At 46.8% G+C, this 71,080-nt stretch overlaps 2 protein-coding genes across 2 annotated transcripts in view; both read left to right on the top strand.

Annotated features, from left to right (window-relative positions):
- ELOC (elongin C) overlaps positions 1–2,768 on the top strand; it is an 11,054-nt gene extending 8,286 nt beyond the window's left edge. The window contains exons 3-4 of the mRNA XM_054167320.1: positions 630–773; positions 2,300–2,768. Coding sequence (XP_054023295.1) covers positions 630–773; positions 2,300–2,490 — 335 coding nt within the window. The 3' untranslated portion in view covers positions 2,491–2,768. The remainder of the gene's footprint in view (positions 1–629; positions 774–2,299) is intronic.
- Positions 2,769–25,085: 22,317 nt separating this feature from the next.
- On the top strand, positions 25,086–70,459 carry UBE2W (ubiquitin conjugating enzyme E2 W). The gene is made up of 6 exons (XM_054167306.1): positions 25,086–25,186; positions 42,209–42,300; positions 54,351–54,453; positions 63,303–63,458; positions 64,073–64,148; positions 69,139–70,459. The coding sequence occupies exons 1-6, from the start codon at positions 25,172–25,174 to the stop codon at positions 69,150–69,152; spliced, it is 456 nt and encodes a 151-aa protein (XP_054023281.1). The 5' UTR covers positions 25,086–25,171; the 3' UTR covers positions 69,153–70,459.
- The last annotated feature ends 621 nt before the right edge of the window (positions 70,460–71,080 follow it).

Below are 71,080 nucleotides of genomic sequence, written 5' to 3'. Positions count from 1 at the left end.
AGAAGGCAAACGGAAAAAGTACCATCAAAAGTGCCAGGAGGAGAAGTCCCTATGTTCTTAGGGTTTAGTGTTTTGCTCTTCTGTTTTCCACCAAAAGTTACCACCAAGATGTGCAGCAAGACTTTGTGGTAGTTTTGGGTCTGGCTTGGTAGTGATAGAGACTTAGTCTTATTTTGTGTCATGTATTGAGCACAGGGGTGCCCCTGCTCCCCCGGGACAGTGCCCTGTCTGTAAATGTTAGAGTGCAACGGAGGCAGCTCTGAGCCAGCACTAATCAGACAAAAGTGGCAGTAGCCTTCAGGGGGAAGCAGTGACACAATATTTTCTCTTGAGAAATGCTAAAGGGAAATTTCATCCCTGCATTGAATTTAGAACTGATGTGGAAATGTGGTGGTGAGGAAAGGGGAGGGATTAATTACAAAGCCCTGCTTTGGCAAAAATTCCTGCTGTAAACCAGGCTGCAGAGTCCTTCTGAGAAGTCATCTGCAGCCATGCAATGCTCCTGTCCCTGTCTGGTTGTGCTGGGTTGTTTGCTCTGCAGTCACAGAAGTGCCTGCAGCTTGCCTTTTTAGTGAGGTCCATCAGTGATAGTGTTTGTTCTGAAACTGGCAATCTGGTTTCCGTTGCAGATGGAGAGGAGAAGACATATGGTGGGTGTGAGGGCCCAGATGCAATGTATGTGAAGCTGATCTCCTCTGATGGCCATGAGTTCATTGTGAAAAGAGAGCATGCATTAACATCAGGAACAATAAAAGCCATGCTGAGCGGGCCAGGTATGTATCAGAGGTTTAGTACCAGCATGTCCTTGGTTTTCACCTTTGGACAGTTTGAATTTATATTGTGCAATGTGTGAGAACTGGAATGAATGATACATTTCCATCTCCTGCCCAGCTTCCCTTATCAGTGGAGCAGTCTACCTCTGTGCCACCAGCCATGGAACTGGACTGGTCTGCTTTCGGACAGTCCATGATCTTACTGTGTCATTCCTACTGCTCATCAGCAGGCAATTGTTTAGCTAGTTTGTTTCAGCTACTGGAAGGAGGTTGCAGGAGTGCTGGGGAGGGAATTCTTACAAAGGCATGGAGTGACAGGACAAGGAGTGATGGCTTTGGACTGGAAGAAGCTCCATTTAGATTGGACATTAGGAAGAAATTTTTCCCCACAAAGGTGGTGAGACACTGGAACAGGTTGCTTAGAGAAGCTGTGGAGGCTCCAAGCCTGGAGGTGTTGAAAGGCAGGTTAGATCAGGTCTTGAGCAACCTGAGCTAGTGGGAGGTGTCCCTGCTCATGGCAGGGGGATGGAACTAGGTGATCCTTAAGGTCCCTTCCAACCCAGAGCAGTCGGTGATTGTCATTTGTGACCAAACCAGTGCTGATCACATACCATGTTTTAGCCATTGCTGAATGTGCACTGTGTAAACAGTGTCTGGACTTGCTGTGTCACTTACTCTTTGCCCCACACAGTGAATGGTGTTTAGGGGCTTGGGAGGGAACACAACTAGGCAGGTGATCCAAACCAACCAAGGAGCTACTGCATGCTCAAAAGAGAAAAGGGACAAGAGGGTTAGGGACATCAGCATCGTTTGCTTGGGAACTGGCTAGGCATCAGTCTGCCCAGGGGAGGTGACAGCTGATTGCCTTTGCAATCATAGAGCTGTTCAGGCTGGAAAAGACCTTCAAGGTCAGCAAGGCATTCTTCAGCATCTCCCAGGGCTGAACTGGTGCTGTGGGGAACCTGTCCTCCAGGACAACTGAAGTTCCCCTGCCCCTCCTGCCTGCCTGTTTTCACAGCTTAGGAAGGTAGCAAGGTGTCACCACTGTGTCAAATCTTCCTGACACAGAAATTCAAAGCTAATGGGTTCACAGCAGGGACCACTGGTGAGCATGTGTGTGCAGACAGGGAACATCTATAAACCATGGGATCGTCTGGGCTCAGACAGCTGGAAATGTCAATGGATTCCTCTGCTCTTTTTAACCTGATTACTGTGACTCCTAGAGCTCAGCACACCACAGTTGGAGAGCTCCTGTCAAGCAAGCATCAGAATAAGCCCTAAATTTCTGGAGTGGCTGTTCAGAACATTGTGAATAGGCTGTGGCCAAGGCCAACGTTTTGTAGTGCAAGGGCTCTTAATACCCTTGAGGATTACAGCTGTGGTACATCCTGCCTGTCACCACAGCACCTAATGTCCTAATAGAGGATGAGGGCAAGTCTGCACAGAGCCTTGGGTCAAGAAGGTCAAGTGTTCTGTTTTGCAGCGAACTGAGATGCTGATCTGTGGTTGCTTCTGTTTCTCTGCAGGACAGTTTGCAGAAAACGAAACAAACGAGGTGAATTTCAGAGAGATTCCATCCCATGTGCTATCCAAAGTCTGCATGTATTTCACCTACAAGGTCCGCTACACCAACAGCTCAACGGAGATTCCCGAATTCCCCATTGCACCTGAAATTGCACTGGAACTTCTGATGGCTGCAAACTTCTTAGATTGTTAAATAAAGTAAATTATATCTAAAAAAAACCCCAAACCAACCAACAAAGAAATGACAAAAAATGTAACTTTTTTCAGTATTTAATACTTGTACTTCAGTGAGTAACCTTTTTCAGATAGCATGTTGTGTGTGTGCTGTTGAGAGCTGTTGAAGCTCAACGGCAGGGCGGCTGCTCTCAGCCCTGCTGCAGATAGCAATCCTTCAGCTGGAGTTTGTTTTGCTTCTGACACAAATTGAGGACCTTTTCACAACCTGAGACAAATAAACAAATCTGCCAATTAGTAGATGGCTATGCCGTATCCTTTAGGTGTGGTAGAACCTCCTCCTCATACCATGACCATAGCAAGCCCTGGAGCTGAGTTGAATGCTTTCTCTGAGGTAACTGTAGTGAAATACTAGTAGTTGTTTAGAGTTTCTAACCTTCTCTTACTGTTCATGTTTCTAAACATCTGAATTTAATCTCCTTTATAAGATAGCTGTCCTTTAGCATAGCCACACTAACAAGGTGAAAAGTGTCCTCCCTGAGGTTTGTATTCTGATAGCAATATTCCACTGGGTTGTGCTGGGGCCTTGAGCAACCTGGTCTAGTGGGAGGTGTCCCTGCCCATGGCAGGGGAGTTGGGACTAGATGATCTTTAAAGGTCTCTTCCAACCCAAACCATTCTATGATTTAAGAGAAGGTTTAAGGCTTTTAATTTAAACCATAGTATAGAGCTGTGTAAAGATGTACTTGATATATTTTTCTTTCATAACCTAAATTTTCCCCCTTGGTAGCTCCAAATGCTGCAGTCACTTGTCTGTGCAGTAAGACTGCGCTTCTGCCGACGGTGGCTTTCAAGGGGAAAAAGACTGTTAGAAGCTGTGTATGTTATCTTCTGTAGAGCATAGAAGGCTGTTCTTAATGTCCTGTCACTTGACCTGATGCATATTTTACCTGCTTTCAGTTCTGGTTTCTCTCCACTGTTCTGTAAAGGCTGTGCTTGATCTCTAGAGGAGCAGTCATCAGCACTGTGCCACAGCAGCTGAAGTGATGGCTGTGCTCCTGTCTTTCACCTCTTTCTCCACCTCTCCCTTGGACCTGCTGGAAAAGACTCGGAAACATGGATATCTTTTCTGTCTGAAGGAAAGGGCATTAAGCAGATGTTTAAGGAGCTGTTTTATAAATTTCTTAGGTATTTCCAGTGTTTTTACAAATAGTTTAGGGGACAAGGATTGGCAAGCCACTGCCATCATACTAGAGCAGAACACAACATCCCTTGGGCATTGCTGGTAGTGGGTGCCTGTTCTATCAGTTCTTGGTTCCAAACAAGTTTCCATAAAGGGAAGAATTTAAACTTGAGACATGAAAGCTTGGATTTTGTTCAGCTGCAGCCTGAAGAGCTCTTCTGCCAAAATCATCTGTAAATGAGAATAAATGTAACTTATCATAAAAGAATTGTGCCAGAACAATGGAGATGGTGTGCTGTCAGCTGCCATTGTTTCAGCTTTCTTTGGATCAAGAAACAATTGTAGTCTTTCATGGAGACATCCTCCTGATGGAGGGAAGGACCTCTGAAGGTGAAGTTAGAGGGTTGCAACTCTCCCCTAAAACTGTTTGCCAACAGAAATGCAGCTTAGTAAAGGTTTGTCTGTCCAAAGCCAGTAAGCAGCACAGGCTGCAGGCTGCCTGTGGAGGAGAGCTGTTCTAGCACAAAGTGTCACTGGCCTTGAGCAGCACCGTATGGACAAGTTGCTGTGTGTCAGCCTGGTGATGGCTGAGCTGGCATTAACACATCACCTGCTTGGGCACAAATTTACTACAGGCTGGTTTGGCATGACAGAGCTGCCCTGCATTGAAGGGGGCTTGCTGAAACCCTGCCTTGGAGCCTTGGGGTCATTGCTGTGGGTAACTCCCTGCTGAGCCCTGAGCAGCTAAAGGCAAGCAGGGACACTGCCCTGAAAAGTCCACCAATACTGACCTGGGTGTCTTGGTCTCTGCTGTCAGTGATTTTTAGCTCCAGCTAAGAGTGGTTCTGAAGTTCTTGGGCCATTTTTGGTAGTGTTGAGGTCAATGGTTTGAAGTTTTAAAAATACTGAGTTTAAAATAGAAGTAAAAATGTCAGTTAAAAAAAAAAAAAAAGGTGGCTTTGCTTTTCTTCCCTTCCACCTTCTTAAGCTTTCCAAAACAATCTCTTGTTCCAACACCTTGCATTTCCTGACTGTATGCTCCAGCAGTGAGGTAAAGGAGCTGATTTAGTTCTGAACCGTCATTCTGTAGGGTTTTCTTTCTCCTGAGTGTACCCTGCAGTGGCTCAGGAAGTACAGTGGTGCCCTGGAGCAAACCCACTGGAGTGGGGAGAGGAGGGTGGCCGGGGCGGGCTGTGCAATCCCCGGCAGTGGCCTAGGCAGGCTTTTCTTGGACAACTGGAACCGTGCCACGCTTAACCCCTGAGCTCTAAATAAATTTCAACATGGAAAATTTTTAAACCTGTGTGGCTTTTGATTTGTGACTCCTCAGAGAAAGTGCTTGTGTGCCGTGGGGAGCATGTTGCTGGTGTATTTGGGTCATAGATTGTGGAACTACCTCTCTGCAGTTCCAGAGCTTTTTGTAGTTCTGGAGAGATTTATAGATTTAAAATGTGCAGATGTCTTTGTGCTCCTCAGAATTACCTGTGCCCTCCATTCTCAGACAGCCAAGCACTGAGAAAGGGCAGTGTTGCTGAGCAGCCTTGAAGAGGAGGTTTTGAACACTCCAGCTGTCCCACAACACAACGTCTACTTTGTAAACTAGTACTGTATTTGGTGTTTCAAATTTTAGTCTGACCCACTGATTTAGAGAGAAAAAAACCTTCCAGGTTCTTTACAAAGGGTAACTCATGAGAAAAGTCGTGCTGGGTTATGCTTTTATATCATCTGAGGATGCACAAGCTACTGAACAGGCATCTGATGCTCTTCACCATGAAGCAGTTCATGCATCTGAAAGGATCAGAGCTCTGCTCCACAAGACAGGAAATCCCTTTTTGATCTGGAGGTTGGAGAGAGGAAAAGATTCACTGTGCTACTGCACTCAGCTGCTGCATTGAACATGATGGCTAGAAGGCATTACTACTTGTATGTGTAGTGCATGGGTTGCTCCTCTGTGTGTTTTACCACTGTACAGCTGCAGCAGGGGCTATTTGCCTTTGCACTCATCCTTGTTTTACTCTTCCCATGGGAAGGGGTTTTGCAACACCTGCCTAAATCTGTTGGTTTATGTGATGAAGCAGACAAGGAGATGATTGGGGCAGGAACATGAACTTTTCAGTCCATGTGTTGCATCCCTAGTTTTATTTATTTTGCTAAGTCTCAGGTGTTTCAGTATAATTTAGAGTAGTAGCTACAACCACAGCACAGTCGAAATGTGTGGTGTGTGGTAGGTTGAGAGAGGGCTTAGCTCTCCCTCCTCCACAGAGTAAGAAACCACAGCTAACTCAGTCGAAGAGCAAAAGCTATATATTTACAAGCATATATGGAAAGCAGGTTATATATAACACAATATATACAGGCATTTACAATATATACACAGAAATACACAGCAAAGACAAATAACAACAAAAATCCCTCCCTCAGGGAGGGATCCCCTCTTTGGAACCCCCTCTCTCCCCCCCTTACCTCCCTTTTTCCCCAAAAAGGGGTTAGAGAGAGAGAAAGGCAAGTTACTAAGGAAAAGAGTTGTTAGCAAGCTTCAAAAGCCCATGCAGGATTAGTGTTTGCTTATCTGAAGGCCAAGTCCAGCAGTTCGCAGAAGAAGCAGGCAGGGAGAACAGGCTGAAACACCAAACTCCCCCAACTCCCAAACCGAACTGCACTGAGGAAAAAAATTTTCCAACCGCTTCACAATCTAAAGCTGAATTTTTGTTTATCAACCAATGAAATTCGTTTAGAATATCAGAATGTTTTTGGTACTAGAACCAAAAACATTAGCCAGTGTGTTCCAGCAGTGTTTGTTCTTAAAGGCACAGCCTCAAACGACCACAGTCCACCCCTTTCTAAACAATTTCATTGGCTGTTCGTACTGTCCATCCAATCCAGAACAATATTTACAGTTCGTAAGTTAAGTTCATCGTCCATTCCGGCTATACTTAGATGTAGATGATTCAGAAGTCCAAGAAAATCCAAAATCAAGAAAATGGAAACCAGCTTGTCTCTCCGCAGACGAAGTGAAGAAAAGGCAAACAGGGACTCAGGGACTCTCAGTTGACTCAGGGCTCTCAGGGTTCTCAGGGTTCGTGCACCGTAGATTCCTCAGGGACTCTTTCCTTTGGACGCGCTGTAGCTGTACAACATTCTGAAATTAAACTCTCTCAGCTAAAGTTAAATCTCTTTGTGGAATACACTGAATTTCACCATTCTCTTGCATTACCCAATAAGTGTGACCCGGACCTTCTGCTGAAACCACCCCTCGGACAGGTTTAGCCTCTCCTGAGGGCGAAAATACCCAAACAGTTTTACCTAACAGATTCTTTTCCCTAACAACAGGAACTCTATCACCTTCTACTTTCTGTAGCAGATCAGAATGTGCAGGTCCAGCTCGGTTCACTGAACCTCTACTGTTCACCAGCCAGGTTGCTTGTGCTAAATGTTTCTCCCAGTTTTTCAAAGATCCACCTCCCATGGCTTTGAGAGTGGTCTTCAACAAACCGTTGTAGCGTTCAATCTTCCCTGCAGCCTGGTGCATAGTAAGGAATATGGAAAATCCACTCAATACCGTGCTCTTTTGCCCAGCTCTTTACAAGGTTGTTCTTGAAGTGAGTTCCGTTGTCTGACTCAATCCTCTCTGGAGTTCCGTGTCTCCACAGGATCTGTCTCTCCAGACCGAGAATGGTGTTGCGTGCAGTTGCATGTGGGACTGCGTAAGTTTCCAGCCATCCAGTGTTTGCCTCTACCATAGTAAGCACGTACTGCTTACCAGAACGAGAACGTGGTAGAGTGATGTAGTCAATCTGCCAAGCTTCACCATACCTGTATTTGGACCATCTGTCACCATACCACAAGGGCTTAATTCTCTTTGCCTGCTTAATAGCAGCACAAATGTCACAGTCATGGATGACTTGTGTGATGGCATCCATGGAAATGTCTATGGATCTGTCACGAGCCCATTGGTATGTTGCATCTCTGCCTTGATGTCCTGACGAATCGTGAGCCCACCGAGCTAAGAATATCTCACCTCGGTGTTTCCAGTCGAGATCAAGTTCAGAGTCCTTGTCTACTTGAGAAACTCTTGCAGCTAGATCTGCCTGATGGTTGTGCTGCTGTTCCTCAGTAGCTTTGCTCTTGGGAATGTGAGCATCAATGTGTCTCACTTTCACTGGAATTCTCTCGATTCGATCAGCAATGTCTTGCCACAGTTCAGCTGCCCAGATGGGTTTTCCTTTCCTCTGCCAGCCATTCTTTTTCCAGTTCTTTAGCCAACCCCATAGAGCATTGGCTACCATCCATGAGTCGGTGTAGAGATAAAGCTTTGGCCATCTCTCACGTTCAGCCACGTCGAGAGCTAGCTGGACAGCTTTTACCTCTGCAAACTGACTGGATTCTCCTTCTCCATCCTTCGCCTCTGCAACTCGGCGTGTTGGACTCCACACGGCAGACTTCCACCTTCGCTTGTTCCCGACGAGACAACAGGAACCGTCTGTGAACAAAGCATATTTCTTTTCATCATCAGAAAGGTCATTGTAAGGAGGAGCTTCCTCAGCACGAGTTACTCTCTCCTCTGGAGGTTTAGCACAGTTGGTATCTTCAGGCCAACTTGAGATCACCTCCACCAGACCAGGTCTTTCAAGATTTCCCATTCGAGCTCTCTGTGTTATCAGGGCCATCCACTTAGACCAGGTGGAATCTGTGGCATGATGTGGTGTGGAACCTTTGCCTTTGAACATCCAATTCAAAACTGGCAATCTGGGAGCTAAGAGAAGTTGTGACTCAGTTCCAATTACTTCAGAAGCTGCTTTCACTCCTTCATAGGCAGCTAGAATCTCTTTCTCTCTTGGAGTGTAATTAGCCTCTGAACCTCTGTAACCTCGACTCCAGAAACCAAGAGGTCGTCCACGTGTCTCACCTGGAGCTTTTTGCCACAAGCACCAGGTTGGACCATTGTCACCTGCAGCCGTGTACAAAATGTTCTTAATGTCTGGACCATCTCGCACAGGTCCCAGACCCACTGCTTGGACTACTTCTTGCTTTATCTGGTCAAAGGCTGCTTGTTGTTCAGGTCCCCAGTGGAAACTGTTCCTCTTTCGAGTCACATCATACAGAGGTTTCACAATCTGACTGTATCCAGGAATGTGTAGTCTCCAAAATCCCACTATCCCCAAGAAACGTAGAGTTTCTTGCTTGTTCGTGGGATTTGCCATGGTAGAGACTCTATTTACCACATCCACTGGAATGTGTCGGCGTCCATCCTGCCACTGCACTCCCAGAAACTGGATCTCTGTGGTAGGACCTTTCACTTTGTCTCTCTTGATGGCAAAACCTGCATTCAGGAGAATGTCCATGATTTTGTTACCTTTCTCGAAGACTTCCTCAGCAGTTTTACCCCAGACGATGATATCATCGATGAACTGGATGTGTTCTGGAGCACCACCTTCCTCCAGAGCATCATGGATTACTGCATGACAGATGCTGGAACTGTGGATCCAGCCCATTGGCAGTCTGTTGAAAGTGTATCTGGATTCCTCTCCAGGTGAAAGCAAACTGAGGCCTGCATTCCTCTGCTATGGGAATAGAGAAGAAGGCATTAGCAATGTCTATGGTAGCATACCATTTGGCCTCTTTGGATTCCAGCTCATACTGGAGTTCCATCATGTCTGGTACTGCTGCACTCATAGGCAGAGTTACTTCATTCAGGGCTCGGTAGTCCACTGTCAGACGCCAGTCTCCATTCGGCTTTCGCACAGGCCACACTGGACTGTTGAAAGGTGAATGAGTTTTGCTGATGACTTTCTGACTCTCCAACTGACGAATCAGATTCTGAATGGGCAACAAAGAGTCACGGTTGGTTCTGTATTGTCTGTGATGCACAGTCCGAGAAGCAACCGGCAACTTAATGTCCTGAATCTTGTGCTGTCCCACAACTGCAGATTCATCAGAAAGCTCAGGTCTAGCAGACAGCTTCAGTTTTTGTCCATCAATTTCTACAGAAGCTACTCCAAAGCCATTTGTAACCTTTAGGGTCCTTTGAAACGCCCTTCTCTCAGAAAATCAATTCCCAAAATACAAGGTGCATCAGGTCCGGTCACAACTGTATGCTTTTTCCATTGTTTACCAGTTAAGCTTATATTAACCTCCACTTTACTTAACTCTTGAGATCCACCAGTGACTCCCAGAATAGTTATGGACTCTGATCCCTGATAATTTGATGGCAATATGGTGCACTGAGCTCCTGTGTCAACCAAGGCCCTGTACTTCTGAAAGTGTGAAGTGCCAGGCCACTGGATGTACACATCCCAATAGATTCTGTTATCTCTATTACCCCTCTCCTCCCCCTGGCGGGAGGCAGGGCACCCCTAGTTATGGGGAACATGTCCACAGGTGCAACGAGCACACTGTGCAGTGTTAGAACTGGAGCCACTGTTGGAGCTACTAGAGTTGTCCTGGGGAACTGTAGAAGTAACAGCTACCCTTCTGGTATTGCTACCTCGGGTTCTGCCACTTTGCAGTTCTCTCAGTCTCCTGAAAAGATTAGAAGTTGGTTGACCATCCCACCTGTTCATGTTCTCACCAAACTGATCACGCAGGGTAATCCAAATAGTCCTACGTGACTGCCTTGGTGGTCTGTTTTGGTTTGATCTGTTTTGGAATGACCTCCTTGGAGGACATCTATTCCTCACAGCTGAAACCTGCACCCACCTGGAGGAAGAATTGGAATCATCTCTTTGTGCCAATTGGGAGATGGTGTTTTTAAATTCATCCTTCAGCTCTTTCATGCAATTCTCCAGTTTTCCAGACAGAGTCTCAATGGCTGAAACCAAAGAAACACGTGTCATGCTATCATCCAATTGTCTCAATTGATCAGTGAATTGGCCAACCGTAAGAGGAGCTCCACCATAATTTCTTGCTACAATTCTGCTTGCCAGAATGTTTGCATAATTAGAAGGAGCAAGCTTGATGAGCTTTTTAGCAAGACCATTTCCTACAGGAACATCATCAGGATTCAGAGATTCATGTTCACCATAGAGTACCTCTCTAACAGCAAATTCTCTCAGACGCTTGATTCCCCTCATCTATGGTAGTCCAGGGCTTAGGATTCCATGGAAGATCATCTCGGGAAGGGGTATCTCATGAGAACCGCCATTAGAAGGCGTATCCACAGATTAACCTTACCGAGAGCCTTGCCTAGATGTCTATCTATTCCATTATCCTTCGAGAGAGTTCCTAGCTGGGCTGCTGACTTGTCTCCAACCATTAGAGCTGGAGCACCTGTATCATAACATCTACCAAGCCAAGCGAGAACTGGCTCCTTATCTGCTCTGAGATAGTCTTTTCTCACATTTCTAAGCTCCTCACGTGGTGAAGAGCAGTCGGTTATGTCATCTTGTTCTTGCTCCTTCTGCCTCCTCGTTCCTCAACTTGTGGTCCCAACAACCTCTCAAGGATCCCTTTAAGCTGAGAAGCACCACCACTAGCTGCTGTCCTACCAAGAGATGCATCTCGATCCTCTGATGATCTCAATAACTCAGCTATATTTTTAAGACAAATTTTTCTCTTCCTCCCCAGCAGAAGAACCTTGCTGTGCATCCCCGTCAGCTCCTGAATCAGCTTTAGTCTTACCCTTCCTTGTTGTTAAAACTGCTACTTGCTTTACTGGAGCTGTGTTTGGGTTTCCAGCTGCCTTATTATCAGAAGCTGATAAGCTTTGAGACAGATTAGCTGCTTTGGAGGACGCTTCCGCTCCTGCCATGGAAGAAGGAGGAAATGACTTTGCCTCATTAATGGTGGCTGCCTGGGACACAGGAGCCGCCATGTTTGGGGCTACTGTAGCCCCTGGCTGCTTGCCAGAATCATCACCATTGCTATTCAGAGCTGCCTTGCCGATTGACTTTTTAGCTTTATCTTTAACTGACACAGATTCTCCATTATATTCCTCACTAGATGTTCCTGAAACAGAGCTAGGGTGGCGTTTTCGTCTCTTTGTCCTCTGTCTAATAACAAAACATGCCTTATACACTTTTCTCTCCCGGTACAGTGTCACTAGCAAATACACATTACTTATCACCAGCAGCAGGACTACACACATCGAGAAAATCAGCTTTGGATCCCAGCCATCACTTAAATTACCCTTTCACCGAGCGGAATCTTAAACTCTTTTATCTCAATAGGGAGTGTGCTAGATGTAACATTCCTGCACTTTTTAACATAAAGAATTCCAGGCACTGATCATACAGAAGCCGAATCTTGTACTTAAACCACAAATATAATTTTTGCATTATATATTTACCTATCTTATCGATAATCATACCCAGGCAATACTTGTAGATCAATACACCAAAGACCGAGAAGAACAGATGCTCAAAAAGCCAAAACACCTTCATGTTTGCTCGTTCGACTTAAGCAAGCAATAAATCAAACTAATTTGTCACCAAGCCCCGAGTTGGGCAGCCAATAAATGTGGTAGGTTGAGAGAGGGCTTAGCTCTCCCTCCTCCACAGAGTAAGAAACCACAGCTAACTCAGTCGAAGAGCAAAAGCTATATATTTACAAGCATATATGGAAAGCAGGTTATATATAACACAATATATACAGGCATTTACAATATATACACAGAAATACACAGCAAAGACAAATAACACAACAAAAATCCCTCCCTCAGGGAGGGATCCCCTCTCTGGAACCCCCTCTCTCCCCCCCTTACCTCCCTTTTTCCCCAAAAAGGGGTTAGAGAGAGAGAAAGGCAAGTTACTAAGGAAAAGAGTTGTTAGCAAGCTTCAAAAGCCCATGCAGGATTAGTGTTTGCTTATCTGAAGGCCAAGTCCAGCAGTTCGCAGAAGAAGCAGGCAGGGAGAACAGGCTGAAACACCAAACTCCCCCAACTCCCAAACCGAACTGAACTGAGGAAAAAAAAATTTTCCAACCGCTTCACAATCTAAAGCTGAATTTTTGTTTATCAACCAATGAAATTCGTTTAGAATATCAGAATGTTTTGGTTCTAGTACCAAAAACATTAGCCAGTGTGTTCCAGCAGTGTTTGTTCTTAAAGGCACAGCCTCAAACGACCACAGTGGTGTCAGTTTATTTTCAGCAACTGAGCAAGAGAACAAGAGCAGGAACTTAGTTTTCATTATTCTTTCCTATGAAGGTGGCAAGGCCCTGGAACAGGTTGCCCAGGGAAGTTGTGGAGGTTCCAAGCCTGGAGGTGTTCAAGATTGGATGAGTCCTTGAGTAACCTGGTCTAGCAGAAGGTGTCCTTTAGATGGCAGGGCATTTGAATTAGATGATCTTTAATGGCCCTGCCAACCTGAACCATTCTGCAATTCCATGATTAAAATCTGCTTGCATGGTGCTAAAGTTACTGGTTTTCAGGATGGTTTTGTGAGATGATTTTTAGGAATACAAGCTCCTTATTTATGTGTTGCAAATTTCTTTTCTCAAATAGAAGTCACTTTGAAGTTAAAGCCAAACGCTGTTATTTCCTGTAGTGTTCATTCCAATTTAAAACTGTCTTTTCACGTAAGAATTCAGAGCTAAGTGTGTCTAGTAAGCCTAGGGAGGTTCTCCTCCCCCTACACTCTACCCTGCTGTGACCACACCAGGAATACTGTGTCCAGTTTTGGGCTCCCCAATTCAAGGACAGGGACCTGCTGGAGAGCATCCAGCAGAGAGCTACAAGAACGATTCCAGGACTTGAACATCTCTCCCATGAAAAGAGACTGAGAGCCCTGGGGCTGTTTACTCTGGAGAAGAGACAGCTGAGAGGGGATCTGATCAATGTCTATAATACTGGGGGGGGGGGGGGGGGGGGGGGGGGGGGGGGGGGGGGGGGGGGGGGGGGGGGGGGGGGGGGGGGGGGCGGGGAGGGGTGTCAAGACAAAAGGGACAGGCTCTTCTCAGTGTTACATAGTAATAGCTAGAACACAGGAAGATCCATCTCAGCATGAGGAGAAACTTCTTTACTGTGAGGGTGACAGAGCCCTGGAGCAGGCTGCCCGGAGTGGTAGTGGAGTTTCCTTCTCTGAAGACTTTCAAAGCCACCTTGGACATGTTCCTGTGTGACCTGCCCTACGTGACCCTGCTTTGGCAGGGGGGTTGGACCAAATGATCTCTGGAGGTCCCTTCCAACCCCTGACATTCTGTGATTTTCTTCCCATTACAAAATGCTCCTGGTGTCCTGTTACACTCACGAACCCTTGGTCTCCAAAATCACCACTAGACAAACCCAGAAATTATACACAGCTCACACCTTGGGTTGCTAGAAATTCTTGTGCTCTCTCTAATAAGACAATGGGATAATTGGAATGCAGATTAACCCATTCTCAGATAGAGAGCTTTCAGTTTGGGTTGGTATCAGCCAGCCTGAAAACCATGGAGACTCTAAAAGCATTTGGCACATAGGATTTCATTTCAAAACCAACCAGATGCTCACTTCTCTCTTGATTGTACTTGAGGACCCTTCAGTTTGCAGTCTCTGGAAGGAAAATAAAATTACTGGGTGATCATTTTATTTGAACCTCATAGGTATGATCACTGAGGGCTGTCTGAACCCTTGGGTTTGATGGAATCAGGACTCTGGACTCTGAAAATGGACTTTTGATGTGGAAGACCTTGGAATCATTCCATCACCTCGCATAGGTCCTGGTTTAATTTTTTACAGCTTCTATCTTTACAGGTGCTTGTCTTTACAGCATTTAAACGAGTTGAAGGACTACTGGTGCTAAAAACACGTGCCTTGACAATTACTACAAATTAGCAATTATGGCATATCACTTATCCAGTCAATGCTACTCCTTTCCCTGCCCACATGTCCTCCTTCTTCCTCTGCAGGAATTATCACAGTTCTGTCTCCACATAATACAGCAAGTTTTGGTAGTTTGGATTTCCTGTGGATAAGCTGAAAGTCACAGATCACCCAGTGGCTGCAAAACCATCCAGTCCTACACAAGAGAAGAAACAAAAGCACAGCACATGACATCCAAGAACAAGGTCACCTTCTGCAGGCACTGTGCTTGCAGCAGCTCAGAAATGAGGTGAGACCTTTCTTTTCCTTAGCATCCTTTCATCCCTTTGAAAGCCTGGGATGGAAACAGAAATATGCCCACTGCTGCTCAGGACAGAGATGAAAATGGAACACACCCTGGATGAAACCCCTGCGTTACAGTAAGGAACAAAACAACAATAAAACCTCAACAGGTCAAACGCACTTTGCAGGTGCAAGGTATGATTCATTTTTAGCTGTGTGTGCAAGTTAATGATTTTATAGTCTTGATATATTCTTGGTTTGATTCTACATCTTCAGCTGGTGTTTTCTGTGGGTGTATCCAGGCTGTGTTTAGTAGATCTCTCTTCTACAGCCATTTTCAATGTAGGGTTCTTCCTGAAAGTGGCAGGCAGGATAGGAAGGAGAAGCCGACACAGTTCCCCTGAGAGCTACATAGCCACCTGTGCTTGTGAGACGTGGCTCCCGGCACTGCAGATGATGGCTGCTGTGGCACTGGAGTGACAAGGAGAGATTAAAGGGAGCATACCTTTGACTTCTACGTGAGAAGAGGTAAGATTGTCATGGGTTAGGGCTGGGCCAGCCACTAAACAAGTGCCAGAGGCTCTCTATGAACCCCTCTGCTTCCCAAAGGGAAGAGAAAGGGAATAAGGGAGAGAGACTGATGGGATGGAAAAGACACTAAACCAGCTGGAATGTGTATGAATAGGTACAAAACAATACTGACCCCAACCCTGATGGCAGTAGGTCACTGTCACCACTGATAGTGGCAGCCACTGTATTGACTTCCTGGCCACACCTCCTCTTGATGCAGCCCAGGACATGATTCTGCGCTGTGTGAGGGCACTGCTGGTGTCCAGAGGTCATTTTTCCTTATTACAGAGCACAAGTCTTAAGGCCACAAAGCCAATCTCTCCTGCCACCCCAGCCTGCAGTCTGTCAAGTGTGCTGGCACTCCTGAGCTCACACCTTGTGACCTGTTTTCCTCTGACCATCAACAGAGCTTTCTGGAACCGAGTTAGAAAGCTGAATGTAAGGGACTAGGATCAGTCTTGCCTGGCTGTGATTCTGTCAACAGGGTCAGCCAATAGGTCTGTGTTTACAGCTGAATGCGTGTCTGTTGCTTCAACTTGATGCTCTTGCAATCTTTGAGGCATATGGCATTAAAAATTCATTTCAGGATAAGCATATGTTTGGAGCAGGCAAAACAACATGTAGTAAACCAGGAGAAGGGATGACTCCACTTCGTGCTGCAACAGCCCAAGACAGTGCTGAAGGGTAAAAACAAACTTCCTGTAGGTCAAATGTCTATTGAATGCAAGAAATCCTCTGCAAGGTAACTGGTGCTGGGACGTCGTGCAGCACATCAGCATGGCCTGGAAGGGCAAGCACAGGCAGCCGGGCTCTTCTAGCTTCCGTGGTATTTCACTGAAACCTGTGGAACAACACCAGGCCACATAGCAGCAGGAGCCCACAGTTTTTCAGGACAGTTCAGGGGACAAAATGTCCAGGATCTGGCTCACGTGGTGAGATTTTGTCCAGCCATACTTTTGGTTTGCTAGTCTCCTTTCCTACTCAAAACCTGACATGTACTCAATCCTGTCATCAACTAATTCCTGCAGAGCCAAGAGGCTCATTCCTTTCTGCAGCTACCTCCTAGGGCAAGGATTCTCCTGCTGCCTTCTGGTCTTCCCTTTAGGCAGACCTCAGAAGTTGGTGTGCTCCCTTTAACATCAGCAATGCTGCAGCTGCTGTATAGCGCTGGGTTTCTGTACTCCTCCAGTTTGATGGTTTCAAAGTTTGAGGATACACAAAAACATCCTGAAAGGCAAAGCTTGTAGGTAGCAGCAGCACAATGCATCACGGTAGATACAATTTTTGCAGAAAGGAGGCAGGCTCTTAGATGTACAACCCTTCTTGAGGTCTAAAATGAGAGCAGCAGATCAAAGGTGAGAATAGTTGTTTACTGATGTATACAATCATAGAACTGTTCCGATTGGAAAAAGACCTCTACGATCGTCAAGTCCAAACAACAACTTAGGACCACCATGGCCATCAAACCATGTCCCAAAGTGCCATGGCCACACACTTCTTGAACACCTCCCAGGATGGGGACTCCACCACCTCCCTGGGCAGCCTGTTCCAATCCCTGACCACTCTTGCAGAAAAGAAACTTTTCCTAATCTCACAGTATCACAGTATCACAGAGTCACCAAGGTTGGAAGAGACCTCAAGGATCATAGAGTCCAACCTGTCACCACAGACCTCACGACTAGACCATGGCACCAAGTGCCACATCCAATCCCCTCTTGAACACCTCCAGGGACGGTGACTCCACCACCTCCCTGGGCAGCACATCCCAATGACGAATGACTCTCCGTGAAGAACTTTCTCCTCACCTCTAGCTTAAACTTCCCCTGGCACAGCTTGAGACTGTGTCCCCTTGTTCTGGTGCTGGTTGCTAGAGAGAAGAGACCAACCCCTTCCTGGCTACAACCACCTTTCTGGTAGTCATAGAGGGCAATGAGGTCTCCCCTGAGCCTCCTCTTCTCCAGGCTAAGCAACCCCAGCTCCCTCAGCCTCTCCTCACAGGGCTGTGCTCAAGGCCTCTCCCCAGCCTTGTTGCCCTTCTCTGGACACCTTCAAGGGTCTCAATGTCCTTCTTAAACTGAGGGGCCCAGAACTGGACACAGGACTCAAGGTGTGGCCTAACCAATGCAGAGTACAGGGTGTAATGGGTTGGGGCAGGTCCCCTCCCCACCACAGGCAGAAATAACGACTCAGGCAAACGGATTGCAAAAGTGATGGAAAGTTTAAATAGAAAAAACAATAACAAACAACAATGAAAGTTTTACAGAGACCCACAAGCACCATGACAAAGAGAGAGATCCCAGAACATACCCAAGAACATCCCATCCCCACCTGGGGGTACACCCAAACCCCCCCAGCCTTGGGCCTGGGCAGGCCCGAGGGAGGCAGCTCAGCCATTGTACCTAGGCAGCAGCAGGGGACGAAAGAGGAAGTGAAGACCCCGCATGGACATTTTATAGGGGAGCAGGGCATTATGGGAATGGAATACCTGGTCCCTGTGACCACCCCCTGGGCTGGGCCCACCCCTTGGGACCTCCCAGGTGTGGCCTGCGCAGTGGCATCTGGGCCAGCACCCAGCCTAAACCACCACACAGGGGCACAATGACCTCCCTGCTCCTGCTGGCCACACTATTCCTAATGCAGGCCAGGATGCCATTTGCCTTCTTGGCCCCCTGGGCACATTGCTGGCTCATGTTTAGGTGGCTGTCAATCAGCACCCCCAGTTCCCTCTCTGTTTGGCAGCTCTCAGCCACTCTGACCCCAGCCTGTAGCTCTGCATGGGGTTGTTGTGGCCAAAGTGCAGCACCTGGCACTTGGACTTGTTGAATGCCATCCCATTGGACTCTGCCCATCTGTCCAGTCGGTTGAGGTCCCTCTGCAGAGGCTTTCTACCCTCTAACTGACCAACATCTGCTCCCAGCTTGGTGTCATCTGCAAATTTGCTGATGACTGACTCAACCCCCTCATCCAGATCATCAATGAAGATGTTAAAGAGGACAGGGCCCAGCACTGATCCCTGGGGGCTGCCACTGGTGACTGGCTGCCAGCCAAATCTAACTCTCCCGTGGCACAACTTCAGGCTGTTTCCTCTCATTCCATCACCTGATACTAGGGAGAAGAAACCGAGCCTCACCTCACTGCAACCTCACTGGCCCCAGTGCTGAGCCCTGTGAAACTTCATTTGTTACTGGCCACTAGCTGGAGTTAACTCCATTTTCCACCATTCCTTGGGCCTGTGCTGGGTTACACCTACCCTGGGGGAGGGCTGCGAGAGCCCTGCTTCCCCAGGGGACAAAAGAAACCTGATCCAGGTGAACAGAGAGGGACTTGGCTTCCCCTCCCCCACCCCCTCAGAGGAGGAGTCCCCGGGGTCAAAGATGGTCTATTCCACTCCTCCTTCCTGTCCAGCAAGCCTATAAAAAGGAAGACCCTGCAGCCACTTTCCCTCTTTGCTCCTGCCTCTCCTGTTTGAAAGGACTAGCAGCCGCTGCTGGCCTCCTGGCTCTGCCACCTGGTCAGGCCCGGGCTTCTCCCTGCCGCATCCAGGCTTCTCTAAAGGACTGAAATCCACACACACTGAGGCAGATACAAGGCATCCAACTTTGGGTCTATATATTCTCTTATTCTTCCTTATTCCTTACCCTTGTAAATCCCCTCTGTTATTGCTATATATATATGGTTAAAAAATTGACTTCTACTTCCAAACCGACTCCAGATTAGTTTTTGGTAGATTTACCTCCAGTCCCTTCAGGGTCAGGGGAGGAACTTTCGTTTTTTGTTTCTTTTTCTTACCGTCTGAGCTCTTAAATTCCAGTTGAGGCTCAAATCACTCCAGGGCCTGACCACCCAGACAGTTTTGAACCCAGCAGAGTGTCCAACCATCCAAGCCATAAGCAGCCGGTTTGTCCAGGAGGATGTTGTGGGAGATGGTCTCAAAGGCTTTACTAAAGTCCAGGTAAACAACATCTGTAGCCTGGCCCTCATCCACTAAGAAGGTCACCTGTCACAGGAGATCAGGTTTGACAAGCAGGACCTGGCCTTTCAGGAACCCACGCCAACAGGGCCTGATCATCTGGTTCCCTGCAATGCTTCATAATTGCCACTAAAGATGACCTGCTCCATGACCTTCCCAGGCACTGAGGTCAAACTGACAGATCTATAGTTCCCTGGGTCCTCCTTCCAGTCCTTCTTGTAGATGGGTTTCATGTTTGCCAGCCTCCAGTCAGCTGGGACCTCCCCACCTAGCCAGGACTGTTAGTAAACGATGGAAAGTGGCTTGGTGAGTACTTCCACAAGCTCCATTAGTATCCATAGGTGTATGCCATCCAAGAGACATGTGTGTCTAAGTGGTCCAGAAGGTCATTAACCATCTCCTTTTGGACTGTGGGTACTTCATTTTGCTCCTCATCCCCATCTTCCAGCTCAGGGGGCTGGATATCCAGTGAACAACTGGTCTGACTCCTAAAGACTGAAGAAAAGCAGGTATTGAGTCCCTCAGCCTTTTCCTCATCCTTGACCATCTGTGTTCCCTGCTGAATCCAACAAAGGACAGAGATTCTCCTTAGTCCTCCTTGCACTGCTAATGCATTTGTAGAAGCATTTCCTGTTGTCTTTCGCAGATGAAGCCAAAGTAATTGACATTTGGGCTTTGGCCCTCCTAATTTACTCCCTGCACAGTCTCATGACAATCTTGTAGTCCTCCGCAGTGGCCTGACCCTTCTTCCAATGACCACACACTCTCCTTTTCTCCCTAAACAGCAACCACAGCTCTTTATTCAGCCAGGCCTTTTTCCCTGCTGGCACATGGAGATGGCCTCTACCTGCACCTTTAGGACTTCCCTCCTGAAGCATGTCCAGCCTTTCTTGGGCTCCTTGGCCCCTCAGGGCTTCCTCCAAAGGGATTCTGTCCACAAGTCTCAAAACAGGCCAAAGCTGGCAGTCCCAGGTACAGTTCTGCTGACCCCCCTCTCTACTTCCCCAACACCTGAGAACTCTGTCATTTGGTGATCCTTGTGTCCAAGACAGCCCCCAACTGTTGCATCCCCCTCAAGCCCCTCTCTGTTCCAGCAGGGTGCCTTCCCTAGTCAGCTCCATCACCAGCTGTGTCAAGGAAGCTCTCCTCCACACATTCCAGGAACCTCCAGACCTCCCTCACTGTTGTGTTATATTTCCAGCAGACACCAGGGAAGTTGAAGTCCTCCCACAAGAACAAGAGCCAGCGACTGCAAGGCTTCTGCCAGATGCCTAAAGAATATTTTATCTGTCTCTTCATGCTGGTTGGGTGGTCTCCCTTCCAATCCAGTTTCCAGCTCCTTCAATGAGCCCTGCCGTCTAGAATCCTCTTCCCACTCTGAGACAGGTGGGAAGGAAGGCACCAGGGAGGAAGCTTTCTCCTCACATCACTGACTTCAGCCCCTGGGAGGCAGCAGACTTCCCCAGGACATGAGTGGAGCCTGCAGGTCAGCCTTCCACCATATTCAGAAGGGAGTCACCCATGACAATAACCCTTATTTTATTCTTAACTGAAGAGGCTTTGACGCGGGGTCAACTCTTCCAATCTGGATGATCCATCACCCTTGTCATTGTCATTGACCAGTGCACCTGCTCTGCAAAGGCAGCTGGGAAAGTGGGATGGTTACTGGGGAGACATACCTGCAGTGCCCACTGTGCTGGGCAGGAGCTTCCTGCCATTGCCCACTACCTTCCAAGTCACTGCACCTAGGCAGAGGATGAGAGGACAGGGAGCTCTCCATAACATGAGCTTCCTGACACAGAACAGCCACTCCTCACAAGCTCTCCAAGTTCTGAAGTTTGAATGGAGGCCAGATAAACCTCCAGGAGGAAAGGGCCTTGTGTTACTGAATATATGAGACTACCTCTGGTTTAAGAAATGTCTGCACTGATTCTTGAAGCTGGAAGGGGTGGAGGAGGGAATGGGGAGACATTACCATATGCACATTCCCTCTTCTGCACCCTCATCCCACACATTCCACTTGGGCTCCTCGAGTGGTGGGCAGGAGTCTACATGGAGCTCTAATCTGAATATGGTCATTCTTCTTTTCTCTTGGAGATTCTGGTGAGGAGGTGGCCATAGAGATCTATTTGCTTAATATATGTTTTAATTGCTTAGTAATAATTACGCAGACTCAGCCATTAAACTTCTCAGCTTTAGGTTCTGCTAAAAGCCATTGCAATGGCTGCACCTGGAAATGTAGCAAGCTGCCTGTGTCTGATCCACTCCCAGATGCCAGGGGAAGAGAAGTGGCACGAGCTGCTCTGAACTGGTTCCACAAACAACGGGGAGGAAGAAAGGGCAAAGCAGCCTGCTAGAGGGCTGGAAACTGACTCTGTTAAGCAGGATTCCCACATTTAGGAATATGTGTGCTGAATACTAGCAAGAGAAATGGACTCACAAGGAGAAGTATGTGCTGTGTGTCTTGAGAGGTCACAACCTCACTGGTGTGTAAGTGGTCTCTAGTTCCGTACTGTGACATTGCCAACACCTCTTCTGTTGCCTCCTGCTGCTGGACTAGAACTCAAGCTGGACTGGTTTCAGTGCGTGTGGATAATCCTACACAGCTGTGTGCAGACATTAAATAGCTCTGCGCTGTACCCAGAAGGGGATTCCTAGAGAGGCAGTAGAAATCAAACATAGCTAGGTCTCCACAGATAGGTTGGTGCTTTCTGTATTGTATTTCAGCTCAGTAAGTTGGAAGTTCAGAGAGGTAAAGAGGGACAAAGAAAATGGCAGAAAGGCTGTGGGACTGTTAAAGGATATAATATTTCCTTTATAAATGATATGGCAGTATTAATAGAGATATTAATAACCTTTTATTAATATGAAAATGGCCAAAACATATCAAAAGGTTGGAGGTACAGTTAGAATATATTTACAATGGGATGTGCAGGATTTGGGCAACTACAACAATTTAACAATTTATGCAAACCGGGAGGAATAGAACAGAAAGAGAACATCCTGGGAGCAAAACGGTGCTCGACTGCCGGGGGGGAGACTCGACAAGAACCGGTAAGCCAAAGAGGCAGTGAATTAATTACTCAGAGCTGGTTGTACCCAGGCAGGGAGTGCTGCTGCTGTGTGTTGAGGCTTTGGGGCACTCCTGCGCTAGACATGGCAGGTTGCCGGCAGGAAGGCCATGTGGTCGTCGATGGCTGGTCTGGCTTCAGCTATTGCGACGGGTGCTGGCTTTGTCCTGGGTGAATCGAGGCACGGAAAAATCCTGGTGGCAAGGGGAAGAAGGCTTGGCTCCAACTCCTAAGCTTGTGGCTTCTCTTGTAGCTTGAGGTGTGTATGCTTGTGGGTACATCCCAGGCACTGGACCGGGCAACTCGAGGCAACACAACTCGAGGCAACTTCAAGCCAGACAAGATCCAAGCGGGTTCAAGCAAGTAAGGGTTGAGCAAGGCACAGGTGACTAGAAATCAGCCTGTATATAAATCTGGGCTAACAGCGCATTGAAACCAGCACCTTGCTACCCAGAGAAGGAGCTCTGCCAGGCTGTGGCCAGAACCCATGCCCTCACCCCAGACACAGGTTGTTTACCAGACATGCATGGTCCTGTCCCCTTTATTCCCCTTTCTGTGTTACCCTGACTTTCTGCAGGAGGGAGGGGGGAGAGAAAGACTGTGTCTAGACACCTTAGGGTCTGTCTGGGTTTGCATTGGGGCTGTTTGGCCCTACCATGACAGGGACCAGCCACAGGATGATGTCCTATCATCCAAGTTTCAGGATTATAGACTGGCACAGAAATTTCAAGTGCACTTGTGTTTTGAGATTTGACCTTTGGACACATTCTTCAGCATCTCCCAGGGCTGAACTGGTGATGTGTTCCCCTGCCCCTCCTGCCTGCCTGTTTTCACAGCTTAGGAAGGTAGCAAGGTGTCACCACTGTGTCAAATCTTCCTGACACAGAAATTCAAAGCTAATGGGTTCACAGCAGGGACCACTGGTGAGCATGTGTGTGCAGACAGGGAACATCTATAAACCATGGGATCGTCTGGGCTCAGACAGCTGGAAATGTCAATGGATTCCTCTGCTCTTTTTAACCTGATTACTGTGACTCCTAGAGCTCAGCACACCACAGTTGGAGAGCTCCTGTCAAGCAAGCATCAGAATAAGCCCTAAATTTCTGGAGTGGCTGTTCAGAACATTGTGAATAGGCTGTGGCCAAGGCCAACGTTTTTGTAGTGCAGGGGTTTCTTAATACCCTTGATGTCCTAATACAGGATAAGGGCAAGTCTGTCTCAAGCAGAAGGGGACCACTGTTAAGGCTATTGGATCTTAGGACTTTGGTTTTGCATGATGACACTCATGCAAAAAGCTGAGAAATCTGAAGTATTGATGAGATGTGTTTAAGCTATTTTTTTCAGCAACTCCAAGTTGAGATGTACAGATGTGATTTGGATCTACAACATCAGAATTAGATTCCAAACTGCAAAGGATTTTTTTTTCATTTTTTTTTAACAATAGTGTGGGTTTTGTTGGTTTTGAGGTGTTTTGGTTTTGGTGGTGGTGGGGGAAGGCCTGTTGTTGGGGTTTGAGGGTTTGGTTGGTTGGGTTTTTACACTTCATTTACTGCTTTCTCTGTCTCCAAGCTGTTTTGATATTTTTACTACTGGAGTATCTCCAGTCAGAATGTTACCTGCAGCCTTAAGAGATTTTTTGCTGACAAAAGCCCAGCCCTGCCTGTTTAACTCATTTTCATTGCACTCACCTGGCAGCCTTGCCTAAGCTTATGAAATAGCTCCTGAGCGACTATCTGAGGATTGTTTGATGATTGTAGGACTACTATTGCAGAGGCAACCTGATGATAATGCATCTTCTGTACTGGCATGTCAACTAAATCCAGAGAGAACAAGCAAAAGAGAAAAATATAAAATGTTGGTATCGTGGTAAGTATTTAATGCGGAGCAGGAACGTTGAAAATTTTTTTCCAGGCAATTAAAGTGTAGGAAGGTAGGAGAAAAGCATTAAAGCGCCTCCCCCTTCCCCCCCCCCCCAAAAAAAAAAAGAGTTATAAAATCCTGCTCCTAAGATACTTGTATTTTTCATATCCCCATTAATTCCTGGTGGCGTTTTAACCAGCACAGATGCGTATGTTTTACACTGTAGGACTGAATGTCTGAAGTACCTAGATATTACAGCTGGAGTAACTGCTTTATGGGAAATGTTTCTGCAAGCTGCCTCATTTATGGTTGGCATGCCAGCTGCTCCTAGCCCGCGGTGCTTTTGTTTCCCCCTGCACGGGGACCGCAGTCAGGCGGCGCAGAGGCTCTGCGTGCCGCTTGCTGCCTCAGCTAACGCCGAGTCCCAGCCGCTCCCGCCCAGCACATCCGCGTGTGACCTCGGCGCCTGCACCACCCGCACAGAGGCGGGAAGGCGAGTGGCAGGGCGGAGCGGCGGCACAGCCGGGAGCCGCCTGGGCCCGGAGAGCAGGGCTGGGCTGGCAGAGACCGGCTGGCGGCTCCGAGAGCAGGGCCGAGCCTACTGCGAGCCCTCATCCAACCTTGCCGGCAGGACACAGCGGCCGTGAGGGAAGCCCAGGGAAAGCTGCAGCAAGACACAGCTGTCATCGACTAAGTCCCTCAAAGAGACGCAGATCCAAGCGCTTCCTCAAGCAAAGAGGAAGGCGTGCGACACGGACACCTCCCCTCTCCCCCCGCGGGGGCTGTGATGGCTAGCCCGAGCCGCCTTCCTGCCGCGGCGCCGCCCGTCGCTGCACCTCAACTGCCGAGGCGACGGCAGCAGCCGCCGCCGCCCCGCCCAGGGCCGAGCCGCTCTCGCGCGGCCCGCGCTCCGCGCATGCCCAGCCGGCCGCATGCGCCAGCGGAGGCCGGCAGGGGCCGGGCTGGAAGCGCTGCGTTCCTGTGTGCTGGGGCCGCCGGCGCGCAGGGGCGGGGAGAGAAGCAATCATGGCGTCCATGCAGGTGAGGAGCCTGCGGCGGAGCCAGGGCAGCGCCGGGGGGCCTGGAGCCGGGAGGAGCTCTCACCCCGGGCACCCCGGTGCTCGACGCGCTTCTGGCATAGCCGTGCGGGAGGAGTAGCTGCTGGGGCCGAGCGGCGGCGGGGGCCCGGAGCCGCTACCCCAACCGTGCGGTGCGGGCAGAGCAGCCGCCGGGCCAGCGGCTGAGGGGGTCGAGTGCACGTCGGTTCTGGAGGGTATGTGGGGGGAGGTCCGCAGCACCGCGGCGGTGCCCGGGAGGAAGGGGGGGTTGGGGCAGGCGTTGCTGCCTGTCCCAGGCCAGAACAGACCCGTGGGGCCAGGCTGTGAGGGGCGAGGCCGAGCCAGGCTGCGGCGGTGGAAAAAGGAGGGAGCCGTCACTGAGGGCGGTCGCGGGAGGAGAGAGGGCGGCAGGAGGCGCCCGGGGATCCGAGTTTTCCCGGGCAGAGGTTTGGCGGTGATAGCTCCTTGCTGTGGGGAAGTGAACGGAGGACGAAGGAGTCCCTATTCTCTTCGTCTCGGCGGGATTTGAGGGGGCCACGGCTTCGCTGGCGGCCTTGGGAGGAGGCAGGTTCGTCCCCTTTCTCTGGTGAGGGTCAGGGAAAGCTCCGCTCTGACAGCGCGAAGCCCGGCAGTTGCGTCTTGCCAGTAGTTTTGGGGTTTCTGGCACTGCAGTTCTCAGACACGGGGCTGGCACAGGCAAGTTGAGCCCCAGGCCATGTGCCCGTGTTGCCCATGGGTCATCTTCTGTCAAACGAGGCTGCGCTGCGGTGTTCGTCTTGTGGACAGGTACCGTCTGGTTTTACTCGGCTGGATGAGGTTGCTGTAGGTACAGTAGCATGAAACATCCTGCTGCTTGACAGGTATTTCCAGCTGAATTATTTACTCATGCCTTCTCCCGAGCAGTTCTTGACTAGTAGCTGTAGAAATTGCTGTGGCAGAGTGGATCACTTTCACTGTGCTGCACCTGGTGGGTGGGGGTTCCTTGTGACTGGAGAGTTTTGTGGCATTGTGGCCCCAGTCTTGCCTTATTTCGGCCGTAACTGCTCTGCTTTGCCTTCAGTTTCAGCAGTTTTCCATTTTGCTTTTAGATCTGAATGATCTGTGTGTGCTGCTGCCTTTTTTTTTTTTGCTTTTATTTCGGTCTAGTATAATATGTATTTTTGTTCCTAGTAATAGAATAGCCCAGAAAGAGTGTACTTAAACGTCTGGATTTAGCATAGCTATATGGAATGAAGATTCTGCTGACGAAATTCAGAATCATAAAACAACCCCATGGTGTGTCTTTCTGAGTTACGAAATTAAATAGGACCAAGAAGTCGACCACGGTGTACAGGATGTTCTTCATTTAGCTGTCACACAGTATGATCTGTGCTCGTTTTATCAGCTTTGTCTGGCAAATGCCTTTTTGTAATGCTGCTCTTTATAGCATTCAGACTTTCACGTGCATAACTGCAACACAGAAGCAATCGTTAAGTAGTATTTTTATAAAACTGTGTGAAAACTAGAGGGAAATGCTGGCAGTGAAAGTGGAAAAGAGGCACTGTGTGGGGCTTTGGGAAGCCTGTGCTGTGTTGCTATCTCTGGCCCAGTACCGGACCTTGGACAGCTTGCCTCACCCTCATGCCTGTTGCTCCCTCCTGAAGGGGAAACAACGATTACAAATTAAATGAGGTTGTTTAGGACAAATATTGCCTAAAAGATAAGTTGTGTGGAGGGTAGCACTCACTTCCTTAAAATGTGAGCGAGTCTAATGTTGTAATTGTGTTCATTTTAGAAATACTAGTTGTAAAAGTAAACTTTTCTTTCTTCCTTTCTTTTAACCATGTTTTATTATCATCCTTTGAGACATTTGAGGAAATCTCTGGAGTTTTTCTGACTGTGTGTTGCTGTGTGTATAATATTTAGATGACTTCCCTGAGATTAGGAAACCACTAACTTAGGAATATACTTTCTGTGACTTTATTTACAAATAAACAGGAAGCATAAATGAAAAACTAGTAAGCTGCAAAACTAGCAAGTTTCTGAGTAGTGGACACCTTCCCAGGTGAGCAAGGTTTCAAGGCTCTCAATCTCATTTAACTCTTCGGTGTGAGAAACATTTTACAAAGGAAACTGTTGTCTATGATATGTGATTTTAGGTCAGGGTAATTTGATTTGTTCCTAGTAGTGCTAGCATTTAGTATGTTAAGTTGCCTGGCATGAAAAGATGTCCTTTTCCTGCTTTTTGTCTCCCATGTTGTTAAATAACCAAAGTTTAACCAAAATGTTTGTGCAACCATTGCAGTCTCCAGCTAACCACTGCTCTGTCACCCTACCATTGTGGCAGTGTTGTTGATCGTCCTGTTAGGAATGATAGATTGGTATGCTAAATAAGTTTTAGTTACTTCTCACTTTATATAGCAATGTATGATGCTCAAGACCCCATCCATCCTGGCTTTGAACACTTCCAGGCCTGGAGCCTCCACAGGGTCTCTGGACAACCTGTTCCAGTGCCTCACCACCCTCATGGGGAAGAATTTCTTCTGTTCTTTCTGTTTCTCATTCTGTCACTCGTTTGTTAAAGTCCCTCCCCAGCTCTCCTGTACTGGAAGGTTGCTCTAAGGTCCTCCTACAGCCTTCTCTTCTCCGGGCTCAACAACCCCAACTCTCACAGCCTGTCCTTATAACAGAGGTTCTTCAGCCTTCTGATCATCTTGGTGGCCTCTGGATCCGTTCTAACAGTTCCGTGTCCTCCTTCTGTTGGGGGCTCCAGAGATGGACACCAGACTCCAGGTGGGGTCTCAGCAGAGCAGAGGGGCAGAATCCCCTTTCTCAACCTGCTGCCCTCTTGCTTGTGGTACTTGCTTGTTTTGAAGCCACCACACAAGAAACAATTGGAAGCTGTCACAAGTCCCTTCTTTTTTTCCAGTGGCGCTGAACATGAATGTTCATTTGATGTGTGGTGACTTGTAAAACTTGGGAGTTTGAGCCTGTAGGTGCAGATCTTTGTCCATGAATGGTGCAGATCTTTGTCCATGAATGTTCATTTGATGTGTGGTAACTTGAAAACTTGGGAGTTTGAGCCTGTAGGTGCAGATCTTTGGCCATTCTTTAATGTTAACTTTTATTCTAGAAGAATAGAAGCCGATGTTGCAGAGATCCTGTGTTTTGTTTTCTGTCCAAAATCATAGCTAATTTGCTACCGTTGGATTGGTTTGAACTTGCTTTGCATAACTTTAAGCAAATTATATTATTTTTTTTTTAAAAAACAAACCTCAAAGAAAGTAATTTTTTGTTTTGTTTTCCAAGATTCTTTTTCTCAAGTTTGTGCAACTTTTTCCTGGGGCAGGGGTGACCAAAACCACTCAGAAATGTTCCCTCTACTTACAACTTTTCAGAAGAAGTGAACAAACTGGATTTGGGGTAGCATCTTTAGTAATCTAAAGCTACAGATGACATAAAAATGTGGCAACTGCTGAAGAAATAATAAGCAGTAAATATCTGGAAACACAGAACTTGTGTTGTCTTTCCAGGTAGGCACATGAGATTTGTGCATGAAGATACGAGACACACAGATGTGCAACTGCACATACAATACTGGGTTCAGTTTTGGGGCCCTCACTGCAAGAAGGACATTGAGGGGCTGCAGTGTGTCCAGAGAAGGGCAGCAAAACTGATGGAGGGTCTGGAGACCAGGTCTAGTGAGGAGCAGCTGAGGGAACTGGGGTTGTTTACTCTGGAGAAGAGGAGGCTGAGGGGAGATCTCATTGCTCTCTATAACTCTGTGAAAGGGGAGGTTGGAGCAAGGTGGGTGTAGGTCACTTCTCCCAAGGAACAAGGGGAGGTTTTAGGTTGGACATTAGAAAACATTTCATCTCACTGGTTAAGCCCTGGAGCAGGCTGACCGGGACAGTGGTTGAATCATCATCCCTGAAGGTGTGTAGATGTGGTGCTGAGGGACGTGGTTTAGATGCAGACTTTGTAGAGTTAGATACTGGTTGGACTCAATGATCTTTAAGGTGTTCTCCAGCCTAAATGAGTCTATGACAGCGTATTTACATCTGATTAAATACAGAGCTAACGTAATTACTGACGCAGACAGCCTTAAGGAGTTTGGAACATCAGCCTCCACCTGTGGTGTTTTATCAGCATTCAAAAAAAGTTTTTCCCTTGAGTACAGCCTGTTGGTGAGCTGCCCAAACTACCTGCACACATTGAAATACAATGCCCTGTGGAAAGTCTGGTTTCAGCATTAGGGTAGATTTATTTATTTTTTCCCCAAAATACATGCCTAAACAGGCATTAATAAAATAATGGTGCTAGATGACAGCACAGAGTTCATCTTGCAGTGAAATCACAGGAACTTTGATCACAAAACACAAGCCAGTAGCAGTAGAACAGCTTCCCACAAGTTTCACCCCAGTGTTTTCGATAGCAGTATAGGGGATGGAGGAAAGGCTACTGAAATCTTAGGCCACTGAAACCTCTGAATAATTCCATGCTCTTTTGGTTAAACATCATGGTTAGGGTTCTGTTCTTTACCTGTTCTGGTCTTAGTGGAAGTTGTGGTCTCCAGTTGTTCTCAGAATCCTTCTTTCTTCAATAATGGCAACATTTTTATTCTGGGATTAACTTTCTTGTTTTGTCTGACAGCTTTGTCCAGGAAAAAGTTCTAAACTAGTTTTAATATATCTTGAGGGGAAAAAAGCCCCAACAAACCTAACCTTGAGTGAGAAAAGCTTTCTGTCAGCTGGAACTTCAATGGTGATGTATATGTTTTGTACTCTCTGGGAAGAGCTTAGAGCAACGTTCCAGTACCTGAAGGGGCTACAGGAGAACTGGGGAGGGACTTCTTACAAGGGCTGGTACTGATAGGATGAGGGGCAATGGCTTTGAGCTGGAAGAGGGGAGATTTAGACTGTAGATTAGGAAGAAATTCTTTCCATTGAGGGTGGTGAGACACTGGAATAGATTACCCAGGGAGGCTGTAGATGTCTCCTTCCTAGAGGTGTTCAAGGCCAGGCTGGATGAGGCCTTGAGCAACCTGGGCTGGTGAGAGGTGTCCCTGCCTGTGGCAGGGGGGGGTGGAACTGGATGATCTTTAAGGTCCCTTCCTACCCAAACCATTCTTTTAGTCTATGAAATGTCACAGTGCCTGATGCTGTTTGAGTGGTTACTCTAACCCTAACAAGCTATTCTGGAATATGAAAGTGCTAGCAGTTAGTAACAAGTATTTAGTGGTTCCATTGGTGAAATGCCATTGAAGCCAAAAATGTCAATCATTAAATGATTAAGTGTAGCTGAAAAATGCAAGTACCACAGTTCAGACCAGAGCGAGTGAAGAGCAAAGTGTTTCTTCTCTTCAGTAAGAAGCTGTTAATCAGAAGGGTTTGGGTTGAAAGGGACCTTGAAGACCGTCTAGTTCCACCCCCCTTGCCATGTTCAGAGACACCTTCCTCTACACCAGGTTGTTTGAGGCCTCATCCAGCCTGGCCCTAAACACCTCCCTGGGCAACCTGTGCTCACCACCCTTGCCTTAAAGAATTTCTTCCCGGTCTCCAGTCTTAATCTGCCCTCTTCCAGCTGAAATCCTTAATCCTTCAGGTCCCCTTCACTTTTCAGTCTGTACTACTAGGTGCTCTGTTAGCTTTGGTATGTAGCCAGCCTACAGGAAAACAAGAGACATGCAGAATTTAGAGTTCCTTTACCAACAGACATGGTAGTTTAGTCTTGCGAGTATTTTAATAGTCTTTTAAAGTGAGCTGGATGTCAAGACTAGACATTTTATATTTCCCTTGAAGTCAGTAAAGAGGAATAAAAGAATAAAATCAAAGCTGTGGCTTTAGGCCCTGAAGAGTCTCACTCACTTGCTCATTTCTGTATCTGCCTGTGTAAATGGAGCTTTGGGAAACTCTTTGCAGTTTTTGAGCTGAAATGGAAGTATTAATTTTCACAGAAGAAAGCAGTACTAGACAAGTTTACTGAAACCAGCGTCCCTGAGATCTTCCTTCCAAGTACATAGCTAAAACATAGAGAAATTTGGATGCTTTCAGCCTGTCACATGGAATGTTGATACCTCATGGGTAGGTGTATGACTTTAGATCAGGAAAACAGAAGCATGCAGGTACTTACTGTAAGGAATAGTTACTCCAGCTGACTGTAAATATTTTTTGCTTGGTGCACTTTCAGGCTTGGCTATAGAAACTCTGAGAAGATGAGAAGATAAAATAATGGATTGGCAGAAGCTGGGGAAGGTTGTCTGATTAAGCTGCTCCCTTGGAAAACTCTGGGAGTTTGTAATTAATAAACCAAAGCAGCTTAACTCAAACAATGTGCAAAATTCAGTGACCAAACACTTTGTTTAAATTTCCCAAGTCCATACTTTCAGACCAAAGGCTCTTCACTGGACATTACCACAGGTACAGGCTGTGCTGGTGAGTGTTGCCAGTGACTGTGTGACTAAATCACCCTGTTAATATGGGTCAGGCACAACTTCCACTGAACCTGCCCATGCTTATGGCTGTCTGCAGCAAATCTGTGTGAAAGCTGTAACCAAAGCTGTGTGAGAGACCTGATGTAATGATTGTGTCTTGTACACAGCCTTGGTTACAGCTTTCAAGCAGTCCACAGGTTAAAGCTTCCACTGGGGCAGAGCCAAAGAGGGTGATGAAAGTTCTTCTGCTCAACATGGAGCCAAAGTTTTGTGCATTTTGTATGCTTTTGAAGGCAAACAACTGTGACAGAACTGTCAGTTTGACGCTTTATTTTTGCCTTTGGAAGGGAGGAAGTTGCAACAGTACCTGTTCAGTGAAACATAACTGCTTTTTTGTTTTAATAAATGGAGTAAATGGGTTAAGTGTTTTAAAATCCAAAGAGCTGCAAGCAACCTTTTGTGGTAAAATGGAAGTTAGTTAACCTGTCTTCTGCCTGCTTTGGACAAGTGAGGGCTTTCCAAAGATGTTCTGTAACCTGTGCCAGCTTTTACAGTTTGGTTTGTGGTTTTTGGGTTTTCCCCCAGACCCTTCTGGCTTTGTTTGTTTTTCCTCTGAGGTGACCTTAATCACTAGAATGAAATGCAGGTATCAGTCTGACAGGGGCAGACAGGAGGGAAACGCTTGTGTCTTCTGGTGATCAACATTGGTAAGTTAGGAAAGAAAGGACAGAGGTTAGTGGTGGTAGAGCAGGAACTGCAAGGTGCTTTGTTTAATAATTAATGATCTGATAAAGAAAATTATCCTTTCACACTGTGTTAAAAACTGTTTCTCTTAGGTGATTACAAAGTTGTTTATAATTCTTTTTTATCCAACTTAATTAAAAACACTGCTTGATCAGCCTCAAGAAGAAAATCCTGTCTATGTGTCAGTAAATCTTGATCATAGTTTAGTAGAGTGTGGCAAATAACTCTCTATAAGTCTGCTGGAATAACATGCTTCATGGAATTTGATCCTGCTTGTTGACAGAGGTTTATTTATTTCTTCTTGATGAAAAATAGTAGCTAATGGTAGCTAATAACCAGAAGGGACAAGGAAACTGAATGAATGGAGGTTTCTTAAGTTAGATATTGTCTCCCCATTACATTTAGGGATATGATGAGTGTTTAGATCTTGTTACAGTTTGCAGCTTCCAACGTTTTGCCCCTTATAATTCCAAGGCTTTTCCCAAAAGGCTTATCGTTACACAGCATTTTATCTTGCTATCAACTTTCAGAATGGGTTTTATAAACATGAGAAATCCCCTCACCAGGAATTGCCCTCAGGTGGCCGTATGGATGCCCTTCTTCTGCCTGCAATTATTGTGTTAAATTCTTTTAACTGCAGCAGTTCAAATAGCACCAGACTCTGGTCCTTGCAAGATTATTTGTTTAACATTTTAGTGCTGTGAGGCCTGTGCTGCGTGTTGGTATATTTGAAGACTTCAGCTCCGAAGCAGATGACTGACTGTCTGTTTTTTATTCTTTATTAGTGTATTTCATTGGTATAGGTTGGTTGGTTGTAAAAGAATTGATTACTTGGCAGAAAGCTTTTCAGACGGTGGAGTACAGAGTGTTTTGTGAGTTGTAGTTATTAATTTATTTTTAATCATACTGTAGTTTTGATTTCAGGTTGAGCTCATGTCTTAGTGAGCTCGATTCAAACATGTTACTCCCTTCAGAAGACAACTCTGTTGCTTTGACCTTCCACTCAAACATTTCAGAATATCTTGGAGCATGTGAAGATAATTCTATTACTGAGCTGAGAAATCGCCAGTCCTTTCTCCCATCCCCCCAGTCCATAACCTAGTGAAGTCTTTAAATGCTTAGAACAAATGATCAGTGGTGGAAACTTAGTAGTTTGTGAGAAGATTCATGCGTTGCCCCTTGGTTTCTTGAAAAACAAGGGTACAAACTGCCTGAGGTATGGATTAGTCTGGGAAAATAACACAAGAACTGGGTTGCCAGATGTTAACATGTTTTATTAGAAATGAGAAGGAGGAGACTTAATCTGCTTCTGCGTTCTCAGTGGAGATTGAAAACATGATATTCATCCAAAAATAGATCAAACAGAAAAGTAATTCATCGAATCAAAATCCTGGTATTAGTTTTTACGGGTAGGGTATTTTGTGAAGCTGCTCCTTATGTGCTTTGCTATTAAAGCCTTAATTGGACATCTCCAGACAATTCTCTTCCTTTCCTTCTCTGGGCTTTGATTTAAACTTCCCAGAATCACTTCAGTTAGGGAAAATGTACACCAAATTGTTATAATCAGGTATCTGGATGCCTTGTCAATTTGAACTAAATTGTTTCAGCTGGATTGTGGGATATAGTCTGGGGGGGGCTTTATTAAATGACCTGTTTGATTTTTAATTTGTAGCAAGTGTCAACTTCAGTCCATGTCAGCACTTAAGGAGATAATTTTTTCTTGCAAGTCACCATTTTTAATTTTCACCTTGTTTCTCTTCTAATTAAAAGAGTAACATTCAGTTAGCTCCAGCAATACTTAAGCTGTTAAAAATGTTTGGTTTTCTTCTGTGGAGGAGTTTTGTCTTGGAAAGCAGGACCATCTACTCAGCATTTAGAACATCATGTTCTGGGTTTGAGATCCTTTTCAGTAAGAAATGTGTGAATGAAAAAAGCAGAATACTGAAAATAGAGTTGTTACTGGCCTTACTCTCTCAGGGCAGTAGGTTGGACTAGCAGAGTGGCTGCAGCTTTGCTGATGAATCAGCATGGTGGCTTTTTAACAACCACTGTTGCTGCAGCCAGTGAACAACTTCCCCTGTGCTGGAAGAAGGTTGTTTGCCTCCATTCAGTGAGGGGGCCCTGCTGCATGAAAGGTGGGGTTTGTGTAACGTTTTGTAGCTTGTACATGAAATGTAATTTTTTGGCCAGGACTTCATTATAGTAGTGACAGTGTTTTTGTGTTACCAGTTTGTTGGGTATGTCTACATCTTTGGATGGGGAAGAGAATTGCTGGAACTATTGCAGAATCATTTTGATTGGAAAAGCCCTTTAAGATCATCCACTCCAACCATTCTTTAGTTCCACTAAGGCTGGTGCTAAACCATGTCCCTCAGCATATTTCTGCCTCTTTGAAATGTGTCCAGGGATGGGATTCAGTCACCCTCCTGGGAAGTCTACTCCAGTGGCTGAGAACCCTTTTAGGGGAGAAGTTTCTTTTCATATCCAAAAAAAACTCTCTTCTGGGATAGCTCCAACCCATTTCTTCTGCTCCTGTCACATGTTACTAGGGAGAAGAGACCAAATCCCACCTGACTCCAGCCACCTTTCAGGGAGTTGTAGAGACCCAGAGGATCCCCCCTTATTGTCATCTTCTCCAGGTTGAACAACCCTGGCTCCCTTAGTTGCTCCTCACAAGACCTGTTCTCCAGATCCTTCACCAGCTTCACTGTTACTAAAGAACTATAGGTGGGTCTCCCGAAGGTGCAGTGCCTTTACCAGCGTAAGATAGAAGAGCCCCCATGGGATTAATTTTTGACTTGGCTGAATCACAGAGTGTATTTGGTTGGAAGAGACTTTCAAGATCATCCAGCCTAACCTTTGACCCAGTACTAAACTGTGTCCCTAAGTGTCAGGTCCACATGACACTTAAAGACCTCCAGGGGTGGTGACTCCACCACTGCCCTAGGCAGACCATTCCAATATTTGAGAACCCTTTTAGTGAAGAAATACTTCCTAACATCCAGCCTGGATGTCCCCTGGTGCAGCTTAAAACCATTTCCTCTGGTCCTGTTGCGCGACATCAAGCAAAACAGGCTGCCCCCTCCTTGCTCCAATCTCCCTTCAGGTAGTTGTAGGGAGCAATGAGGTCTCCCCTCAGCCTCCTTTTCCCCAGACTGAACAACCCTGAACTTCTAAATGTTTATGAGCAATTTTTAACTCCTCTTTGTTCTCCAAGCCAGACTAAGATTTGAGTTTACAGCATCTAGGAACTCCTGTCCTTGCCAGGCTGCTTCTTTCTTCCATCAATGCAACAAAGAGAAGTGAATTCAAGTGTATGGAAATAGAAAGCTTCTAATAAAATCAAGTGCAAGGTTTTAAACACCCAGGCTTCCTAGTCCATGATGTTGCTGGATCATCTTGTGATTTCTTCCCATCACCATCATACATCTGGAGTGAGCATGCCTCATAAAGCCCCTCCCACGGCAGGTGAAAAGGCTGCCACTTGCCAGCCTCAGCACCCATTGCTGCGGTTTTTTCAGTGGTAAAAGAAGGTGTGGTAATGGAACATTTCCTCCAGCAGAAATGAATGGAAGCTGTTTGTTCATTTTCCACTTGTTGCTCCACAGTAGGTTGCTGCTCTACTAATAGATAAAAATTGCTTTTCTCCTAGTGGTTTTCTACCAAAATCTTACCAGTGCCCTTAGTATATCTTGTCTGTGGTTTAATTAGCTTTTGTCTTTTTAAGTCTGTAAAGCAGACTTTCAGGTCTGTATTAAGGATTGTTCATAGGTAAGTCTTTCATGTAAGGCAGCTGATCAGTTAGTTTACCCATTGAAGAGACTGCACAGCTCATGCAACATTTCTTGAAACACCGAGTGGGTTTTTGAAGGACTGTAAAGATGTATACATTGATCATGCTTCTTTTCTCTATAACTTTTACCTGTGTTAAGTTCCTATTTTCAGCTCTGAGGAGATAATAAGCCAGGAGTATGGGCACACAGTTGAACCTCATTGGCTTATGGTGTTAATATTAACTGCTAATTAACAGAGGCAAGGTAACAGTTGTGAGGTGGGACACGTTAGCTGAAACAATATCCTTGGCTCTCCTGGCTGCCCTCAGCTCTGTGTACGTACATACCCGGTGCTTGGCAGTGGCCCCTATAACTGAGGGTGCTTTGCTTTTACACTGCACACATGCTTTTGTTTGCATGTAGCTTTGTTAAACTTTAACTCTCTAGGCTCCACTTTTCCGAGGGAGGGGCAGAGCTGTTGTTAGAGTCCTGACAAGGGGCTTGAAACTGGAAGCAAGCACCTGGTATTGTAGTACTCCTTTTAAAGGCATTGAGAAAAGTAATTTTCATATGCCTACCAGAGCTGGGTAAGTTTTCATGGCAGGGGGGAGGAAAATATAGATCTCTGCTCTGCTTTTGAGGTAGTGGTATTATCATGTGTGCTTTAGGAGTATAAGGTCATGCCTTTGGAGGCAGCTGCCCGGGACATGGAGCAGAACAATAATTGTGTGTGTGTTTACAAGAATTTATGTGATATATAACATAACTCAGTGGTGCACAGCAACTGAACTGTCTGATTTTAGGAGATGCTAGCTTCCAGCTCTCGCCCCATTCTGAAAGTTCTGCTGTCTCCCCTTTTCACATACTGCATCCTCTCATGTACTTCTGCCCTGCCTTCTGCTTCTTGTTGTGAGCCATCAGGAATCAACACGAATGAGAATGCACTTATAGTATTTGAGATGTTAGAACACCAGTTCCAGAGGTGGCCAAGCTTGGAGAAAGAAGTGTGTGTCTTTTTGCAAAGCTGCTAGAAGCTCTTCAGAGATGTATTGAACCATGACAGGGAGTGAGTGCCATCTATCAGGACTGAACTGGCAGAGGTTGTGAGCTGACTAGGGAGGCAGCAGGAATTATACTGACACCAGTTAATTTTGTGTTCTCTGGTCATGTGCTTTAAGAAGTCTTGCGGGCTTGACAGTTCACACAAGCCATGGAGGAAAACTGCAGGGGTTGCACAAACCCTCTTTGACAGAATTGGCAACAGAATACAAGCCATTGTGTGATGTCAGTCGTGTCTCAGCTACTTGAATAAACCTTTTGAAACTGGTGTTTGGATCTGTGTTAAGCTGTGTTCTTTGATTTCATCCTTGAATCATCCTTGTCGAGTTAGGTGAATTAAGTCATCTTGGTTTCAAAGGCTTCCACCTCTTTGAAAAGAACTTGTGTGAACAACTGGTTCTGTCATTCCTCTTTACCTTTGGCAGCTGGCTATTTTAGTTGAAGGGCTCTGGTGTTACCCAGTCTTACCCTGCTGGTCTGTTTCCCATGAGACAGTAAATGTTTTTACCGATTTCATAGTACCACAGTACTTTAGAGGGACCTCAAGATATCATCCAGTCCAACCCCCCTGCCAGAGCAGGATCACCCAGGGTAGTCTGCACAGGAATGCATCCAGGAGGGTTTTGAAAGTCTCCAGAGAAGGAGACTCCACAACCTCTCTGGGCAGCCTGCTCCAGGGCTCTGCCACCCTCACTGTAAAGAAGTTTCTCCTCATGTTGAGGTGAAACCTTCTATGCTCAAGCTTGTATCTGTCATTTCTTGTCTTATTATTGTGCACCACTGAAAAGAGCTTGGCCCCCTCCTCTTGACACTCACCCCTCAGATATTTATACGCATTGATGAGATCCCCTCACAGTCTTCTCAAGACTAAACAGCCCCAAGGCTCTCAGTCTCTCTTCACAGGGGAGATGCTCAAGTCCCCTGATCATCTTTGTGGCTCTCTGTTGGACTCTCTCCAGCAGGTCTCTGTCTCTCTTGAGATGGGGAGCCCAAAACCAGACACGGTTTTCCAGGTGTGGTCTCACCAGGGCAGAGTGGAGTGGGAGAAGAACCTCTCTAGACCTGCTGGCCACTTTTCTTGATGCACCCCAGGATCCCATTGGCTTTCTTGGGCACATTGTTGTTCCATGGAGAATTTGCTGTCAACTAGGGCTCCAAGGTCTTTTTCCATGGAGCTGCTTTCCAGCAGGGCAGCCCCTAACCTGTCCTGGTGCCTGTTGTTACTCCTCCCCAGGTGCAGGACCCTGCACTTGTCCTTGTTGAACTCCATGAGGTTTGCCTGCACCCAGCTCTCAGCCTGTCCAGCTCTTGTTGGATGGCAGCACAGCCTGAGAGGTGTCAGCCATCCCCACCACCACCCCCCCTCCCCTACACCTACCCCCCCATCCCCTCCCAAAAAAAGGCAGGTTGGGTACTCTCAACCCTCTCATCCAGGCTGTTGAGAAAGATACTGAACAAAACTGGACCCAGTACTGATCCCTGGGGAACACCACTGGCCACAGGCTTCCAAGTGTAGCTTTTTAGTACCATTTTGTTTCGGTTTACTTGGAAGTTGTATTGAAAAACTGTTTAAAGCTAAAATCCTGGAATGGTCTGGGTTGGAAGGGACCTGCAAAGGTCATCCAGTCCAATCTCCTCTGCACGAAGCAGGGAAACGCTCAGTAGATCAGGTTGCCCTGAGCCCTTCTGAGCCTCACATTGAATATCTCCAGGGATGGGGCCTCAGCTGCCTCCTTGTGCAACCGGTTCCAATGTTCCACCAAATCATCTCTCAAAGGTCAAATGAGGATTGCCTGTACATCCTGCCTCGAAGAACTCCATGGGTGCAGTCCCCATTTTCTTTTGCAGCCTCTTTAAACAGATAGTGGACAAGCAGAAGGGGATCTTTGGGAAATCTGATGGATTAGCAGAAGATGGTTTTGAGATTTGAAAAGAACAATCCAGCAAGTACAGCTTCCAGGAATGGCAAACATCTGTTTGGAGGTTATTGTGGGAGTGAGGAGCTGTATTGAGTTGTGCTTGGGCTTAAAGGAGCTGGTAAGAGGCTGAAAGCAACTTGTCTGTTTAATAAAGTGCCCCTGATCCATGGGAAGAAGAGAAGCATAAATATTAATGGTGTTGACTACAGATATGCATGGAGTTTTTTACATAAAGAAAGATTCCTGGTCATTAACAACATTGGAAGGCTATAAGTTTCTAGAAGAAAGTACTAATTTATGGTGATGAGGTCTCCCAATAAGGAAAAAATAGAGGAGTAATTGTAAAAGTTGGTGTGGCTGCTGGTTAGTGAACTGAGGGGTGACAAGGCTGTGTACAAAACAGCAAAGTGAAAATAAATGCCTGCTGAAGCTCCTTTGGCAGGAAAGGGACAAGCACAGAAGAGTGAAAGCTACCCATGATTCACTATCTGGGATTAGCAAATCCGAAAAGCATTACAGAAGGATTTGTAAATCACTAGAAAGATGAAGACAGGGATGAGCCTGGGAATAGAAAAGGAAAACAAGGAAGAAAATTAAATTAACAACAAATCCTGCCAAGCAAAAGGGCAGGTTCGGGGCCTTTAAGGTGCTGGATGTTGTGTCAGTCACTAGGATTTTAGATTTTTAAGCAACAGAATCTCATTTAAATGTATTTATTTATTTTCAAATACTTTGAGTGAATTTCCAGATAATAAATACTATTTGTATTTTTCTACTACTGTGTGAAAAGTTGGCTTCTTGAAGTCACTGGACCAAATAGTTGTTGATACCTAACAGAGAGCTAGCTTGTGAGTACCTAGATAAAAAGTAGCCAAAATGGATTTCAGAAGCATAATCAAGTTGAACTAACAGGATTTCCTGCTCTTGTTGTGCAGTAACTATTGTGGAAGGAGAGCAGTACCTGTGTTCTGACCGTGCCAGTATTTTTGACCTACATTAGTATGACACTTGAAGAAACAGAGAAGAAAAATGTGTTATAGATCAGTGGCTTTTATTATTAACTACAAAGATCTCTTCTCAAGGTTTTGACTGGGTGTCTGACCGAGAGAGGGTGTTTGGTTCTGCCAAGGGTATTTTGAGGGCAGCCTGCACTGTTGTGAGGGAACAGTGTCCAGTTAAGGCTGGGGAAGAAGTAAGTTGGAATAAGTAGATTTGTCTGCATGGAGAGTATCATAATTTATTCAGCTCACCTAGATCTCTTAGATGAATGAAATTCTTTTAACTATAAAAGCAAGAGACAGGGTAATGTGGAAAATGTGAGAGGCTTTTAACTGCAAGGATATTTGAAGAATCTTTGATACATCCTTACATTAAGAAGGTGAAGAGGTGACTTCCCTGAGGTATCCTCAAATCCAAAGATTATAAGAATCTACAAATGTCTGAAAAATGTTAATCCCCATTAGACTTTGTCAATGTATGTTGCTGCTAATTCTTAAGAGTTTTGTGCCCAAAAATAGTTTTGTGTTCATGGCTGTCAAATCTGAGGGAAGCTTTTCTCCCTCTGAAATTATTCTTTTTCAAATGTTCCACTTCAGAAATTCCACGCTGCAGTGTGCCTTTTGCAGGGAATGTGTGGGGTCAGTGTATCAGAGGCGTGGTGTTTGACAAGGACGTAACTAAATGCTCTTGAAGCTAAGATTGTGTGATCTCACAGTAGGCTTTGGACAGTAGTACTCTGAGGAAATGACTGTTGTTGAAACCATTTTGGTACAAACAGTTACACACCAAAGAGCAATGAATTTCTAGCTGTTGCATTTCACTTTTAGGTGTTTTCTGAATTGCCAGGAGCTCAATTCCATAAGCAAACTATATGAATCTGACCTGCAAGAGCTTCACGTGAGAGGTTTGGGGGTGGGGTGGGGGGTGTGTGTGTTTGTCTTCAATGGGCTCTGCCTCCTTGAGTACTGTGTCCAGTTCTGGGCCCCTCAGTTTAAGAAGGACATTGAAACACTTGAACGTGTGCAGAGAAGGGCAGCAAGGCTGGGGAGAGGCCTTGAGCACAGCCCTATGAGGAGAGGCTGAGGGAGCTGGGATTGTTTAGCCTGGAGAAGAGAAGGATCAGGGGTGACCTCATTGCCCTCTACAACTACCTGAAAGGTGGTTGTGGCCAGGAAGGGGTTGGTCTCTTCTCCCAGGCAAGCAGCACCAGAACAAGGGGACACAGTCTCAAGCTGTGCCAGGGGAGGTTTAGACTCGAAGTGAGGAAAAAGTTCTTCACTGAGCGAGTCGTTCGTCATTGGGATGTGCTGCCCAGGGAGGTGGTGGAGTCGCCGTCCCTGGAGGTGTTCAAGGGGAGATTGGACGTGGCACTTGGTGCCATGGTCTAGTCGTGAGGTCTGTTGGGACAGGTTGGACTTGATGATCCTTGGGGGTCTCTTCCAACCTTAGTTATACTGTGATACTGTGATCATCTAGTTTTGTGTGTTAATAAGATTCAACATGAGACAGAGTATTTCAAGTCATGTTAAGGCAGAAAGGGACTTAAAAATCTGAAAACTTAAATCTAATAATCTTAAAACTTCCTAATCTCTTTGGAGAGTATCTTCCTGATTTTCTGAATATCCTTAGCTGGTTATTGGGCTGTGTGCGCAGCATGTAAGCAGCAGCTGGAGGAAAGAGATTCTGCTTCTTACTCTGGCACAGGAGACCACATCTGGCATGATGTCTTTAGTAAGCCCCAGTACAAGACAGACGTTGATGGCCACCAGCAGATGACCACCAAGATGGTGGTCACATCACATGATGGTGTACATCACATGATGTACAGGGACGCTGGCTAGATTTCTTCAGCATTAAGGAGATGAGGCAAAGGTAAGGTCTTGCTGATGCCTACAACAGCACAATGGGAAGCTTTTGGGGACAATGGAGCCCCGGTGCGAAGAGAAAGGACAGCAGACATGAACTGGAATGTGAGATATTCTGGTAGGGTTTTATACAGTGGGGGTGGTCAAAGCCTTTCACTGATGGATGAAATGTGCTTTAGTGTGCCTGTTTCTTGCTGAGCTTGGTTTCACATGTTCTGTACAATCTCTTTATAGAAGCGGTTACAAAAAGAGCTGTTGGCATTCCAGAAGGACCCGCCTCCAGGAATGACACTCAATGAAAAGAGTGTAGAAAACTCAATTACACAGTAAGTATCTAGACTGCTTTGTTTCTGCTGTCAAGTTGAAAAGCATAAGGAAGGAGAAGCTCTCTGCGTGCCACTTCCACCACTTACCCAAAGTAACACTCTGAATTGTATTTTTTGTCTAGAGAGTGAAACCTCGTTCTGCTTAATGAGTATAATCACAGAGTGGTTTGGGTTGGAAGAAACCTTAAATATCATGCAGTTCCAACCCCCCTGCCAAGGGCAGGGCCATCTTCCACTAGACCAGGTTGCCAAAGGCCTCATCCAGCCTGGCCTTGAACACCTCCCTGGAGGTGGCATCTGTCCTGGTGATGCCACATCTGGAATATTGTGTGCAGTTCTGTGCCACTCAGTTCAGTAGTGACCTAAGGGAACTGCTTGAGAGAGTCCAGCACACAGCCACAAAGATGCTGAAGGCAGTGGAACGTCTCCCTGCTGAGGAAAAGCTGGGAGAGCTGGGGCTCATTAGCTTGGAGAAGAGGAGCCTGAGGGGTGACCTCATTCATGTTTATAAAGATGTGCAGGGCAGTGTCAGCAGGACAGAGCCAGAGTCTGGTGCAAGCTGGAGCAGGGGAGGTTCCACATGAACACGAGGGAAAACTTAGAATAGAATACATAGAATACATAGAATAAACCAGGTTGGAAGAGACCTTCAAGATCACCGCGTCCAACCCATCAACCAATCAAACACCACCCAAACAACTAACCCACGGCACCAAGCACCCCATCAAGTCTCCTGAAAACCTCCAGTGATGGCGACTCCACCACCTCCCCAGGCAGCCCATTCCAATGTGCAATCACTCTTTCTGTATAGAACTTTTTCCTAACATCTAGCCTGAACCTCCCCTGGCGCAGCCTGAGACTGTGTCCTCTTGTTCTGGTACTGGCTGCCTGGGAGAAGAGACCAACATCCGTCTCTCTACAACCTCCCTTCAGGTAGCTGTAGAGAGCAATAAGGTCACCCCTGAGTCTCCTCTTCTCCAGGCTAAGCAACCCCAGCTCCCTCAGCCTCTCCTCGTAGGGCTTGTGTTCCAAACCCCTCACCAACTTTGTTGCTCTTCTCTGGACTCGTTCCAGCAAGTCAACATCCTTCCTAAACTGAGGGGCCCAGAACTGGACACAGGACTCGAGGTGTGGCCTAACCAGTGCAGTGTACAGGGGCAGAATGACCTCCCTGCTCCTGCTGGCCACACTGTTCCTGATGCAGGCCAGGATGCCATTGGCCCTCTTAGCTGCCTGGGCACACTGCAGGCTCATGTTCAGTCTACCGTCAACCAGCACCCCTAGGTCCCTCTCAGCCTGACTGCTCTCCAGCCACTCTGACCCCAGCTTGTAACTCTGCATGGGGTTGTTGTGGCCAATGTGCAGAACCCGGCACTTGGATGTGTTAAATCTCATGCCGTTGGACTCTGCCCATCTGCCCAGCCTGTCGAGGTCCCTCTGCAGAGCCTCTCTACCCTCCAGCAGATCAACTCCTGCCCCCAGCTTGGTGTCGTCAGCAAATTTACTGATGATGGACTCAATGTCCTCGTCCAGATCATCAATAAAGATGTTAAAGAGCATGGGGCCCAGTACTGATCCCTGGGGCACACCACTGGTGACTGGCTGCCAGCTGGATGTGGCACCATTCACTACCACTCTCTGGGCTCGGCCCTCCAGCCAGTTCCTAACCCATCGCAGTGTGCTCCCATCCAAGCCATGGGCTAACATCTTGGCCAGGAGTTTGCTATGGGGAATGGTGTCAAAGGCCTTGCTGAGGTCCAGGTAGACTACATCCACAGGCCTCCCCACATCCACCAGGCGGGTCACCTGATCATAGAAGGAGATCAGGTTGGTCAGGCAGGACCTGCCCTTCCTAAACCCATGCTGGCTGGGCCTGATCCCTTGGCCATCCTCTAAGTGTTGTGTGATTGCACTCAGGATGACCTGCTCCATAATCTTTCCTGGCACTGAGGTCAGGCTGACAGGCCTGTAATTCCCTGGCTCATCCAACCGGCCCTTCTTGTGGATGGGTACCACGTTGGCCAGCTTCCAGTCATCTGGGATCTCTCCAGTGAGCCAGGACTGATGAAAAATAATGGAGAGTGGTTTGGCCAGCTCATCTGCCAGCTCTCTCAGCACCCTAGGATGGATCCCATCTGGTCCCATGGACTTGTGGGGGTCTAAGCTGCTGAGGAGAGCTCCTATCACTTGCTCTTGGAACACAGGGAAACTATGCAACTCCCTAGCTCCTTCTGCCAGCTCTGCAGGCCAGCTGTCTGGTAGACGTTCTTTCCCGCTAGTAAAAATTGAGGTAAAGAAGGTGTTAAGTACCTCTGCCTTTTCCTCATCCTGTGATACAACATTTCCCTCCATGTCAACCAAGGAGTGGAGGTTGTCCCTGCCCTTCCTCTTGCTATTAATATATTTATAGAAGGACTTTTTGTTGTCCTTCACATCAGAGGCCAGTTTGAGTTCCAAATGTGCTTTTGCCTCCCTAATTTTCCTTCTACGTGCCCTAGCAACCTCTTTAAACATCCCATGGGTTGCCTCACCTTTCTTCCAAAGATGATACACCCTCTTTTTTTCTCTTAGTTCTGTTAAAAGTTCATTACACAACCAGGCTGGCCGTCTGCCCCGGCGGCTCCTCTTCCGGCACATTGGCACAGCCTGCTCCTGAGCCTTCATCAGTTCTTTCTTGAAGCATGTCCAGCCCTCCTGGACCCCTTTATTTTTAAGGGCTTTCTCCCAAGGAACCCTCTGAATTATTTCCTTGAGCAACCTGAAGTCCGCCCTCCGGCAGTCCAGAGTGGAGGTCTTCTTGCTGCCCCTCTTAGTTTGACCAAATACCGAAAATTCAATTATCTCGTGGTCGCTGGCCCCTAAACAGCCTCCGACCACCACATCCCCACCAGCCCTTCCCTGCTGGTGAAGAGGAGGTCAAGCATAGCCTTGCCCCTGGTAGGCTCACGCAGTACCTGGGATAAGAAGCTGTCCTCCATGCACTCTAAGAACCTCCTAGACTGCCTCCTCTCTGCTGTGTTGAGATCCCAGCAGATGTCAGGCAGGTTGAAGTCGCCCATAAGGACAAGGTCAGGAGATCTTGAGACAGCCTTAAGCTGTCTATAGAATGCTTCATCGACATCATCCTCCTGGTTGGGTGGTCTATAACATACTCCAACCAGGATGTCTGCCCCACTGGTCTTCCCTCTAATTCTTGCCCACAAGCATTCAACCTGATTGTCCCTAATCTCTAGTTCAATGGCATCTAGTGCCTCCCTGATGTACAGGGCCACCCCTCCACCCCTTCTTCCTTGTCTATCTCTCCTGAAGAGCCTGTGGCCATCAATTGCAGCACTCCAGTCATGTGAGCTATCCCACCACGTCTCCGTGATGGCAACTACGTCATAACTTTCCTGCTGTAACAAGGCTTCCAGTTCCTCTTGTTTGTTTCCCATGCTTCGTGCATTAGTGTACATGCACCTCAGCTGGGCTGCTGGTTTGGCCTCTGACCCTAGCTTACTGCCCCCAGACTCTTGCCTGAGGGGACTAGTTTCAGCCCCTTCCCCCTTTGAAACTAGTTTAAAGCCCTGTCAATGAGAGCTGCCAGTTCCCTCCCCAGAATCTTTTTACCTTTGGGGGACAGGCCATTCTCATATACTGTGATCTTTCCCCTTCTTTGGGACAGATGTACTCCCATCTGTTGCCAGGTGGCCTGGTGCAGTAGAAAGTTTACCAAGATCAAAAAACCCAAAATTCTTTTGTCTGCACCAGCCTCTAAGCCACTTGTTGACTATGGCTGCTGTCCTGTTCCTTGTGGTATTCCCTCCTGCAACTAAGGGTATTGAGGAAAAAATTATTTGAGCACCTGACCCCTCAACCAGTATCACACAGTATCACAGTATCACAGTAACTAAGGTTGGAAGAGACCCCAAGGATCATCAAGTCCAACCTGTTCCAACAGACCTCACAACTAGATCATGGCACCAAGTGCCACGTCCAATCTCCCCTTGAACACCTCCAGGGACGGCGACTCCACCACCTCCCTGGGCAGCCCATTCCAATGACGAATGACTCGCTCAGTGAAGAACTTTTTCCTCACCTCGAGTCTAAACCTCCCCTGGCACAACTTGAGACTGTGTCCCCTTGTTCTGGTGCTGCTTGCCTGGGAGAAGAGACCAACCCCCTCCTGTCTACAACCACCTTTCAGGTAGTTGTAGAGGGCAATGAGGTCACCCCTGATCCTTCTCTTCTCCAGGCTAAACAATCCCAGCTCCCTCAGCCTCTCCTCATAGGGCTTGTGCTCAAGGCCTCTCCCCAGCCTTGTTGCCCTTCTCTGGACACGTTCAAGTGTCTCGATGTCCTTCCTAAACTGAGGGGCCCAGAACTGGACACAGTACTCAAGGTGTGGCCTAACCAATGCAGAGTACATGGGCACAATGACCTCCCTGCTCCTGCTGGCCACACTATTCCTAATACAGGCCAGGATGCCATTGGCCTTCTTGGACACCTGGGCACACTGCTGGCTCATGTTTAGGCGGGTGTCAATCAGCACCCCCAGGTCCCTCTCTGTTTGGCAGCTCTCCAGCCACTCTGACCCCAGCCTGTAGCTCTGCATGGGGTTGCCGTGGCCAAAGTGCAGCACCCGGCACTTGGACTTATTAAATGCCATCCCATTGGACTCTGCCCATCTGTCCAGTCGGTCAAGGTCCCTCTGCAGAGCCTTTCTACCCTCTAACTGACTAACATCTGTTCCCAACTTGGTGTCATCTGCAAACTTGCTGATGACTGACTCAACCCCCTCATCCAGATCATCAATGAAGATGTTAAAGAGGACGGGGCCCAGGACTGATCCCTGGGGGACGCCACTGGTGACTGGCCTCCAGCCGGATGTGGCACCATTCACCACCACTCTCTGGGCTCGGCCCTCCAGCCAGTTCCTAACCCAGCACAGAGTGTTGTGGTCCAAACCACGAGCTGACAGCTTAGCCAGCAGTTTACTGTGGGGGACGGTGTCAAAGGCCTTGCTGAAGTCCAGATAGAGTACATCCACAGGCCTCCCCACATCCACCAGACGGGTCACCTGATCATAGAAGGAGATCAGGTTGGAGAGGCAGGACCTGCCCTTCCTAAATCCATGTTGGCTGGACCTGAGCCCTTGGCCATCCTTCAGGTGCGCAGTTATTGCCGCCAGGATAATCTGCTCCATCACTTTCCCTGGCACTGAGGTCAGGCTGACTGGTCTGTAGTTTCCAGGTTCCTCCATCCGTCCCTTCTTGTGGATGGGGACCACATTGGCCAGTTTCCAGTCATCTGGGACCTCTCCAGTGAGCCAGGACTGGAGGAAAATGATGGAGAGCGGCTTGGCCAGCTCATCTGCCAGCTCTCTCAGCACCCTAGGATGGATCCCATCCGGTCCCACGGACTTATGGGTGTCCAAGTGGCTCAGCAGGTCCCGGACTAATTCCTCATGGATTTCTGGGGCATTACACTGCTCCCCGACCCTATTACCCAGCTCAGGAGGCCACTCATCCTGGACTCCCACCTTGCTGTTAAACATTAAGGCAAAGAAGGCGTTCAGGACCTCAGCCTTTTCCTCATCTTCAGTCACCATGTTCCCCTCCAGGTCCAGTAAGGAGTGCAGGTTCTTCTTGCCCTTCTTTTTAGTGTTGATATATTTGTAAAACTGCTTTTTATTATCTTTCACAGAGGTGGCCAGTTTCAGTTCCAACTGGGCCTTTGCCTCTCTAATTTTATTCCTACATAGTCTAACCACTTCCTTAAACACACCTCGAGAAGCCTTCCCCTCCTTCCAAAGGTGATACAGCCTCTTTTTTTCCCTTAAATCCTTCAGGAGCTGCTTGTCCATCCAGGCCGGTCGCCTTCCCCGCCGGCTCATCTTTCGGCACATGGGGACCGCCAGTTCCTGTGCCTTCAAGAGCTCCTGTTTGAAGCAGCTCCAACCCTCCTGGGCCCCTCGGTTCATGAGGGTTGGTACCCAGGGAACTTTACGAATAAGTTTCTTAAAGAGGCTGAAGTTTGCCCTCCTGCAGTCCAAGGTGAAGGTTCTGTTGGTGCTCCTCCCTATCTCCCTGCAGATTGAAAACTTCACTATCTCGTGGTCACTGCACCCTAGGCAGCCTCCCACGGTCACAGATCCCACTAGCCCTTCCCTATTGGAGAGCAGCAAGTCAAGCAGAGCCTGTCCCCTGGTAGGCTCACTTAACAGCTGCGTCAGGAAGCAATCCTCTATCTGCTCCAGGAATCTTCTGGACTGCCTTCTCTCTGCTGAATTAAGTTCCCAGCAGATATCTGGCAGGTTGAAGTCCCCCACGAGGACAAGAGCTGATGATCTTGAAACAGCCTCCAGTTGTTTATAGAATAATTCATCAGCCTCCTCATCCTGGTTGGGTGGTCTATAACAGACTCCAACCAGGATGTCAGATTTGTTGGGCTGCCCTCTGATTTTAACCCACAGGCTCTCAATTCCCTCATCTTCCACCTCGAGTTCTGAGGCAGAAAGTGACTCCCTAATATACAAAGCCACCCCTCCTCCTCTCCTCCCTCGCCTATCCCTCCTAAAGAGCCTGTAGCCCCCCAGTGTAGCACTCCAATCATGCCTGTTGTCCCACCATGTTTCTGAGATGGCAACTATATCATAGTTGCCCTGGTGGATTAGGACCTCCAGCTCGTCTTGCTTATTGCCTAGGCTGCGTGCATTGGTGTACATGCACTGCAGCTGGGCTCCTGAGCTCTCAATTGACCCTACCTTGTGCCCTACTCTTACCTCTGCAGAGGGACCGATGTCTTCACCCACCCCCTTCAGACCTAGTTTAAAGCCCTCCTAATGAGCCCTGCCAACTCTAGTGCTAGGACTCTCTTGCCCCTTCTAGATAAATGCACCCCATCAGGACCCAGCAGGTCGGGTGCCGTAAAAGTAGCCCCATGATCAAAGAAACCAAAGTTCCTCCGTTGGCACCATTCCCTGAGCCACTTGTTGATGGTGTGGGTTCTCCCGTTCCTCTCAGTGTACTCCCCTGCCACTGAGGGAACTGAGCAGAACACCACTTGTGCGCCTGCCCCATCAATCAATTGTCCAAGGGCCCTGAACTCCTTCTTAATTGCCCTGGTGCCCTTCCTGTCGATCTCATCACTCCCAGCCTGTATTACCAGCAGAGGGTAATAGTCAGAGGGACTGATGAGCTTGGGGATTCCCCTTGCAATGTCCCTTACCTGCGCCCCAGGTAGAGAGCAGACCACCCTGTGGGATGGGTCGGGACGACATATGGGTCCCTCAGTACCCCCCAGGAGAGAGTCCCCAAACCAGATCTCCCAGGGCCCTGAAATCATTTTTGATAGCCCTGGGAGTTCTGACTACAACATCATCATTCCCTAGCTGCATAAGTAGCAAAGGATAATAGTCAGAAGGCTGTACCAGCCTGGGCAGCTTTCTGGTAACATCATTAATTTGGGCTCCAGGGAGACAACAGAGTTCCCTATGAGATGGGTCTGGCCAACAAATGGGGCCCTCCATTCCCCTCAGAAGTGAATCGCCAATAACAATTACCCTCCTCTTTTTCTTGAGGGAGCAGGTCCTGATGCCAGGGGAGGGTTGTTTAACCTTAGACTGCTTTGCCTTAGGCCGTTTAACCTTAGGTTGTTTACCCTTAGGCTCTTTAGCCTCAGGGAGAACCCCAGATGGTGTGTTCTCTGGCAACAGGACCACCTCACCCTCGATCTCCAGTGCCCCATACGTGTTTGTCAAGAGCAGTGGGGAAGGTGTGGGAAGGCAAGGAGGCTTAACCTTGTGTCTTTTGAGAGGAACCTGTGTCCATTCCCCTCTGCTTTTTGGGTAATCAGCCTCTGCTGTGGGAGCCTGCAGGGCCTGCTTACTCTTGTTCATATCTTTCCCCCTCTGGTTTATCTCTTTCCTCTTCCGGTTCATCTCTTCCCTACATTTCCTTACACTTTTAAGACTAGCAACCTCATCCTTTAGTCTGGCCACCAGATCAAGTAGGTAGTCAATCTGCTCACACCTTATGCAAGAGTTACCCCTACTACTCTGCATCTCAAGAGCCAGGCTCCAGCACTCTCTACAGCCAGATACCTGGACAGCTAGCTGTTTATGTTCTTCCACAGTCTGGGTCGACACTGACTTTTTTAGGGAGTTTTTGCTACGAGTTACAACCATGATTGTCCCTGACCACAGCACCCACTAGAAAAAGAAAGGGGGGGAAAAAAAAAAAAAAAGTAGCGAAACCGTGACAATACGGGCTGCCCGACGGACAGAGCCTCGCGCGCGGCTGCAAACCGCGTTTAAATCAGCCGGGGGTGACGCAGTGATCACGAGCCCCAGTGGCACGAAGAGACGACTCCCGCCAACCTCGCGGCATGCTCAGGGGACGTTCTCAGCTCCGGCGACCCCCGCAGCCCAACAGGAGAGAGTCGGACGGTCCCCGGTGGCTGCAGGTCCCGGTGCGGTCCCGGCACGGCTGGCCGACGGACGGAGCCTCGCGCGCGGCTGCAAACCGCGTTTAAATCAGCCGGTGGTGATGCAGCGATCACGAGCCCCAGTGGCGTGAAGAGACGACTCCCGCCGACCTCGCGGCATGCTCAGGGGACGTTCTCAGCTCCGGCGACCCCCCCAGCCCAACAGGAGAGAGTCGGACGGTCCCCGGTGGCTGCAGGTCCCGGTGCGGTCCCGGCACGGCTGCCCGACGGACAGAGCCTCGCGTGCGGCTGCAAACCGCGTTTAAATCAGCCGGGGGTGACGCAGCGATCACGAGCCCCAGTGGCGCGAAGAGACGACTCCCGCCGACCTCGCGGCATGCTCAGGGGACGTTCTCAGCTCCGGCGACCCCCGCAGCCCAACAGGAGAGAGTCGGACGGTCCCCGGTGGCTGCAGGTCCCGGTGCGGTCCCGGCACGGCTGGCCGACGGACGGAGCCTCGCACGCGGCTGCAAACCGCGTTTAAATCAGCCGGTGGTGATGCAGCGATCACGAGCCCCAGTGGCGCGAAGAGACGACTCCCGCCGACCTCGCGGCATGCTCAGGGGACGTTCTCAGCTCCGGCGACCCCCGCAGCCCAACAGGAGAGAGTCGGACGGTCCCCGGTGGCTGCAGGTCCCGGTGCGGTCCTGGCACGGCTGGCCGACGGACGGAGCCTCGCGCGCGGCTGCAAACCGCGTTTAAATCAGCCGGTGGTGATGCAGCGATCACGAGCCCCAGTGGCGCGAAGAGACGACTCCCGCCGACCTCGCGGCATGCTCAGGGGACGTTCTCAGCTCCGGCGACCCCCGCAGCCCAGCAGGAGAGAGTCGGACGGTCCCCGGTGGCTGCAGGTCCCGGTGCGGTCCCGGCACGGCTGCCCGACAGACGGAGCCTCGCGCGCGGCTGCAAACCGCGTTTAAATCAGCCGGGGGTGATGCAGCGATCACGAGCCCCAGTGGCGTGAAGAGACGACTCCCGCCGACCTCGCGGCATGCTCAGGGGACGTTCTCAGCTCCGGCGACCCCCCCAGCCCAACAGGAGAGAGTCGGACGGTCCCCGGTGGCTGCAGGTCCCGGTGCGAGGGTGACGTAGCCCTGGAACAACAGGCTGTCCAGGAGGTTGTGGAGTCTTCTTCTGTGGAGACATTCAATACCCACCTGGATGTGCTCCTGTGTGACCTGCTCTGGCAGAGGGTTGAACTTAGTCTTTCAAGGTCCCTTCCGGTCCCTAACATTCAGTGATTCTGTAAGCAGCTCCCTGTCACAAGTAGTGTGTTCTAAGTTCATTAATCAACTTGCAGTAAAGATCTGTGTAGCAGTAGTGGATTGGGTTTGAAAGCTGATGAACAGAATAATTGGATGCTATGATGTAACTGGGTTGTTTGAAACACAAGGATTAGAAATTTGAGGAGGCTAAACCATAAAGCACACAGGAATGATGGGCTCTAGTGATTCCTTGACCATAAAAGGAGCAGTGTCCAGGCACTTACCTTCTGAGTAAATGAAACTAAAACACTTCAGAGTGGGTGGTCTGCATGACAAGGGTTAATAAAGCTGAAGAGTGGTGGTGCCCCATGGGTCTAAATGGAGAGGGAGAAGTGAGCTGAAGTGCAGATAAATTAAATCAAAAGAGTCATCACAAAACTGAAATCTGGAGCAGTAGAGCAGCCCTTGCCATGTGACTGCTGAAGAGTGACAGCCAGTTCAGTAGAGAAGCAGCTCAGTACAGATGCAGCTTTTCTCCAAAGAAAAAGGATGGCAATAGAAGGGAAGATAAAAATGTGCACAGCTTAACTAGACAGGGAGAGTGTATATAAAGGAGGATGAAGAGGTTGGGAATAGGATCCTCAAGACTGCCAGCTGGAGGAGATACAGACTTTTCTGAACACATCACTGTTCTGAAAAATCTCAACTGCTGCCTCCCTTGATTCTGATGTCAATCTTATCTGAGCATTTTTGTAGCCTCCTGATGAATCTTCATTACTCTGTTGCTGAAACATGTAAAACTCAATCCAGGGTGAAAGAGAGAAATGGGGAAGTGATGCTGCAAAAGATGGTATGAAGTGATCACCAATCTAAATACCAGAAAAGACCAGCATCTGGGTAGCAGTGGTGCTGTATGTGGTGAACAACATGCAAAGCAGCTGTTTCTGACTGGATTAAAAAAAGTCCCCAACAACCCAACCTAAACCCGGCAACTAGAAAAATCCCACCCCTCTGCCCATTCCACCTCCCAGTTACAATAGAAGGAGCAGAAGGAGAGGAAGAAATACTGTGATGTGTTGATGTTATCTTTATTACAGTCTCAATCCTTTTTATTGGTTTTGCTTTTAATCTTCTATGACCTTTTCCTTTTTATACTGGTAACTGTTCTAGTGTTGGTTCTGTTACTTGCCAGATTACACACCAATTAATTTCTGATGTTTTTACACATGTAAGTACAAAAGAAGCATTGACATTGCCCCTTATAGAATCACAGAATGGTTTGGGTTGGAAGAGACCTTAAAGATGACCTATTCCAACCCTCTGATGTGGGCAGGGACATCTTCTAATAAACCAGGTTGCTCAAGGCCCCATTTAGCCTGGCTTTGCAGGTTTGCAGTCTCCACAACTTCTCTGGGCAACCTCTTCCAGAACCTCACCATCATCATGGGGGAAGAATTTCTTCCTCATGTCTCCTGTAAATGGAGCTTCTTCCAGCCTGAAGCCATTACCCCTTGTCACTCCATGCCTTTGTCAGAAGTCCCTCCCCAGCTTTCCTTTATCCCCCTTCAGGTACTGGAAGGCTGCTCTAAGCTCTTCCCAGAGCCTTCTCTTCCTGAGGTGCTTCAGCCCTCTGATCATCTTCATAGCCTCCTCTGGACACAGTCTAGCATGTCCTTTTGTTTGGGGCTGCAGAGCTGGACCCAGGACTCCAGCTGAGGTCTCAGCAGAGCACAGCAAAGAGGCAGAATCCCCTTTTTTGTCCTGCTGTGCACGCTGCTGGGGATGCAGCCCAGGGCAGGGTTGGTTTATAGACTGCCAGCACATGTTGCTAGCTCACGCTGAGCTTCTCATCACCCAGCACTCCCAAGTCCTTCTCAGCACTGCTTCCTACCCAATCTCCATCCAGTCTGGTTTTGTGCTTGGGACTGCCCTGAATAAGGTACAAGACCTTGAACCCAGCTTTGTGGGATGCAGACTGTTTTAATGAGCTGTATTGATTTCTTTGCTAGACACGTGCAAGAAGGTGGGAGGGAATGTGCACCAGTTCTTGTTGCCTGTATTTTTTTTGTAGGAGTAGACTTTGGACCATGTCTTTAGTTTCAGCTTTGGTGTCTCACATAAACAGTCATGTCCTTGGGAGCTGCTAGGTCTGTGCTGAGCTCAAGCCATAATTCCATGTATGACTTACAGTGTGGTGTCGGTGCCTGGGTATGAAATGCCAAGCTGGTTTATCAACAAGAGGCTTAGTGATGGTTCTGATACTGATGGGGAGTTTAGGATGTAGCTGTGCTCAGTGATAGATATTGATAGCCTTGTGCTCTAGGACTCGTTACAGATGGCCAGTCCACAATACTAACAGCTTTTTCCCCTGTTCCCTAGGTGGATTGTAGATATGGAAGGTGCTCCAGGAACACTCTATGAAGGGGAGAAGTTTCAGCTTCTATTTAAGTTTAGTAGTCGATATCCTTTTGATTCACCTCAGGTAACTACTTTCTTCCTTCTTTAACAGCACCTTTAGGTTACAGCGCCATGACACATGCTGAGTGTTAACACCACCCACATACTCTGATGAGGTTTAGTTACTAATTAATTTGACTAGACAAATTGTGCAGATGCCTTTTCAGATTTACTCTGCAGCGAGATGTAGTGCTGTGACAGGTGACTTGCCTTCACAGGACATGCAAGAACAGTGTAGAATTGAGGCTGCTTTGAGGTTGATATTCAATACAGGGTCATGTTGGAAGGTCCCATTTACTGTGATGCAGAAACAGTAAATAACAAGCTGCTTCATCTCCTCTGCTCTTGCTTCCAACTTGTTTTTTTTCAAGCCTGTTTTTAAGCCTCTTGCATCTTCTCTGCTGCCATTCTTACCACAACTGAGAAATGTTTGGGATTGTCACAGACAGGTGACATCTTTAGGAGAGGCCTGTAAAGCTGCTGGTTGTCAGCCAAGTGTGAGATACTGGGTTGCTTTCATGGCAAGGTAAAGAGCTGCAGGGGCAGCCACACTACAAGGCTGCAGAATGAGCTCCATGTCCATCCACTGCCCATTGCCAGAGGCCCATGTTACAAAACAGGACCGGTAGGAGTCATGCACATCTGTCAGCCCTGCTTTTCTGGAAAGGCAGAAGAAAAGCAGAAGTGCTATGGTTTGTGTCCTGTTTCAGCTGAGAGCTACAAGAGTGGTCTCTGACAACTTTTCTTCCAGGTGATGAAGGTGAAGCTCAGAGCTATGCAAAGTACAGAAACGTGACATATTTTGGGTGCTGTGATAAAAACGAGAATGCTGACTTTTCAGTCTTAGGTTTTAAGGAACTGTGACCATTTGATGCTGTGCCTTTAAGGAAGGGGCACACTGGCTAAATGTCTATATTTTATATATTTTATATATTTATTATAATATATTTATATATTTATTTTATATATTTTGGTATTCTAAATGAATTTCATTGGCCAAGTAAGGTGGGAGGTGAGATTGTTAGACCCAGGGGAGCTAGGACTTTCTCTCAGTTTCTCTTCCTTCACTGTTTGTTTCGGCTGGACCGCTTCTGGGCTTCTGGCCAACTAAGATAAGATACTAACTCCTGTGCCAGGCCTCTCTTTCTTTCCTGCCCTGTTAACCGTCCTTATCTCTTTTCTACCTCTTTTGGGGGAGAAGGGAGGTAGGGGGGTGAAGGGGGCACAGGGGGAAGCCCCCTCTGTGGGGGGTCTGGTTTCTGGTTGAGTTTATTTGCTGTATATTCCTGTATATATTGTAAAATACCTGTATTTGTTGTGTTACATAGAATCTGTTTCCTTGCAAAATATACTCTCATTTCTCCGACTGAGTTTTAGCCACGGTTTCTTCCTCAGTGGGGGGAGGGAAGGCAGAGCCTTTCCTCTCAACCACCACACTCTTTTTTTTTTTTTTTTTTTGGCACCCAACATGGGGCCTGGTAATTAAGTAATTAAGTTGATTTATTGCTTGTCTCAGCCGGAGAAACGAAATTAAGGTGCTCTGGGTTTTAGAACATTTATTCTTCTCGGTCTGTGGCATGTTGGTCTACCGGTACTGCATCGGATTGATGTTAGACCAAATAGGTAAATATTTAATGCGTAAAATCTATTTGTGGTTTATGCATAGGATCCAGCTGTTGTATAAACACTGTTTGGGTTTTTTTCGGCTCACTAATTACGGCAATATAAAGTCTTCCACTTTGCTGATCGAGATAAGGGAGTTTAAGGCTTCAGGAGGTCAGTGAGTAACTTTAAGTGCTGGCTGGGATCCTAAGGTGATTTATTTGACGGGTGTAATCCTGCTGTTGGTGATAATTAATGTGTATCTGCTGTGGGCTCTACGCAAAGAGAAAAGGTTTCCTGACCATGTTTTGTGATTAAACAAAAACCCAGGAAACATAGGCGTCCTTCTAGGTCTGCCCCTGATTCCTCGAGTGACAATGAAGGGGGGGAATCTGTGTCAGTTAGGAAAAAAGCAAAATCTACTGGGGAATCTGCTCTAAATGCCACTATTATTGATGATTCTGGCAAGCAGCCAGGGGTGGCTCCCATTCCCAAGATGGCGACCGGTAATGAGGCAAGGTCATTTCTGTCCGCCATGACAGGACCGGAAGGGGCCCCCACGGCGGCTGGTTTAGATCAAGACCTGTCAGCTTCTATTAAGGTGGCTGTAAATTCAAACACAGCTCCAGTTAAACAAGTAGCAGTCTTAAAGACCAGAGGTGGAAAGGCCAAAGCTGATCCAGGAGCTAATGGAGGAGAAGAGCAGGAGGCTGATCCCCGTGAGGGAACCTCTGCTAGACAGGCTGATCCTGGTGAGGGAACCTCTGTTAGGAAAGGGCCTGATGGAGATGAAGAAAAGGTTTGTCTTAGAGATATAGCTGAGTTATTGAGATCATCACAGGATGGAGATGCAGCTAAGACAGCAGCTGGCAGTGGTGCTTTTCAGCTTAAAGAGGTCCTTAGGAGAGTGACAGCAGGATTATGGGGACAAAAGGTTGAGGAGGATGTGATAGATGGAGAGCAAGATGACATCACCAAATGCTCCTCCCCTAGGGAGGTAAGGTAAGGCAAGGATTACCTCAGAGCAGATGAGGAACCCATCCTATCTTGGCTTGCTCGGTGTTATGATACAGGTGCTCCAGCTCTAATAGTTGGAGACAAGTCAGCAGCTCAGCTAGGAACTCTCTCAAAGGATAATGGAATAGATAGACATCTAGCCAGGATTCTCGGTAAGGTCAATCTGTGGATACGCCTTTTCATGGCGGTTTCCCTGAGATACCCTTCCCGAGATGATCTTCCATGGAATACTAAGCCCTGGACTACCATAAATGAGGGAATTAAGCATCTGAGAGAGTTTGCTGTTGGAGAGATACTCTATGGGGACCATGATACTCTGAATCCTGACGACATTCCTGTGGCAGCTGGTCTTGCTAAAAAGCTCATCAAGCTTGCTCCTTCCAATTACGCAAATATTTTGGCAAGCAGAATTGTGGCAAGGAATTATGGAGGAGATCCTCCTACGGTTGGCCAATTCACTGATCAACTGAGACAATTGGATGATAGCATGACACATGTTTCTTTGGTGTCAGCCATTAAAACTCTGTCTAGTGAGATAAAGGATTGCATGAGAGAGCTGAAGGATGAAATCAAAGATTCCATATGCCAATTGGCACAAAGAGATAATTCCAATTCTTCCTCCAGGTGGGTGCAGGTTTCAGCTGTGAGGAATAGATGTCCTCCAAGGAGGTCATTCCAAAACAGATCAAACCAAAACAGACCACCAAGGCAATCATGTAGGACTATTTGCATAACTCTGCGTGATCAGTTTGGTGAGAACATGAACAGATGGGATGGTCAACCAACTTCTAATCTTTTCAGGAGACTGAGAGAACTGCAAAGTGGCAGAACCCAGGGTAGCAATACCAGAAGGGTAGCTGTTACTTCCACAGTTCCCCAGGACAACTATGACAGCTCCAACAGTGGCTCCAGTTCTAACACTGCACAGTGTGCTCGTTGCACCTGTGGAAATGTTCCCCATAATTAGGGGTGCCCTGCCTCCCGCCAGGGGGAGGAGAGGGATAATGGAGATAACAGAATCTGTTGGGATGTGTACATCCAGTGGCCTGGCACTTCACACTTTCAGAAGTACAGGGCCTTGGTTGACACAGGAGCTCAGTGCACCATATTGCCATCAAATTATCAGGGATCAGAGCCTATAACTATTCTGGGAGTCACTGGTGGATCTCAAGAGTTAAGTAAGGTGGAGGTTAATACAAGTCTAACTGGTAAACAGTGGAGGAAGCATACAGTTGTGACCGGACCTGATGCACCTTGTATTTTGGGAATTGATTTTCTGAGAGAAGGGCATTTCAAGGACCCTAAAGGCTACAAATGGGCTTTTGGAGTAGCATCTGTAGAAGTTGATGGACAAACATTGAAGCTGTCTGTCAGACCTGAGCTTTCTGATGAATCTGCAGTTGTGGGACAACACAAGATTCAGGACATTAAATTGCCCGTTGCTTCTCAGACTGTGCATCACAGACAATACAGAACCAACCCTGACTCTTTGTTGCCCATTCAGAATCTGATTCGTCGGTTGGAGAGTCAGAAAGTCATCGGCAAAACTCATTCACCTTTCAACAGTCCAGTGTGGCCTGTGCGAAAGCCGAATGGAGACTGGCGTCTGACAGTGGACTACCGAGCCCTGAATGAAGTAACTCCGCCTATGAGTGCAGCAGTACCAGACATGATGGAACTCCAGTACGAGCTGGAATCCAAAGAGGCCAAATGGTATGCTACCACAGACACTGCTAATGCATTTTTCTCTATTCCCATAGTAGAGGAATTTTGCTTTCAGTTTGCTTTCACCTGGAGAGGAATCCAGTACACTTTAAACAGACTGCCAATGGGCTGGATCCACAGCTCCAGCATCTGTCATGCAGTGATCCACGATGCTCTGGAGGAAGGGGGTGCTCCAGAACACATCCAGTTCATCGATGATATCATCGTCTGGGGTAAAACTGCTGAGGAAGTCTTCGAGAAAGGCAACAAAATCATGGACATTCTCCTGAACGCAGGTTTTGCCATCAAGAGAGACAAGGTGAAAGGTCCTACCACAGAGATCCAGTTTCTGGGAGTGCAGTGGCAGGATGGACGCTGACACATTCCAGTGGATGTGGTAAATAGAGTCTCTACCATGGCAAATCCCACCAACAAGCAAGAAACCCTGCGTTTCTGGGGGACAGGGGGATTTTGGAGACTACACATCCCTGGATACAGTCAGATTGTGAAACCTCTGTATGATGTGACTCGAAAGAGAAACAGTTTCCACTGGGGACCTGAACAGCAAGCAGCCTTTGACCAGATAAAGCAAGAAGTAGTTCAAGCAGTGGGTCTGGGACCTGTCCGAGATGGTCCAGACATCAAGAACATTTTGTACACGGCTGCAGGTGACAATGGTCCAACCTGGTGCTTGTGGCAAAAAGCTCCAGGTGAGACACGTGGACGACCTCTTGGCTTCTGGAGTTCAGGTTACAGAGGTACAGACGCAAATTATACTCCAAGAGAGAAAGAGATTATAGCTGCCTATGAAGGAGTGAAAGCAGCTTCTGAAGTGATTGGGACTGAATCACAACTTCTCTTAGCTCCCAGATTACCAGTTTTGAATTGGATGTTCAAAGGCAAAGGTTCCACACCACATCATGCCACAGATTCCACCTGGTCTAAGTGGATGGCTCTGATAACACAGAGAGCCCGAATGGGAAATCTTGAAAGACCTGGTCTGGTGGAGGTGATCTCAAGTTGGCCTGAAGGTACCGACTGTACTAAACCTCCAGAGGAGAGAGTAACTCGTGCTGAGGAAGCTCCTCCTTACAATGACCTTTCAGATGATGAGAAGAAATATGCTTTGTTCACAGACAGTTCCTGTCGTCTCGTCAGGAACAAGCGAAGGTGGAAGTCTGCAGTGTGGAGTCCAACACACCGAGTTGCAGAGGCGAAGGATGGAGAAGGAGAATTCAGTCAGTTTGCAAAGGTAAAAGCTGTCCAGCTAGCTCTCGACGTAGCTGAACGTGAGAGATGGCCAAAGCTTTATCTCTACACCGACTCATGGATGGTAGCCAATGCTCTATTGGGTTGGCTAAAGAACTGGAAGAATGATTGGCAGAGGAAAGGAAAACCCATCTGGGCAGCCGACCTGTGGCAAGACATTGCTGATCGAGTCGAGAGAATTCAAGTGAAGGTGAGACACATTGATGCTCACATTCCTAAGAGCAAAGCTACTGAGGAACAGCAGCACAACCATCAGGCAGATTTAGCTGCAAGAGTTTCTCAAGTAGACAAGGACTCTGAACTTGATCTCGACTGGAAACACCGAGGTGAGATATTCTTAGCTCGGTGGGCTCACGATTCATCAGGACATCAAGGCAGAGATGCAACATATCAGTGGGCTCGTGACAGATCCATAAACATTTCCATGGATGCTATCACACAAGTTATCCATGACTGTGACATTTGTGCTGCTATTAAGCAGGCAAAGCGAATTAAGCCCTTGTGGTATGGTGACAGATGGTCCAAGTACAGGTATGGTGAAGCTTGGCAGATTGACTACATCACTCTACCACGTTCTCGTTCTGGTAAGCAATACGTGCTTACTATGGTAGAGGCAAACACCGGATGGCTGGAAACTTATGCAGTTCCACATGCAACTGCACGCAACACCATTCTGGGTCTGGAGAGACAGATCCTGTGGAGACACGGAACTCCAGAGAGGATTGAGTCTATGGGAGGTGGATCTTTGAAAGACTGGGAGAAACATTTAGCACAAGCAACCTGGCTGGTGCATAGTAGAGGTTCAGTGAACCGAGCTGGACCGGCACATTCTGATCTGCTACAGATAGTAGAAGGTGATAGAGTTCCTGTTGTTAGAGAAAAGAACCTGTTAGGTAAAACTGTTTGGGTATTTTTGCCCTCAGGAGACGCTAAACCTGTCCGAGGGGTGGTTTCAGCAGAAGGTCCGGGTCACACTTACTGGGTAATGCAGGAGAATGGTGAAATTCAGTGTATTCCACTAAGAAATTTAACTTTAGCTGAAAGAGTTTAATTTCAGACTGTTGTACAGCTACATCACGCCCAGAGGAAGAATCCATGAGGAATCTACGGTGCACGAACCCTGAGAACCCTGAGAGCCCTGAGTCAACTGAGAGTCCCTGTTTCCCTGTTTCCTTTTCTTCGCTTTGTGTGCAGAGAGACAAACTGTTTTCCATTTTCTTGTTTTCTGATTTTCTTGGACTTCTGAATCATCTACATCTGAGTATAGCCAGAACGGACTATGAGCTTTACTCACAAACTGTAAATATTGTTTCCGATTGGATGGACAGTACGAACGACCATTCGAAATTGTTTAGAAGGGGTGGACTGTGACCATTTGACGCTGTGCCTTTAAGGAAGGGGCACACTGGCTAAATGTCTATAAAATATTTTGGTTTTCTAAACGAATTTCATTGGCCAAGTAAGGTGGGAGGTGAGATTGTTAGACCCAGAGGAGCTGGGACTTTCAGTTTCTCTTCCTTCGCTGTTCGTTTTGGCTGGACTGCTTCTGGGCTTCTGGCCAACTAAGATAAGATACTAACTCCTGTGCCAGGCCTCTCTTTCTTTCCTGCCCTGTTAACTGTCCTTATCTCTTTTCTACCTCTTTTGGGGGAGAAGGGAGGTAGGGGGGGTGAAGGGGGCACAGGGGGAAGCCCCCTCTGTGGGGGGGTCTGGTTTCTGGTTGAGTTTATTTGCTGTATATTCCTGTATATATTGTAAAATACCTGTGTTTGTTGTGTTACATAGAATCTGTTTCCTTGTAAAATATGCTCTCATTTCTCCGACTGGGTTTTAGCCGCGGTTTCTTCCTCAGTGGGGGGAGGGAAAGCAGAGCCTTTCCTCTCAACCACCACAGGAACAAACCTCATCAGGTTTGCAGTGAGCTACTCATAGGTGATCCACAAGAGGGTAGCCACTTTGACTTAGTTCCAAGTTGGTGCTGTTTGTACTCGTTACCCAAGCTGTGAGTGTGGCTCTGTACAATTTACTGCAAAGCAGCTAATTCGATCTGTACATGCCCACTGCCTCTTAGCTCAGAAAACAATGAAGAAGTTAAGTATTGGATATTTGCTTCTTGTAGATGGCTAGAACTTCCATTCTAAAAATGCTGCTGCAGTAATTTTATTCTGTATCCCAAACCTCTGGGTCATAATTCTCTCTCCTGCAAGTCTATTTACTGTGAATTGACAGTTTACACTTCTGCTGCTTAATCATTTGGCTGGTTTCTGCCTTTAAATGGCTGCTGTTCCTCACAGTGCATGCTTTCACTGGCCTAGTCTCCTTAATTCTGGGCTTCCTACCAGAGGAAGACATAGGTTAGGAGTGGATTATGAAGGTAAGCTCCTCAATGTTTGAGAAAAAGCCATTTCAAGGCCTAGAAAGATCATTTTGTATCCAGTTTTTCTGCTGCCTTAGGAACATCTCTGCTAATTGGCAAATGGGTTAAGCTTTCTCATTTCAGCTTCCCATAGGAGAAGGGTGTTGCTTCTTGCTTGCAGCCAGTGGTGGGGTGGGTGTGTTGTTTACATGTGCACATATTTGTACCCATCCATCTATCTACAGAACCTGGGAATCACCTGGGAGGTTTCTGGGTGTTAGTGCTAGAGATCTGCCATGCTATTGCATGAAAGTGACAGTGGTTATGTTGGAGAGAGAGCTCAGGAGGGAAGTGGTGCTAGGAAGGTCTCACTTTTACTCCCATTTCTGCTGGGCTCAAGCCAACTGTGTTGGACAATAAACTTTGTGTGAGAGCAGCACTTGTCAAAGCTGCTTTTGTGACCATTTAATAGGAGTTGCAGTTCTAAATGCTGTTCCATATCTCCTAGATGGGAACATATTTGGGATGTACAAGTCCTGTATTTTACAATTCTGAGGATTGATGCCGGAACCTGACTGAATTGTGGAGAACTGAATTTCTATTTGTCCAGGGTTATGCAGTTCCTCACTTGTCAGTTCTGTTGTGTTCCCTGCTGGATGATGATGTGGCTTTTGAAACGGTTGGAAACCAGTGTTCTGGCCTGACAGCTGTATTCAATAGGGCAGGAAAGTCTGAGGCTGTGAGGTACAGAAAAATCAGTTTGATGGCATTATCCTGTTGTCTTGGCATTTTTCTCTATGCTGTATAAATATTCATAGGGAAAAAAACCCTCCATGTAATCATTTATTCAACTTCATCTTCACAAGCTATTTATCATTAAAAATGCGGATAACAAATGAAAGTATGTTCTTTTTTTCCTTTTTTAGGTCATCTTTACTGGAGACAATATTCCTGTTCACCCCCATGTTTATAGCAATGGTCATATCTGTTTATCCATCCTAACAGAAGACTGGTCCCCCGCACTCTCGGTGCAATCTGTTTGTCTTAGCATTATTAGCATGCTTTCCAGCTGCAAAGAAAAGGTATGGGCTTTTATAGCACAACTGAAAACTAATAGCTTTCTGCTTTCCAAAGTGAAGGTTTCATTTTTCAGACTCTACAACAGACAAAACTACTCTTATCTGCATTTCACCTACTGACCAAATCCTAAGACAGATCTGCAAAGTAACCAGTGCAGGAAGTACTTGGTCACTGTTTTCACGCTAACCTGCTTACCTGTCATCACTGGGAAAGAGGATTAAATGGAACCCTTCCAGCTGTAGGAACTCTGAAGTTCAGTCATGCTTTTGGGCAGATCTTTGTGAACGGATTCTGTCCAAAAGGCAGTGCAGAGTGACTCCTGGAGTGTCTTTACCAGCTCTTCCTATCTTTGCTGGCTTTTTAAATGTTTTAATTGATTGAGTTCTCTCTCCCTCTCTCTGTCTCCAAGCTGTTTGGTATTTTTGCTTACTGGGGTATCTCCAGTCAGAGTTGCTGCCTGGAGCCTTAAGAAAATTTGCCTGCCAAAGGCCCAGCCCTGCCTGTTAACTCATTTTCATTGCACTCACCTGGCAGCCTTGCCTAAGCTTACGAAATAGCTCCTGAGCGACTATCTGAGGATCATTTGATGATCTGTAGGTATTCTCTTCTATTGCAGAAGCGACCTCCAGATAACTCATTTTATGTAAGAACATGTAACAAGAATCCAAAGAAAACAAAATGGTGGTATCATGGTAAGTATTTAATGGGGAGCAGGAATGCTCAAGTTGTTTTTTTTCAGGCTGAAGGCAATTAAAGTGTAGTAAGGTAGGATAAATGTATTCAAAGCCTTAAACACACTTTTTTTAATTCCAAAAAGTTACAAAAGTCCTCTTTCTAAGATACTCTGCCTTGATTTTGATTTTTTTTTTTTTTATATGCCATATGGCAATCTAATCAACACAGGTGTATTTCCATAGAATGGTTCGGGTTGGAAGGGACCTTAAAGATCATCTAGTTCCAGCCCCTCTGCCATGGGCAGGGACACCTTCCACTAGACCAGGTTGCTCAAGGCTTCATCTAACCTGGCCTTGAACACCCCCAGGGAGGTGGCATCCACAACCTCCCTGAGCAACATATTCCAGTGTCTCACCAGCCTCACTGGAAAGAATTTCTTCCTAATGTCCAGTTTAAAATGTTGGTTACACTGTAAGAGCTTTCACAGCACCAAAAGATGTGGACAGCTTTATGTTTTAATAGCTTTCCACTGCTAATCAGAATCTCCGGTACGAGACAGTTGACTTCAGAGACTTCAAAGCTCTGAAGAGCTCAGTCAATAGTAGAGGCAGGAAATTCTGCACAGAGGTGGTTAAAAAAAAACAGCAGAACCTCCAGTTCTGCAATGGCTGCAGTGCTGGTGTCATGGTGTTTTGGTTTTGGGGTTTTGTGGTTTGTTTGCTTTTCTTTTCAGGTGTTCTCCACCTAGCTCTACACTGTGTGGTTTCTTTCTTCTGCTTCAACGTTTGTCATCCTCTTCCTGGAGCTGGAGTGGGCTGCATGTGCTTATCGTCTCTACTCCATTGCTGAGGGAAGAGAGAAGGAGGGGGAGTAGATACGCTTTGCTTTCCCTCTCTTCTCTCTTGTTGGCCAGGTCTTCCTGGGCTTTTCCTAGGGAACTGCTGTGCAAAGGGTGGTTATGGGAAGCCTGTGTATTTTGGGAGGGAATGTGTTAGAGCAGATAACACTGTTTGCTAGAGCAGGGCAGGAAGAGTTACCCCCGCACTGCCTTTCACTGTAGGCTCCATCATAAGACATCTTCTGTTTTCACTGCCTCCCCACCACAGGACATGTTCTGTCCCTTGTGTGAAATGAGAGCAGGCATTTTGAGACAGTGGAAGTTGATGCCTGGAGAGGCAGATGCCAAAGCCTTCCTTCACCCTTAGATTCTTAAAAGCCCATGGATGCTTTCCCAGGGAAAACTGGAGAGTTTGCTAATCCTCAGTGAGAACCATGGGGCTTTCCTAGGTGGCAGTGAGCAGAATGGAACACTGCTCCTCCCAACACTGTCATGTCAGTTCTGGAGCAAGGTTAGTTCAGCTGCAGTTAGAGGAGTGCTGTGTGTCATGGGATTAAGAGGTATTTAAGAAACTCAGGACTGTTGATGCTGTGATTGTACATGGTGGTGTCTGAAAAACAGACTCCTGGAGTAATCCTCCTGTTGCCCACAAGGCTGAACTTTAATCTTCACCAGATTGTTCCACAGTCACTTACTCTTCCTTTTTCACACATGTGTTTGGTGCTTCTTTAGTTCTAGTTTTTCTTCCTCTTTTAGTGGCAATTTTGGGAGAGTTTTTATGAACTTTTTATTTTTCACATGCCAGTTAAAGAGAAACTGTCCCGTTTTTTGGCTCTGTCTACTTGGAATTTGTGCTAGCCTTGTTTTGATTTAGGATTGAAGTCAAATCAAGGAGAACAGCCTGCAGATACTACTTTGATTTCTTCTTACTTAGGAAATTCAAGTTGAGTTAAACATCAAACGAGTGTCATAGAACTGTAGAATGCTAGGGGTTGGAAGGGATCTCCAGAGATAGAGTCCAAGCCCCCTGCAAAGCAGGATCACCTGGGGCAGGTCACACAGGAACACATCCATGCCAGTTTGGAAGACCTCCAGAGGAGGAGGCTCCACAACCTTTCTGGGCAGCCTGCTCCAGGGCTTCTGTCACTCTCACGGTAAAGAAGTTTTTTCTTATGTTGAGAAGGAATTTTTTGTGATTGAGTTTAGGTCCAGTGCCCCTTGTCCTATCAGTGGGTACCACTGAAAAGAGACTGGTTGTATCCTCCTGACAGCCACCCCTCAGATAGTTGTAGACATTGGTAAGGTCCCCTCTCAGCCTTCTCTTCTCTGGACTAAACAGCCCCAGATTGCCTAGTCTTTCCTCATAAGAGATGCTCCAGTCCCTTAACCGTCCTTGTAGCTCTCTGTTGAACTCTCTCTAGGAGTTCCCTGTCCCTCTTGAGGAGCCCGGGACTGTACACAGTATGCTAGATGCAGTGTAAACTAGGGCTAAGTTGAGGTGGAGGAAAAGAACTCTGAAAGTTGCTCTGTAGTCATGGCTCAAAGCCCACCAAGCTGCTTAGAGTCCACTGAACTCTACAGCAACTTTGCAGTGGTTGTGTTCTGGAAGTTCAGAAAACTTTACCCCTCTCCAGATTCAGAGCAACACAGCAACCATTCTGAGGCCATGTAAAGCAAGACAGTTCATGTCTTGTAACTCCTTGGGCACTTCTCCCCATTGTTAAATTCTTACATGAAAAATTAAACCTATTTGATGGCCAAAGGACAAAAATGTTGATGCTAAAGGGATTTTCCTTCAAGTTACGTGTGTCCTTCTCCCAGTTAAAGGTAATGCTGTTTCTCTTTTATGGACACAAGACTGCTAAGACATGGCCTTTAAATTTTCTGTGTTTATTTTGTCAGTGTGAAGAAATGGTAAGTTGCATAAACGTGGGAAGTGCAGCTGCCTGCTAAGTTTAACCACCTCTCTGTCTGAAAAAGAGCTGGCTGCAGCGTTAGGTACTCCTGAAAAGATTGACAAGGCCTTGGAGAAGGTGATTCTGTCCTGTTCCTTTTCTGCTCCTGATTCAGCTCAAGTGTCACATGCTTAGTCTTGTGGTTCAAGCATTGTGGGCTGGGTAAACTAGGGAGAAAGCCTAATCCCAGCCAAGAAAGAAAACCAGTTGTCCAACTGTATCCAGTGGGTGAAATAAAGGCCAGTGATAATAGCAGATGATGTGGAGGGAGCTGCAGAGTGGTTCTGCCCCTTCCCTTGCCAGTCAGCCATTGGACTGACCTATCTTAAATGTGGAGTCCAGGTGTTTTGAAGGGAAAGGAGAAGGCTGCTTTTGCACGAATATGTGGTTGGTTTTGGTTTGTTTGGTGGTTGGTTTTTTTTCCCAGTAGGTACCTGGAATTTATTTAACTATGAGCAAAATTGTGTATGGTTAAGAGTAAAGCAAACCAATATGAACATGGAGGGATAAAGTGGCACTTTGAAACATTCTGACTCTTAAATGTCTGTCTGTGCATTTAGCTTATTGGAGTTCTTAATCTCATTTCATAGAGTCACAGAATTATTTTGGGTGGAAAAGACCTTTAAGATCATTGAGTCCAACCAATATCTAACTCTACAAAGTCTGCATCTAAACCATGTCCCCCAGCACCACATCTCTGCCTCTTTGAAATACCTCCAAGGATGGGGATTCAGCCACCTCCCTGGGCAGCCTGTTCCAGTATTTAAGAGCCCTTTCAGTAGAGAAGTCTCTTCTCATATCCAACCTAAACCTGCCCTGGTGCAACTTGAGGCCATTTCTTCTCATCCTATCACTTGTTACTAGGGACAAGAGACCAACACCTGTCTAGCTCAGCCTCCTTTTCTCCAGACTGAACAAAGCAACTTATTCCATCAGTGAAGTTACAGAGCCTGGCATGCTACAAACTCATGTCCTCACAAGCGCTGTTCCAAAACTCCTGATGTTTGACAACGAAAAATATTTCTGATCACCTGTCCTACCCAACTTCTGCTTCAGCTGTGCTTTGAATTCCATGTTGCATTTCAGTCTGAAGAGTTGATTGTGTTGTGTTAGGCAGAAGAGGTTCTCCCAGATGGAGTTCCTGGCCAGCCAGGCTGAAATCGTTTCCATAAAGCTGTTGGCTGGCCTCAGTGGTGTCAGGAATTAGATTTGGGGGCGGGGGGAAGTGTTTTCTCTCTGGTATTTGGCCTAATCTTCTGGTGCAGCTTAAATACCCCTTGTATCTCTGACATTCTTGTCCAGTCTTTTTCACATGAACAGAACCCTGCTGTCAAAGTGAAGAAGGTTTTCACAGATGTCGTAGTACTGACAGCATTGGGAAGCGTTTTCAGATGTCTGATGGCATCATGTTCTCCAGTGAGAAGGTAGAATTGTTCACTGCTGCTTTACAAAAGAAGCAGTCCAGATACCTCATGTGAGGGTTCAATTTGCAGACGTGTGAGATTTCAAGTGTGTGCATTACAAATAACCAGACACTAAGTTTACTTTGTGCTAACAGGCTTTGTAGTTAGTGTTTGCAGGTGCAGATACACTGCAGGGTGGGTTGATGAGTAGTTACTGTCAGTAGTAACATTAATTGGTACAGAACACACTGCTTTGTGCTATGTTCTGTCCAGTCACAGTATCCAAAATGTGGCAAATGTCATTTACTTGCAAGTTCAAGATGTGAAGGTTATAGTAACCTGTTATTTTTGCCTAGTTCTGTGTTGATTCCCCAGAGATAAAAGAATATACAAAGGTAGGTGATTAAGGACACAGCAGGAGAAGCTCACACCATTGGCTTTTATCTCTGCAGATGTCTTGTACAAGGGTTTCTTGATTTGATCTCTGGTGTGGACCTTCAGGGGGGCAAAACACTTGATCTTCCTTGTTCCTCATGGGTGGCTTTCTAAATACTGAGTATGGAGACTGCTGTCTTTTTAATGGAGTGTTTGCTAATACAGACAGGCTCAAAGGTGGATGTGTGTTTTGGAAGCTGTGCGTTTGATCTTCTCTTCTCTTCGAGTCATGACTGCAGAACAGCCCAGAACTCCTCAGTGTGTTGCCACTGCATGTCCCTATCTATGCTAGAACTAGGCTGCATACAGCACCTTGCTGCTTTGGACCTGGGAATGTTTATATGCTCTCCATAAATGTTTTTCTTTTATTTTAAAGATGACACATGTTGATGGCACCGTTTTGTGATCCTCGTAGCAGAAGATAGTCCTACTGAGAAAATGAGCACTTTGATCATTCAGTCTTTGAACTTTAACCTTTGACTGGAAGGCAATAAAGACTACTTCCTTTTGACTGCATTTACTAGTGTGCATTCTGGGCGCATGTTGATCTCTGGTTCGGTCCATGCAACTGACATGCTTTTATTAGTCATACAGTATTAATGCAGGTGTCCAGAAATGTCAGAATAATTCCATTATTTTTTTGTTATGTTAAGCTTTTGGAAGAATTCCAGGTCTTCATAGATATTGTGCAATAACACTGAGCTCCTTGGCGGTTTTGGTGCAGCCATTGCCGGCAATGGACATTGTACCAGGGAAAGAGATTTTACTCTATTATTGTTATGGTTTTGTTTTCTTTTTTGCTCCTGCCACAAAGAAAAAAGAAAAAAAAAAAATGAGGCATGACAGAGCTTGTGAAAATTCTGGATATACTTGGATTGCAAGCAAGGGATCTACCGGTACCTTAAGAGCCACCCAATCCTTTTCTGTTTGGATTCTATGCACTTTGATCACAGAGCTAAGCAGCATGAGTGACCGTACTTGGCTGGAGGACTGGAAGAGGAGCGTTGCATATTTATTGCATTTTAACCTGCTGTCGCAGTGGGTGGACACGGAAGGTTTTTCACCGTGGCACTGGCAGAGAGGTACAATCTTATCCCTATGGTGAAATAAAAACTACTTTTTGTATATAGTTATTCATATCTCTGAAGCAAAGGTATGAGTAAACTTAGGGTCTTAGAGTGTTTTAATTGAGAATTTATTTTGGAGATAGAAGAGGATGGCAGTGACAGAACTGAACTTTCTGTGGCCCATAATTGGGCTTGGAATTTGTACTTTCCAGCTTTTTTCAAATAGATTGCACACTGTTCTTTCCTGCTAGTCATCAGCATGAGCCCTGCTGCCCACACCGGCATTTTGTTCGTTTCTGTGTTGGAGAGCAGTTCATGTAACATCTTTTGGTTCGCATTTGCTGTTTCTTTTGTTGTTGTATGTTATGTTTGAATGTCACAAACCAATATTTTAATTGAAAAGCTTTGTCAGAAGATATTTTCATGTAAATTATTTCTTTATCTTGTAAGCATCTTGTCTTTTAATTCTGTACTATAAAAAAAAAATACATTTTTGACAGAGGCTTAATGTTTTGACAAAAAAGTGTGGACCTTCTTATTTAAGTTTAGACTAAAGTATATTTTCTTAACTTGCTTGTCCCATGCATCCATACCAATTTCTTTTCCAGACTTTTACTTCACCAAAAAGGGGAAGAATTTTCTGTGGAGCAACCTTTATTGAAGCAGAAGTCGTTCTCCCCGCTCTGTAACATTTTGATACTGCAGTTAGGTTGTCTTTTTAGGAAGCACTTTTATAGACTTAATACCTTTACACACATGCAAAAATTTCTATAACTTTTTTTTACTGTCGCCTTATTGTTGCACTCAAAAAAAAAAAATCAACTAATGCAGGAATGTATAAATCAACTACTTGACTTTAAAATAAACACACACAAAAAGCCAAAACCCTTCCAGCCCCAACCCAGAATGAGTAACTACAATAACAAACAGAAAATTGGCTAGGAACACAGATTTTATTTGATTTTTTTTCGTACTGCTGTATGATAACTGACAGGTTTTATAGCTCTGTACATACTTCTCTGTTACCTAACATTTAAATCATTTTAAACCGGTATAGATGCTCAACTCAGGGTGGAGAGAGTTCAGGTGGCTTTGCTTCAGAGAAGTCTTTTGTAGAGCAGCTGAGTTGCAGATACTGCCAGTGAAGTGAGGCTACAATAATAGACTTCAGGAACTGATGTTTTTTTTTTTTACTGTATTGAAAATATCTCTTGGCCTTTTAAAAATGCAATGGGAAAGATCTGGCTTTGG

The sequence above is a fragment of the Dryobates pubescens genome, chromosome 14, assembly GCF_014839835.1.
Source record: "Dryobates pubescens isolate bDryPub1 chromosome 14, bDryPub1.pri, whole genome shotgun sequence".
Lineage (NCBI taxonomy): Eukaryota > Metazoa > Chordata > Aves > Piciformes > Picidae > Dryobates > Dryobates pubescens.
The sequence above is the reverse complement of the archived record's forward strand: the minus strand, read 5'-3'. Positions and strand labels throughout refer to the sequence as shown.

What these genes read in the sequence shown, in the direction of transcription:
- UBE2W (XM_054167306.1), top strand. An exon ending in GTAGAAAACTCAATTACACA is followed by an intron (nt 42,301 to 54,350) that starts GTAAGTATCTAG and finishes CCTGTTCCCTAG; the next exon opens with GTGGATTGTAGATATGGAAG. An exon ending in ATCCTTTTGATTCACCTCAG is followed by an intron (nt 54,454 to 63,302) that starts GTAACTACTTTC and finishes TTCCTTTTTTAG; the next exon opens with GTCATCTTTACTGGAGACAA.